The 72089-nt window shown below is 34.9% G+C and overlaps 1 protein-coding gene and 1 long non-coding RNA gene across 3 annotated transcripts; both read left to right on the top strand.

Moving 5' to 3' along the window:
* The first annotated feature begins 10102 nt into the window (after positions 1-10102).
* On the top strand, positions 10103-12355 carry LOC120073785. Of its 2 annotated transcripts, XR_005480797.1 has the most exons (7): positions 10103-10396; positions 10568-10689; positions 10833-10939; positions 11096-11164; positions 11246-11373; positions 11632-11736; positions 12028-12355. It is a non-coding gene; the product is annotated as an uncharacterized LOC120073785 (long non-coding RNA). The 2 variants fall into 2 exon arrangements; XR_005480798.1 differs by lacking the exon at positions 11632-11736.
* Positions 12356-24717: 12362 nt separating this feature from the next.
* On the top strand, positions 24718-27808 carry LOC120073595 (PRA1 family protein B2-like). Its single transcript, XM_039026413.1, has 2 exons — positions 24718-24721; positions 26906-27808. The coding sequence occupies exons 1-2, from the start codon at positions 24718-24720 to the stop codon at positions 27448-27450; spliced, it is 549 nt and encodes a 182-aa protein (XP_038882341.1). The 3' UTR covers positions 27451-27808.
* Positions 27809-72089: the final 44281 nt, after the last annotated feature.

Genomic DNA, 72089 nt, shown 5'->3' with positions numbered 1-72089 from the left:
ATAGTCAAAATGATCTATAGTATATGAATAAGGTTGGGTGCTTTATTCTGGTAACATTATTGGATGCGGCCTATTCTGTAGTTGTTACAAAGAGTTGTAAAGTGCTACATACGAAGTGATTCTAATTTGTACATATTATGACATGAGGAGTGGGGGTGTCCTATGCAAAACGGTTTGTACAAGATCAAACCACAAAATAAGTCACTCTTACTTTATAATGTTGTTTACTGTTTAAGACTGACTATTTCAAAGCGATGACCTAGGTAACTTGACCTTAATCCTGAGCTAACTATAAACTCCTGTTTATTCGGGATTATCCTTAGATTTCATAGGTGAGGGTTGGCTCAATAGCTTCGGCTCAATAAACTTCCATTTCAGGGGTAAGACCGGGTAGATAGCTGGAGACATAGGGTGCAAGAAGGAATTCACTCCTACCCGCTTTTAAAGATATTAGAGAGGTTGTTCCCTTAAGTGCTGATTTCGGGTCTTGAATAAGGGGCCCCACCCTCTTATTGGCCCGAGAGGGACTCGATTTGTTGATTGGATCACAAATCAATTGTTTATTAAAGGATCAATGGGACTTAAGAAATAAGAGGTAATCTCGGGGGTAAAACAAACATTTGACCCAGCCGTTATTACAAACAACTTATGAAGGGTTAATTTACTAATTATAGTTATATCGAGTGGACATAATATATCTACAGTGAGAGGAGTTCAGCTATGGGCTTTAGTGGAGTGACCCACTAGTTAACGAATGGGGGTTAATTCCGTGTAATGAGTTTATTCAATTAATCTCGGATCGTTGGAGCCCATGATCTGTAGGTTCGCAAGGTCTCCCTACTAGCTCGTAAATGGATTAGCTTTAAAATAGCATGATAAGTTAAGCTGAAACGTTCAAATTAGAATTAAAGAAATTAGTAATTATATGAGATATAAGTACACGTTTAATTTTAAGAATTAAACGGATTTGGAGAATTAATATTTAAATATGATTTAAATATATGAAGGTGGATTTGTGTAAAATTAATTTAATATTTGATATTAAATTAATTAGAATTATTTAAATTGTTTAAATAATTATTAGCTTTATTAGAAAAATTAATTTATGAAATTAATTTTGTAAATTTAATAATACTTTCAATTTTATAAATCAAATTGACTTTTGAAATCAATTTTGTAAAAAAAAAAAAAAGTTAGAAAATCACAAAATGGAATTTCGGTTTTTTCCATTATCATCTTCAAAGTAGCTCACACAAAACCCATTCTTTGGCTTCAATAACTCCAAGCATGAGCTGCATCTCGTGCAACTATCTTCTTTGCATGATAGTATGCAATATATTGAGAAGATTTGAGTGGAACTGAGGCATGCAATTTGTAATTTTTTTGCTGAAAAATTCATGTTGAAGAAGGTGTTCTTCAAGTGGGTTGCTGTTGTGAGTTATTCTCCAAGTTTCCTTCATTCAAGCTTATTTTTAGTCCCACAACTCAATTTAGAGCTCCAAGAGAATAGTGGGGAAGATTTTGAGGTGGTCTAAAACAAGATTTGGAGAAGTTTACAGCTGAAACGCGAGCGTTGAAGAAGTTCTACAAAGGTATGACTAGAAACCCACTTGTTACTATGTAAGCATGCTTTAGTTTCTACCAAAATTAATGAATTAGAGTGCTTATTGATCCTTGTTACTTCCACTGCTTGCTGATACACTCCAACACTATGTGAATCATATTTTAAACTATTTAAAAAATGATTTTAACCTAAGTTTGTATGCATTTTTTATTACTGATTTTAACTTCTAGTTTCATTTAATTATAGCAAAGATAAAATAAATGAAATAAATTAAAGTCAAACATTGTATATAATGATGTACTTAGTAAAATTATAACATTTATAAAATTACCTAAATTAGTGTCATGCTTCATGCAATCTTGATTTTAATTTTCATTACTTAATCATACATAACGTTTATGTACTTAAAGTAATGAAAGTATTGATAACATACATACATCCATACATTCAAATTATATATTATAACCCTTAGAATATAAATGATGTGTAGCTATGTTATTAATGCATGCAAACCTATATTGTAACATTTATAAGATATGATGCATGAGCATACTCTAAAGTAAATCATGCAATTATATTATAACAATTATAATATTTATGATGCGTGAAAAAATGCATAACTTATGGTGAGATTTTACTATATGACATAAATTATGACATATAAAAAAATAAACCATATATCAAATGCATAATTTAGAGTGCAATAAATGGACCAGGATTAGACTCTGAACAATTAATTAAATTAATATAACTTTTATATTAATTTAATTAATTAGAAAACTAACTATTACATAAATAAGCATCTAAATCGGATTAGAACAAGTGAACCAAGCCATAAACCACTCGAACCCACGAACTGCACGCAAACCAACCAAACCGCAACTGAAGCGCATGCAATTTTTGTCTCGGAGCATTGCAACGCTGTGACCTAGCGTTGCAATGCTACGAAAAATTTATTTTGTTCGTCTCTTCACAGTGTTACAATGCTAGGGCACAACGTTGCAATGTTGTTGTACAATCGTCTACTGTGTAGTGGAGATCTCCTTCAATTTTGCTCCGATTTGGGCATCTTTTTCTCCAGAACTTCGTGAAACAAATCACGATCGACCTGGACTATGAATATACAGACCCGATTGCATAATTATGCCCAAAACGATGGGCCCTTACAAACCAATTTGTAAAGTAAACACAATAAAATTTAAAGACCAATCTCGAAACATCCACAATTGCAAAATCAACATTCATCAACATGAAATGCATAAAAAGATGCAGTACCCACCATAAACTGAAAAATAGTCCTGGAAATTTAAAATTGGAAACCAGAAAACGGCGGTCTGATACCAATTGAAGTGTGAAGTCCGATGTAGAAGCAAGAATTGTACGATTTCACAATGAATTAAAATTCAAAAACAAAAATTATACATTCTAACAAAATTTTACAGCATGCTTAAAACAAAACAGAGAAGAGAAAATAGGATTTAGATTTACCCACAAAGCCTTCACGAAATCCTCTCCAATGATCAGGAACTCTTCTCTTTAAACTCGATCTCAACCATTGAGAATCACGGGAGTTTGTGGGCTCTGTGTATTAATTTGGTAGTGAGGGAGAGGACGGACTTTTCTTAGAAAAAATTATTCTAGAGAGCGCTCTTGGGAGAACCAAAACCTTATTGACACTCTATGTCTTTTTGGAAGGAAGAAGACGATCATCATCATAACCTTCCAATCTCCCATGTCACTTATGAGAGAGAAACAAGGGGAGGGAGTTATAACTCCCTCCTTAATTAAATTAAAAAATTATTTAATATATATATGATAACCACGTTATCATATAGTATTTATTAAACTATATGTTATATCAAATATAATACATAACCTATAGTTTTTATATTGTATTAAATACAATATAATCTATAGTTTGAATTCTCTTAATCATTTACGATATTTAATATAAATCAAATTTATATTAAATTTAATTATATGATTCTAATCCATATAATTAATATTTGAAGCATATTCCAATATTTATTTCCTCTTAAAATAAACTTTATTTTATAATGTATCAAATACATTATACTAACTATATCATATATAATTAATTTCTTCAATTAATTTGAACAATTCAAATTAATCTAAAATTAAATTGATTCTTAATTATCCCCGTTGAGCTACAGAGAAGATCTTATGGATCTATAATTTGAAGCTTTTGTGGTACTTGATTAATTAATTAAACCTCTTTAATTAAATTAATCAACTTCTGTTAACTATCGGACACTTCACTAAAGACTGACAGCTACACTCTTCGTACTATAGATATATTTCTATGTCCATTGGATATAACCAGTCAACAGTATGACGACTCTTCACTAATTGCTCATAAGTACATTTGGGCCAAAATTACTATTTTGCCCCTGTAGTTACATCTAACTCCTTAAGTACAACTAATCCCTCTAATGAAAAATAAGTCATCGTCCAACTATGATCAAACCCCTCTCGGGCCAAGAGAAAGTGTAGCGCCACATTGTTCAAGCCTTGAAATCAACTCTTAAGAGAAGCACTTTATCTACTTACCTAGTAGTAGAGAAGGAGAGAATTCCATCTTGTGTAGCTGTGTTCCCAACTCTCCAATTAGACGAATCCCCAAAATGGTAGGCATATTGAGTCGGCGAACTGGCCATTCTCCCCCATGCAAATCAAAGGACTGCCTTCATAGGCAGGAGTTCACAACTCACTTATGATTTAGGTCATGTCACCTATGGTCATCTTGGTGAAATGTAAGTCTCTACTATTAACGATGTTATATAATGAGACTATTGATTTTGTGGTCCGATCTTATACAAAACCTTTTGTATAGAACAATCCCGCTGATATGTCACTACATGAATGATCAGAATTAGATCATTTGTAGAACTTTACAACTATTGTAACATCTACAAAGCGGGTTGTGTTTGTAGGACTAGGATAAGGTATCTAGCTTTATCCATCTACTAGATCATTTAAGTTATCGCTTAAACACGATCCACCTGTATGTCTCTATATTCATGTTTTAGCTACAGAAGATAACCTTGGATATTTGTTTAATGGTTTTGTGGGTTATCGAATAAAATATCTTAGATTTTATTAAATAAATAAACTGTTTGTACACTACAATTACAAACTACAGGACCCATGAGATTTAGGGCATCAACTCCAATAATTTTATTCGACCATGAGAAGACATTAAATTAATTCATAATACTGTTTAAAACCTTTCTCTTAATATTGTTGTTGTAGGAGCATATTCAATATATGAATGTAGAAAATGTCTTCTCTAATAATCATCGTCAGTAATTTTCTCTCCACATAATAACAATTTGAACTGATTTTAAATAATGCGGAATTGTAATCACTTACTGATTTAAAATATTGTATCCTTAAATGCATCCTCTCATAACGAGCTTTAGAAAGAATAACTGTTTTTTTTTTTATGATCATACACCTCTTTCAAATTTTTTCATAAGATACAAGGATCTTTTATTATAAGATACTCTATTTTCAATCCCCCATAGATATGATGACGAAGTAAAATCATAGCTTTTTCTTTGTCCTGATTGGATGTCGTATTCCTTTTTTAATTGTTTCCCCATGGTTTATAACATCCGGGTGGATTTCGGCATTGAGCACCCATGACAAATAATTATTACCATTAATGTCAAGGACTGTAGATTCTAATTTCGTAAGTTTTTTCACGACGATACTACCACAAAACATTGTATTTATATTAAAAATTTAATATGTACTAAATATGCAAAATAACATTTAATTTATGATTATAACAATGAGAGGAAAACGAAATATCTTTAGGACCTACCTTCAGCGGAGACAATGAAAGAAGCTCGTGCTGGTAATATGTTGTAAAATTGAGGGACAGAACGACACACAACGAGAACACAGATATGAAGAAAATATAATATAATAATAATAACATATAAAATAAACAAATAACAAAAGTAAATAAAATAACAAAAGATGAATTTCTCCTTCTTCAATCTTTCTGAATTGATCACCAATATATGTGTATTCTATCAAGCTCCACCAAATATCTTTATTTATATGCAAAATGGCAAGTGGAAGGTGGCTCATTATGGACACCAATAATGTATAGGTATGAGGCACATGGGTAGAGTGACACATGGCTTGGACATCCAATTACATGTATATATATATATAACGACAGTTAGAAATCATCAACAAATATGGATTCGATGTCACGTTTTTAGTATCAAGAATGATCTAATCATGACAATTTTTTTACACCACATACTTCCCTTGTACGACTATATCTTATTGTCAATGAAATTTCATAAAATGACACCTATTTATCGTAAAAAGAGTATGGATGATAGTATAACATTTTTAAATAAATAGATTATCTTTTTAATGTTGTTATGGGTGATTTTGGACCAAAGGGCATGGACAATATTTGGCTAAAACATGAGCAACAAAGTTGAAGATATCATGATTCAGGTCAAGAGCTACAACTTAGGACCCAAATGGGTCTAAAAGAAGAGGCTGACTTGGGTCTTGGCCTAAGCCAGTATGCTCAGCCTTGGCCACCTCACCAAATGCTTAATGGGACATGCATGTAAGTGATCCTTGTAGGTCTAAATTATAACTAAAATGAGGTGCTCTATTGAGATTGACCCTAGCAAATTGCCAAACAGGGCATGCCCCTCATAGGTCCAAGCCCAAGAAGTTAAGAAGGGAAACCTAAAACAACTCGGAAACCTTAAGGGGAAGGTTTCTAGATCAATTACACCTATAAATATATCAAGATAGCTCAAACGAAGTAAGTCCATTTTAATACTCTAGTCTCTACTTGCTACATATATACACTTTTTAACTTAGGCATCGGTGTGTAGATCTTTTCATCTTGTAGGTCACGTTTTTTTTCAAATTATAAATTTACCGTTGCCACATGAAGGTCAGGTGCGTTTTGTCCTGTATAAAATTTGACATCAACAGATGTAAAGAAATGTTTATAATAATGGAAAATTATTTTTTTATACTTGTCATCACACATTTGTTTCCAAAATAAGTTATTTCAATTTTGATACAAAATAGATATAAACATAAATAATGACAAAGTTGATGAAGTTCTTACAAAAGAAAAAAGACAAAAAAAATTAATAACCGGGTTTGGTAAAGTTTTTACAAAGAATCTAAGTACAAGTTTGTATATTGCAACAAAGTTTATCACTAGCCCAACCCAAAAAGAAAAATTAATATATCAAAAGATATTCAAAATTTTCTATTTTTTAAATGTATTGTATTATATAAAGGTTTTAGATATTTTTTAAGAGTTTTCATTCAGCATGATTCTTGCCTTTTGAAATGTGTCAAGTTTTTGTCTAGTGAAAAACATCCGAAAATCATATTGACTCTATGTTGCTGAAAAACTATCATAACTTTTTGAAAATACGAAAATCTTGTATTTTTTCCCACCAAAGTAAGTCTCCTACATTATATGATGCTTTTCTCTCTTTTCCCTTAATTTAGCTTCATTATATTGTCATGGAAAGTCATATTTTCTTGCACTGATATCATCGTTTAAAATTTTAAATTCATCGCATAAAAAATGTTTTTAGAATTTCATATTTTTTTTTAGAAAAAATATAAATTGATCAGAAGTCTATTGGATAAAAGGGGATGGCGATGGCTTCTCCGTTCCCAACTTTCATTTTATTCCCTATCACCTTGAAAATTCTCATAGAAATCTATGTATAATTTTTTTTTTCATACAATATCATTATCTATACCTAAGAGTTTTTAAGTTAGTTTTGGGTGGGAATACAGATCACATATCTCCTAGTGACTAACACATTCTTATGCCAACATATCAATTGAGTTATATTCGTTTTGGCTTTAAGTTATTCAAACATATGCATATGTTTGTATGTATCTTAAGAAGTACAGACACAGACACAGATACAGAATATAGATACGATACGACGATACGCCAGTTTCTAAAAAATTAAGATACGGATATGTTGAAGATACGTTCTTATTTATGTGCGTGTATATATGATAATCTCCAATTAATTGTTATAATACTTATTTTAAGTTGGATTAAAAAGATTTAAGAAGAGAGTGAAAACTTGAAAAAAATTCCAATAAAGTTGATTGGTGGTTGAGCGGCTAGAGCAAACGGTAGAAAAGAAGTAGATGATGAAGATTGCATAATGAAGTTAATGATGAAGGGAGGGGAGAGAGAGAGGTGAATTATAATTTAGATAGTGAGAGAGAAAATAAGAATGAAGATTTAATTACGTTTCAGATTTTTTTCTTTTAACTTTTTATATTTTTATCATTTTTAATTTATTTTGTCATGGATTGATTGATTTAAGTGGATTTTTATGTTTGTGAGTGATTTTAAAATAGTCAAAATTACTTTTGTCATTTTCAAGATCATTGTGAAGCATGTTTAATCCTTCAAAACTAACTTTGGTGATTTGAAAATTGCATTTAAAAGTGTAAAATTTGAAACTAAATTAATTTTGAGTAATTAAAAACGTGTTTTCGAGTGATTTTAAAAATATAAAAAATGATTTTGATGATTTTAAAATCATTTCAAAACACGCACTTAAATAAAATGGAATAAGAGTTGGCTTAAATTTGAAATATATATATATATATAAGTATATATGCGTATTTGAAAATTAAAAAAAAATCAGATACTTCAAATCACGTATAATCTATCATGTATTGGACGTATTTGTATCTGATACTGATTCTCTGCGCAATTAGAAGTAATATTTCTTAATATATATCTTTGTGTGTATATATACTTTTTTTTAAAAAAAAATAAACAAAACTATATTTTGTCCGTTCTCATCCAGCTTGCATAAACTTTTTTTTCCTCACTCCCTCCAACGTTCTTCATCCCACTAAGGTGAATCTCCACGAAGTCCCCCTAAAAAAAATGGATATCTCTAAATATAATTTTAAGATACGAGTTAGATAGATTTTTTAATTTTGATTTTATATCTAATGTGTCTAAACTTTAAAATTTGTAGTAAGTTGCTAAACTTTAAATTTTATGTCTAATAAACTTTCAAATTTTTTTTTATTTTTATGTTAATAGGTCAATAATCTATTCAACATTTTCTTGAAATTCTCAAATTTATGAGATAAAAATTGAAAGCTTAGGTCCTGTTTGGTAACCATTTGATTTTTTATTTTTGTTTTTTGAAAAATTAAGTCGTCCACATTTCTTACAATGGTTTGCATCTTTTTAAGTATAATAATTAAATTCTTAACCACGTTCCAAAAACAAAAACAACATTTTGAGAGTTACTTCTTTAGTTCTCAAATTTTGATTTGGTTTTTTTAACTATTGAAAAGTAGATAACAAAGGAGGAAATTTGAAGTTAGAAGTAGTGTCCATCGACTTGATTTTCAAAAACAAAAACGAAAAACAAAATGGTTAATAAACGAAGTCTTGATGTATTATTGGGCACAAAATCAATTTATATGATACATTCACTAATTTATAAAAATGTAGAATAGATAAGAGACTTGGGATACTGTGTATACTTTAACAAAAACAAATTAATTAAATAAAATTAGTGAAAATTGCACCAACTACCTTTGAATTATGAGGTTTATTACAGGGGAATTCTTATAAATAGAAAAAATATGAATCTATTTACACGTAACAAAAAAACAAGATTAACCTATTTGGTAAATTTGTTAATTTTGTTATATGTGTAAATGGTTTAGTCCATTTTTTATATTTGAAAAGGTTGCACTCTATTAATTTACAATTTGATCGATCACTTTTTGAACTATGTGGTTTATTATAATTACATCCCTAAATTTCTAATTCAATCTATTAGTACCTTATAGTTTGAATTAAAAATTATAGTTTGTTAATTATTGCAATCAAGTCCCCTAGGTCAGTATTGATATCGATATTATTTGTAAATTTAAATTTCTTCAGATTTCAATTTTAAAAAACAAGTTAGATATAAATGTATATTTATAACTATGCACTACTACAAAATGGACCTTACTTGATACTTGTAGATTTTTTCCTTGGAAAAAAACATAGTAATGTGATTTTGGACAAGAAAATGTCAAGTAAAAGGGTTAAAAAAGCGGAGATTAACCGAATATTTCGGATATTTTCACGCGAACCTTTACTTGACACGGTTTTTAGTAATATAAGGTCTTGTTTGACACGTTTTTCCGTCAAGTATAAGAAGTTCTCACTTGACATATTTTTCGTGTCAAGTAAAATAGAAAAATAATATTTTTTTAATATTTATTTTTTGTTTCCCTCCTTCCCCATTTTCATTTTCTTCTCAAATTTGGTTTCTCTCCTACAAAAATTATCAAATAAATTATTATTTTAAACAAGTAAAAGAGTTAAATGTCTTAATAAAAAAATCCCAAAATTATAATATTTTATTTTATTTTCCTTTAATTTTTTTTCTTTCCTTTTTCTTTCTTTTTTTCTCTTTTTCTCTCTCTTCCCCTTCTTCTTCCAGNCTGTTCGCCGACTCTTAGCCGCAAGGTGTCGCAACGTTCGCCGGATCTGAAGCCGTTCGCTGCAACTCTGTTCGTTGTCGCGTCGTCGCTCGAATCCCAACCGTTCGCCTAGCTGTCCACCGCCGTTCGACCCGCCGCCGTTCTGTCTGTCTCACGTAGGGACTGTTGCAGTCAACGACTTCCTTCGGGTTGCGTTCAACCAACCATCCGACGACCGCTTCTCATATCTGGCCGACGCCCATCAGTCTTTTCGTTGTCGGACTCTGCCGCTTGGCTTTTCTCTGGATCTGGAGTTTTGGTGTAAGTTTTTGGGTTTTTCTTGAAAATTTACCCATTTAATTTTTTTCCCAATAATTATTTAATCCATAAATTTTGGTTGATGGATTCCAGAATTTGAGGATATTAAATCGCAATCCAATAGTGTTTGAGGTTCGATTTTGGTGTTTTGGGTTAAATTTGATTTGTCCTTAGGTTTTGGTGACTTGAATTCTTGGAAAGAGTTGTGTAGCAAAAGTTTGATGTCCAGATTCAGTGATCGATTTTGGAGGTTGGAGTTGAGATCTTGAGGTGGTTTTGGATCAAACCACAATTGGGTAAGGCACGTCGTTAATTTTGTGAGCAAGGGGTCAGAGATAGTCTCATGTTCTATCTCATTTAATTTATGCATTAAAGTTACAACTATTAGGTATGATAATTTTTAACTTGTTTAATTTGTACTGTTATATTTATATCATAGGAAAAGGAAGTTGTTAGTGCATCAACCACACATGAGGAAGCGAAGAAGGTGAAGGAGATGGAAGCTATTAGTATACAACCGATCTTGAAGGTGAATTGTATTATGAGGTAAATTTATTATTAGTTACTTATAAAATTATAACTTGGTGGTTTTAGGAGAAAGTTTCAGAGAATGCGGGAAAGGATGAGGAAGTGATTGCTATTAGTATACCACCGATCTTGAAGGTGAATTGTATGAGTCTTATGTTTTTCTATCTTATTTAGGAATGAATATGTGATCGAGTTTTGTAGCATGCAAAAAGTGAAGACTTTATCAATGGTGGCTTATATTGCGTAAGTAAATGTTATTTGTTTATGATATATTATCACTTTATTAATTAGTAATAAGTTAATGTGTTCGATCTATTATTGTAGGTACCTACACTCGTTCATTGTTGATTCAAATAAAGGGTCGAAGTATATTTTTATAGAGTTTGGAACTTTTGTAGTAGATTAATGACTTCTGAACACCGTCAATTAGTTATTGCTCCTTATAATCCCGGGTAAGTATAATTAGTTATATTCATATTCAGAACATTATACTCATATTCTACCTTTTCCTGTTTTGTTCTAATGTAGAATTGTGTTGGGATCATTGTACTTGAAAGCTTCTTGTACTCCTATTCTATCTTTTCCTTTTTTTTTCCAATGTAGAATTGTGTTTAGATTATTGTACTTGAAAGCTCCTTATACTCATGTTCTACCTTAATGTAATGAGCTACCTTCATGTTCCATACTAATTAGTTGTGTATTTTATTTAGTGATAATTGGTCGTTAATTATTATCAATGTGTATGATGACGTGGTATACTATCTTGACTCATCGAGAACAAGTTCACGAGAAGATGTCAAATACATAACAAATATGTAAGTTAGAGTTTTTTTTTTTTTTTTTTTTTTTTTTTTTTTTGTGTAAAGTTTATTTCATTATGAATATTATAGAGCAATGATCATTATTGGCTTTGTATTGTGGGATCCTTTACAAGTGGGAACTATCGAATATGGGTATTATGTTATAAGATATGTGAGAAATCGTGACTAAAGAGAAGAATATTATCACAGATGCGGTGTCTTTAAACTACTTATATATGTATTGTAACATTATAAATGGTGTAAATAGTAAATAAATATATATATTTTACTTTCTATGTTTTATAGATTGATACGAGGAGCTCGTACTCGCAACTTGAAATGGATGAAGTACGCATGGAATGGGCTGAATATTTAGGTCGCTATATCTGATGGACTTCCTATAAATTTTGTGTATATGGCTTCATGGGAATGCCCAGAACATGTGTGGTGGAGGATACAATTTTAGTATTCTAATTTTTGGAATACATAACACATATAGATTGGTCTTACAATTTTAGAATGATCATATATTGAGGTGGATTGATAGAGTATATACTGTTCGATTGTTCTTGTAAATTTTGGAATCGTTCATATAGACATGAGTAATAGAAGAATGGAATTGTTTATTTTAGTATTTTGAATTGTTACGTTGGATATATTGGACTGATATGTAGACTTGAAATATGTGCAACTGTTTATTTTAGTTGATAAAATTGTCTTATTGGAACAAATGTAATGCAGGAAATGAGAAATGGAAATTAAACTCGAATGTTTAATTTGAAAAAAAAAAAAAACATAGATGACATTGGAAATGTGTCAAGAATTAGATTACTTGACCATTATTTCGTGTCAAGATAAAAATATATTTGACAAATAAAAAATGTCAAGAGTAATTATAATAATAAGTGTCAAGAATTAATGCACTTGACATGTCCTTAGTGTCAAGCGTATTATATTTCTTGACATGGAAATTGTGTCAAGAATTATTTCTCTTGACGTTTTTACAGTATCAAGTTATGACATTATATTTGACAGTCGAATAGATGACGCTTTTATTAACTTCAAGTATACCCTCTACTTGATATTGGAAAAATGTCAAGTAATTCCATTTTTGTAGTAGTGATGAACCAAGGTAAATATAAAAATTTAACTACAAGATTTGATTACAACAATGAACAAACTACATAATTTAATTGATCAAATTAAAAGTTGATGAATGTGATTATAACAAACTGCATAACTTAGGAGTAGTTTGTGCCATTTTACCATAAATTTAAAATTGTTTATGGGAAATTGATTAAAATAAATGTCCATTTCGGGTCATCTTTTTTAAAAATGGGTTAGTTTTTTAAGAACTTATTTTTTGGGACTCAAGATGGTGTTAGCGCGGTGAAAGCACCTTTATATCTCATGTTCTTCAATTTTCAACAACATTTCTTCAATGTGTCACCAATCTTTTCAACCAAAAATTAAATAGGATAAATATTTAGGTACATCTTGGATAACACTTATCTTTATACATGCTACCAAATTGTCTAATCATAACTTATTAGTGGAAAATTTTACTTTTTACTTTATTTGAAATATTTTATTTTATTATTTTTTTTTATGTGAATGGTGAGAAGGATTATACATAACAAAGAAAGTACCTAAAATATCCCCTAAATTCTTATAAAAATTTTCTTTCTAATTCATATCAATTTTTTTTAAAAAAAAAATCTTATCAAACAATTGTATAAATTGAAAACATGAAGAAAAAACGGTATTAGATTTTCTTATTCAATCTTCATAGATGTAGATTTTCTTAAAGAAAAGGTTAGTGGAAATATTGAGTTATTTACGGGTGTTTGGGCCACCAATTTCAAGTGGACGGGGTGAGGTATTATAGCCCACTTCATGTCTGAGGCTCAAATTATAATGATTGATGTTTTTAACTATTATAACATATAATTAACTACAATATTAATTATTATTTCAAATCTCTTTTTGTTATAGTGTTGACTATTAGTTACAGTGTTGACTATCTCCTATTATTCTTCTCTTTTCTTCTTTGTTTTAGTATTTACTATTTCTTATTTAGATAAATAATTCATACCCTAAACACATCGAAGAAGGGTCGAATCCCGTAGTGAAGCGTTACAAATGTCCTGCAACCCGCAAATCAATTTTACATTAAACAAAATCATTGTACAAAATAGAATATGTAAACATGTAAATTAGCATACTGTTGAGGAAAGAATTACAACGGTTCTTACCTTTGTAGATTCCCCAAGTGTCATGAACAATTCTCTCCAAGGTTCCGATGAATGGATCTCCAAACGGTCTTGATCATGAACAATTCCTTGAGCGATCTCGATCACTACCACAAAAGTTACCTCGTTATTCTCTGGGATTCCAATAGAGAGATAGGCGGTATCCAACTATTGGGAAAGGGAGAGGAGAATAAGGTTTTGGAGAGTAGAGGGACTCAAAGAAAATTCTGCACAATAACAGGAGTTGTATATTGTCAGAGTTTCTCTACAATAAGAATTGTGTATTCGGTGCATTCCTAAAGGGCCATGAGGAGGTCGTTATATAGTGAAGGGTCGAGCCCCTTTTCCAATATATTTTTATTTTCTATAATTAATTAAATAATATTGATTTAATTAAGTAACGCTTATTTAATCAATTAGCCCGATTAAATAACACTTGTTTAATCTTCACAATTAAATAACACTTATTTAATTTTAATTTGCACAATAATTAAATAACTACTTATACATTAAATCCAATTTAATGTATACATTTAATTATCATATACATCCCATGTATATGTGCAAAACATTTTTATTTATCAATTTTTTCTTAATCTAATTCACTTGAATTAATTAATTTGAATCTTATTCAAATATTGCTCTCCAATTTAATTATAGATCACATTCATAATTAATTATATATTAATCTCATTAATATATAGTTTCCTTAACTTAATTTGAACAATTCAAATTATCTCTTTTAAGTATCCTCTAATGAGCTAACAAAGGGATCTAGTGGACATATAGATCAGAAGTTCCAAATATATGAGATTAATTGGTTAATCTCATTAACCAAGTTAATCAATATTCGTTAACCGCAGGTACACTCCACTAAAGACCCATAGTTGCACTCTTCTCACTACAGATATATTTCTGTGTCCACGGAGTCAAATTACCAAGTTAATCAATGTTCGTAACTCCAGCAGAGTCAAATTACCGTTTTACCTTTGGGTTACCTATGGTTCTTAAGTGACAGTGCTCCTCTAATGAATTACCTGTTTATGGTCCAACCAATAAACAGAAACCCTTCTCAGGCCAATGATAGGGTAGGATATTTTGTTCAAGTCTCGGAGATACCACTTAAGGGAACACTCATCTACTTACCATTAAGGAAGGAAGAAGTGAATTCCATCTTGTATTATTATGTCCCCAGCTCCCACTTGGTCTCATCCTCAAAATGGTAGGCATATTGGGTTGGCGAACCTGCCACCCTCACCCATGCAAATTAAAGGACAATTCCTCGTGAACAGGAGTTTATAATATACTCAGGATTAAGACTAAGTCGCCTAGGCCATCCTATTGAAATAGAAATCTAACTAGTCAACAGTGTTGCATCTAGTGGTTACTATTTTGCGGTCCAATCTTATGCAAACTCATTGCATAAGATATTCTCCCACTCGCGTGTCACCTACACGAACGCGTTGGATCATTACATTTGTATCAAATACAAAGTGGGTCGTATCCATAGTGTTACCAGGATAAAGTACCCAGCCTTATCTCTATACCATAGATCCTTTAGGTTGTATCTTGAACATTGATCCTTGTCTGTCTCTACACACAGTTCAAGGCTCATAAGGTAGCCTTGAATGTTAGTTTATTAGCTTTAGAATTATTAAGACAAAATAGACAACAATACAAACAATAACATTTATTGAATTAATGCATATAACTCTTTATTGATGACGATCAATTAATAACATTTACTATCTACGAGTTTTAGGGCATAAAACTCAACTCCCACTTGAACTAAAACTCTAGTAAATGGGTTGTACAGAATCCAAAAGGCGGGTTTATTGTAAATAAATACAATAAACTAGATTATTCATATACCCATTACACATCTCTCACTTATCCTAGATTATACAATGTACATTTCTCGTAGACCTAGACTGTCTAGATGACACTCATACACTTTAGTCAAGAGAGAGCCTTCGTAAATAAATCAACAATGACTATTGCCCCATTGTTGTCATAGTATAAGATGATGGGCAAGTCCTTATTTGAAATCATTTCCAAATCAATTAGGAGCTTCTTGAGCCAAACTTCTTCCTCTTTACAAGCAGCCACATACTCATATTCCAAAATGAAATTTGCAATACATTCTTGCTTGGTGCTACACCACACTACAGCTACTCGTTAAGGGTAAACACTGATTTTGACGTGGATTTTTCAGAATCTTTGTCAGTTAGGAAATCAGAGTTAGTGTATCCTGTAAGAATCAAATCCTGAGCTCCATATACTAGCTTGTAATCCCTCGTTATCCTAAGATACTTGAGGATGTTGTTAACCATTGTTCAATGGTCTATACCTGGATTCAACTGGTACCTACTGATAATTCCCACTGCATAATAAATGTCTAGCCTAATGCAGAGCATAGCATACATTAATCTGCCCACAACTGAGGTATAGGGAATACGTCTCATATCCTCAACTTCTTAAGGTGTCTTAAGACACTGTTCCTTAGACAAGTGAACCCCATGCCTGAAAAGTAATAAATATTTCTTAGAATTCTGCATTGAACATCGAGGTAACATTTTGTCAATATAAGTTTCTTGAGACAGAATTAACATTCTATTCTTGCGATCCCTGATGATTTGGATCCCAAGTACATATTGCACCTCTCCAAATATTTCATTTGGAATTGGGTTTCCAACCATTCTTTAATGTCAGTAAGGTTTCCTACATCATTCCCAGTGAGTAAGATATCGTCTACATAATGTATTAGAAAAGCTACTTTATCCTTGATGATTTTCTTATAGATACAAGGTTCATCAACGTTTTGATCAAAACCAAAAGATTTGATTGTTGTATCAAATCTAATATTCCAATATCTAGATGCTTGTTTCATCCCATAAATGGATCGATTCATCTTGCAAACTTTTCACTCCTGACCTTGGATTATAAACCCCTCGGGTTGAGACATAAACATATGCTCTTGAAGATTGTCATTCAGAAAAGCAGACTTGACATCCATTTGTCGTATCTCATAATCATAATATGTGACTATGAACAAGAGAATTCTTATAGACTTAACTATAGCAATAGGGACAAAAGTTTCCTCATAGTCAACCCCTTCTCTTTGGGTATAACCCTTTACTATAAGTCTAGCTTTGAAGGTCTATACCTTTCTAGCTACATCTCTCTTTCTTTGTAGATCCATTTACACCCTATGAGTTTGACCTTATGAGATAAATCTACAAGCTCCAATATTGAATTGGAGTACATATACTCTATTTCAAGGTCCATGGCTTTGATCCATTAGTCCTTGTCTACGTTATTCATTGTCTGTTTATAGGATAATGAATCCTCAACACCATCAGCTAGTATGACAACCGGAGTTTTAGTTAGACCCAAGTAACGATCAGGTTGTATCACAACCCTCCTATTGCGTCGAGGCAGTTTCAACGATTGAGAAAGACGAGACTAACCTGAAGTGCTGGCTCTTTCATTAACTCTTGATGAAAGACCAACCTCATAAACAACCATTGTTGATTCTTAAGTAGCTTCATTTAATACTACTTTGCTACGTGGTTTATGTTCTCTCATGTGTCTTCCTTTAAAAAAATGTAGCGTTTTTCGATACAAATATTTATTTTCTTAAGGGTCATAGAACAGACCACCTCTCATCTCCTTAGGGTAACCAAAAAATTAGCACAATCTTGAACGAGGTTTCTACTTCTTAGGATTTGTCACTAATACATGTGCAGGACAACCTCAGATTTTGAAGTAACATAAACTCAATTTACACCCTCTCCATAACTCTAAAGGTGTTTCAGAAACACTTTTCGAGGGGACACTATTCAAGATGTGAACTGTAATCTCTATTACATACCCCCAAAACGAGTAAGGCAACTAAATATAGCTCATCATAGAATGAACCATATCTAATAAGATTTTATTTCTCCTTTTTGATACACTGTTCTGTTGAGTTGCACCAGTGCTGAGAGTTGGGATTGAATTTCATGTTTTATCAAATAGTCCTAGAATTCTAAATCCATATACTCTCCACCCCGATCAGATCAAAGTGTTTTAATTGTTTTACCTAATTGGTTTTCAACTCCAGCCTTATATTCTTTGAACTTTTCAGAAGCTTCATACTTATGTTCCATTAGGTACAAGTAATCATACCTCGAATAATCATTTATAAAAGAGATGAAGTATCAGTACCCTCCTATAGCCTTTACATTCATCGGTCCACATAGGTTCAAATGTATGAGCTCTAAGGGCTTTTTTGCTCTATAACCTTTTCTACTAAAAGTTCTTTTAGTCATTTTTCCTTCGAGACAAGATTCACATGAAGGTAATGAATCATCTTCTAACTTGTTTAGAAGTTCATTCTTTACCAATCTCCCGATCCTATCAAGATTTATGTGGCCTAATCACAAATGGCAACGGTAGGTATCATTGTTACTTGGAGAAACTCATTGCCTTTTAGTTTAAGTATTAGCAGTTTTAAACATCTCATGATTTAAAAGTGCTTTTAATTTAGGTAGTCTTAACACATATAAGTTGTCTTCTAGTTTAGCTGAACAAATAATCACACCATTTTTCATTATGAACACTTCATTTGAATTAAAAGAAACAGAGTATGATTGTTCAATTAAACAAGAAATAGAAACAAGGTTTTCATCTTTGGAACAAGGTATATTTTCTAAAAACATAAATCTATTTTTAAAAGATAACTTAGCAGCTCCCATTGCACCGAGCTAAAATGGCATCTCCCATTCCAACATTAAGCATCATTTCACCCTCTTTTAGCTGTTGAAAGGAACTAATTCCCTGTAAAGAAGAACAAACATGATTAGTGGCTATTGAATCAAGTATCCAGGCAGCATGGTCATTTGCCACTAAACAAGTTTTTAGGACTAGTAAATCATATTTACCTTCCTTCTCTTTCTTCTTCTCAGCAAAGTACTTGGGGCAATTACATTTTCAATGACCATCCACATTACAGTAGAAGCATTTTCCTTGTCAGCCTTAGTTTTTTCTTTGCCTTTGCCAGCAGTGGGAGCCCTCCCCTTCCTTCCTTTCTTTTTCAGGATCCTCTTAGTATTAGAAGTTGAAGGAACAGACTTAGTTCCAGAGGATAAACCCTTATAAAACTTTTTGGAATGTGCAACATTTGTCTCTCCTTCTACTGATCCCTTATCTTTCATAAGAGGTTGAAAAGTTTGTAACTCGTTTAGAATGGTAGTCAGATTGTACTGTCTTTTGTTCATTACTGCATTGTTGCAAAACTAACAAAAACTTTTCGAAAGAGATTCCAAAATAAAGGACATCTGACTCTGCTCATCTATGACAACACCATTCATTTCGGCAACATTGAAATAGACCATCAGGTTGAGAACATGTTCACTCGCTGATTGGCTCTCTTTCATGCGCACATTATAAATGTACTTGAGGGCCTCGTGTCGGATCTGAGCGGATGATTGTCCAAACATCTTCTGGAGGAACTTTCATGATCTGAAGTGCAGTCATCATGGCCTCATGCTTCTTGGTAAGAACGTCAGACAGACTTTCCAAGATATAAACTCGAGCCTTGACATTGGTCTCCATCCAACGGTCATAAGCATCCTTCAACACTTGAGATGCATTTCAAGCGGGGATTGTTAGACATTCCTCCGTTAAGACAACCGCAGATCATCAACAACCAGAATCGTATTCAAATTAGATTTTCACATCGCATAGTTTTCACCGGTCAATTTCTCATTTTTAAGCAAATATATGATTATGGAAGACATGTTGAAACATATAACAATCAATTAACCTTATTAGTTATCTTTGTCATAACCCATTACTTACTTATCCAATAAATTTAGCAAAAACACATTTAATCATAGAACCCTAATTAAACTATTGATTTTAGCCATTAAAGGATGATCAGTCACTTCTCTCCTGAATTAAGACAATCTTAGCCAATCACTAATACCAGAATAACTCTTATTCCTATAGTTTTTAGCTACTGTTGTTTCGGTCAAGGATTCATTAACTGACTTAAATCTTCCGGTAAGTGTGACCCTCCCATTTTCGGATCCCAGAGGTACACTTCAATAGGCTACCGAAGAGAAAGACAACTATTGAAGATTAACCTAAGAAACCCTATCCATTTCTGGAGTTTGCATTATTCTGACCCCTATGATAAGGCTCTCTGAAGGGTGATGGAGTAAACATGCAATACATAGAAGTAAACAGAATCATTAAGCACTCTAATTATACTTAGTTTGAGTCAAAAGCATGTTGAAAAATAGGTTTTTCATATACAAGGGTTTCAGTTTATTACCTTTGAAGAATTCCACCTTAATCCTTCTGTTCTCCATAATTTTGACCTTCAAAACTTCAGTAAACTACCAAGTGAATCTTCTATACTATTCTCAGCCTTGTATTGAGTGGTGAAACTTAGAATTGAGAAGGGATGTAGGTGGATATGGAGAGGGTTTGAGAGTTAGAAGAAATTCTGCTAAAATTTCTAAAATTTCAAAGTTCTCTCTCTTTCAACTTCAGAAATTGAAGCTTTTATTCAACAAATACATGCAAGCACTCATTGATTCAGCCTCTTGACACTTCAAGAAGCATTAACAAAAGTGGACTAGGTGTTGAATTAGGGATAAATCTACTCAATTTGCAATATTTGGGATTTCTCCACTAACCAAATTATTTTCCAATTTTTTAATTTAATTCTAAATTAAATCAAATGAAATTTAAATTTCTGAAAATTGAATTTAAAATTGGAAATTGATTTAATTTTAAATAAATAAATAAATAATAATTTAATATCAAATATTAAATTAATAAAACACCTAATTTAAAACATGAATCCTATTCATGTAATCAATATTTAAATAATTATCAAATTTACTAAACTCTCTAAATACGTTTAATTTAAATTTAAATGTTAATTATATCGAATATAATTATCCAAACCCTAAAAATGAATTTGAACACTTCAAAATCCAAACCCTAATATTTGAATTTGAACATTTCAAATTCACTCAATATTCTAATCCAAGGTTTAATCTTTTATGAGTTATTAAAGAGATCTTATGGACCTACAGATCATGAACTCCAACGACTTGAGATTAATTGGATAAACTCTTTAAATCAAATTAATTTGTATTCGTTAACTACCGAGACACACCACTATAGCTCAGTAGTTGCACTATTCTTACTGTAGATATATTTTTGTCTACTTGATTTAATCTAATTAGTAGGTCGACCCTTCACTAGTTGTTCGTAATAACGGCTGAGTCTAATGCTGTTTTACCCCCAAAATTACATTTTGCTCCTTAAGTCCCACTGATCCGCTAATAGACAATTGGTTTGTGATCTAATTACTAAATTGAGACCCTCTCAAACCAATGCGAAGGTGGGACCCGTTGTTCAAGACCCGGAATTAGTACTTAAGAGAATGACTATCCTACTATCCTTAGAATGGGTAGGCATGAATTCCGTTTGCACCCTATGTCCCCAGCTATCTACTCGGTCTTACCCCTAAAATGGGAGGCTTATTGAGTCGGCACTATTGATCCAACCCTCATCTATGTAAATCTAAGGATAATCCCAAATAAACAGGAATCCATAGTTAGTTTAGGATTAAGGTCGAGTTACCTAGGTTATCGATTTGAAACAATCAGTCTTAAACAGTAAATAGTGTTATAAAGTAAGAGTAACTTATTTCTTGGTCCTGGTCTTATACAAACTCTTTGCATAAGACAACTTCACTTGCATGTATCCACATGAACGATTCAGGATCACATCGTTTGTATTACATACAAAGTGTGTTGCATCTTATAGTGTTACCAGAATAAGGTACCCAACCTGATTCATATACTATAGACCATTTTGACTATTTACTCAAACTTGATCTATTTTTATGTCTCCAAATAAAGTCCAAGATCTATAATAGTCATAGATCTTAGTTTATTAGATTTAGTCTTTACAAGTGCAATTTACATACTTAACAACAATTTTATTGAATAAATGTTAATAACATCTTTATTGATAATAGAATATGTTTGTCATTACAAATTGCGAGTTTTAGGACATACAACCCAACAAAGGGATGGTCCCTTTAAGACAACAGGTAGCAGACCATAGGAATCTCACGATGCAACCTAATAGAGGAGACCGTGGGATACATTAACACGTGTCTCTCTCTTATTTACTATGAATACTTCCCCATTCACTTTATTATTGACTCATGCAAACACTTCCCGAAGAGAGACCGCACCCAGGGTGACACAAAGCTAAGCATGAATCTCACGGTGTGAACTCTTAGAGACATGAGAGCTTAATATTCGATATATCATATATACCAACTTTCTTCCAATAAACTTTTATAATATTTTATTAGGATTTTATTATACTTAGTTAAAACCCCGACTAATAAATTTTTCTAAGTCCTTTAAATTTGCTCAATATAACATTTATATTGAACAATTTAACAATACTTGATTTGATTTATTAAATTTTTTTTAATAAAATCAATCATTTATTGCATGCTTATAAAATATTTGTCCGATTCACTTTCTAGGTCGGTTCCCATGCGGAGGTGTTCGATTTCACCAACTTAAATACCCCTTATAGACAGAACCTTCCTTAAACAGAGGTCCCTTATTGGTAATTATTTTATAATTTAATATTTTATTGAAATTCATTTTAATCCTATTAAAACAAATTAAAAAGATTAACCTATTCCTAATCCCATTAGAAATAACATAAGTCAATTTTAAATAATTTAAAATAATTTGGTCATATGTTTGCATGCAATCTAGATTGTAGATTTTAGTTAATCTCATTAATACTATAACTCTTTATAAATTAATGAATTATTAAATCTATAAACACATCAAGCATTCACATACATCATTCCACTATTTATTAGAAAAATTTTAATATATAGTATGACGTACGGACATGCTTAGGTTAATCAAACATCACTAACATAACTCTTATATTATGATGCATGAACATGCTAATTCAATCATGTATCTATAAAATATAACTCTTTATAATTAATCATGATGCATGTACATGTTTATCCTAAGGTGGGTAATTTTTGAATCTATATGACATACAATATGTAATATGAATTAAATAAAAAAAATTAAAACATACATCCAATGCATAATTAAATTAAACAATAAAAATTGGACCGATTTTGGCACCCTAAAATAAAATTAATATAATTATTATATTAATTTAATTAATAAATAAATAATGAAAATTAGGTTAAAATGCAGCTTCAACCGAGCTTTAACCGAACCATGAATGCCCAACCGAGCTTCAACCAAATTCAGAGCGTTGCAACGCTATGACTACTGCTCAATGCCACTACCTTTCAATGTTGCAACACTATGATAGTAGCATCATGATGTTGATCGGCAGAATAGTCTCTTTCTGCACGAATTCAAGTCTGAACTTGCCCCAAACACCTCCGTTTGATCCTGATCTCTTCAGCAGCCGTTACTCTATTGGTCAACACTTGCTTATAGACTCGAAGCATGAATTAAATTTTCCAAGAAATACAACGAGCCTTTATAATTTAATCAAATTAAAAAGTAATCTAGGGCCAAAATCGAAAACATCCAATTTTGCAAGCCAACATTTAAACATTCCATAATTTAGAATATGAAAGCGACCTCTAAACGATTTTTTTTTTCGAAAAATACGAAGAACGAAGATGCAAGGAATTGTCTCTAATACCAATTCAAGGGGATCGAATCCCGCAGCAGAAGCGTTGTGTTAGAACGCCTTGCATCCCGCAAATTGATTTTACATTAAACAAAATCATTGTACAAAATAGAATATATAAACATGTAAATTAGCATGCTATTAGGGAAAGGATTAGAATGGTTCTTACCTTTCTAGATTCCTCAAGTGCCACAAACAATCCTCTCCAAGGTTCCAACGAATGGATCTCCAAACAGTCTTGATCATGAATAACTCTTTGAGTGATCTCGAACATTACCACGAGACGTACCTCGTTATTCTCTAGGATTCCAATAGAAGAATAGGTGGTATCCAACTATTGGGAGAATGAGAGGAGAATAAGGTTTTGGAGAGTAGAGAGACTCAGAGAAAATTATGCACAATAAAACTAGGGAGTTATGTATTGTCAGAGTTTCTTTACAATGAGAATTGTGTATTCAGTGCATTCTCAAAAGGCCATGGGAAGGTCTTTATAGATAGAAGAGTCAAGCCCCTTTCCCAATATATTTTCATTTTCTGTAATTAATTAAATAACATTTATTTAATTAATTAGCTCATTTAACAAAATAATGCTTATTTAAGCAATTAGTCCAATTAAATAACACTTATTTAATTTTAATTTGCACAATAATTAAATAACTACTTATACATTAAACCCAATTTAATGTATACATTTAATTATCATATACATCCCATGTATATGTGCAATCTTTATTAATCAATTCTTTGTGAATCTAATTCACTTGAATTAATTGATTTGAATCTTATTCAAATATTGTTCTCCAATTTAATTATAGACCAGATCCATTAATTATATATTGATCTTATTAGTATATATAGTTTCCTCAAATTAATTTGAACAATTCAAATTATCCCTTTTAAGTATCCTCTAGTGAGCTAACAGGGGACCTATTGGACCTGTAGATCAGAAGCTTCAACGATATGAGATTAATGGGTTAAATTCATTAACAAAGTTAATCAATATTAGTTAACTATGGGTACATTCCACTAAAGACCCACAACTGCACTCTTCTCACTACAAATATATTTCTGTATCCACAGATATAGACCAATGCCTGGAAATTAGTCCTTCACAAGTGTTCATAATTCCAACTGGGTCAAGTTACCGTTTCACCATTGGGTTACCTCTTACTCCGTAAGTACCATTGCTTCTCTAATGAACAACCTGTTTATAGTCCAACCAATAAACAGAAACCCTCTCGGGCCAATAAGAGGGTAGAACCCTTTGTTCAAGTCCCGAAGACACCACTTAAGAGAACACTCATCTACTTACCATCAAGGAGAAAAGAAGTGAATTCCATCTTGTGTTATTATGTTCCCAGCTCCCCACTCGTTCTCGTCCCCAAAATAGTAGGCATATTGGGTCGGTGAACTAGCCATTCTCACCTATGCGAGTCAAAGGACAATTCCTCGTGAACAGGAGTTCGTAATATAATCAAGATTAAGACTAAGTCACCTAGGTCCTTTTATTGAAATAGAAACTTAACTAGTCGACGATGTTACATCTAGTGGTTACTATTTCTCGATTCAGTCTTATGTAAACTCATTATATAGGATACCCTCATTCACGTGTCACCTACACAAACGCGTTAGATCATTACGTTTGTATCAAATACAAAGGGGTCATATCCATAATGTTACCTAAGGTACCCACCCTTATCCCTATACTATAGATCCTTTAGGTTGTATCTTGAACATTGACCTATGTATGTCTCCATACACAGTTAAAGACTCATAAGGCAGTCTTGGATGTTAGTTTATTAGATTTGGGGTTATTAGGACAAAATGGACAACATTACAAACAATAACATTTATTGAATTAATATCTATAACTCTTTATTGATGACGGTCAATTAATAACATTTACTATCTATGAGTTTTAGAGCATAAAACCCAACACACATATTACTATAACTAAGACTAAAATAATCTACATCCTAAATAATTATGGTCTAACCTTTTAGGGGACATTTAGGACAAGGACTATTCTAAGACTATAATAATCATCTCTTGTTACAATAAATACTATTTTGTACTCCCCAATTAGCTACAGTCAACACTATTTCAAAATCCTCATTTCTATATTATTTACTATTTACTACAATTTTTACTATTTTACATTCATCATCTTTTATTATTTGCCACATTGTTCACTATTTTATTCTCAAACTAAAATAGTTCACACCTCAAACACATACTATTATAACCCAAACTAAAATAATCTACACCCTAAACATAAACTATTATAACCTAGAACTATAATAACTAACTCCTTGCTCGAAATTCCCTCTTAGGTTGTGTTTGGGGCTAAGATTATTCTAATATTATAATAACCACATCTAGCTACAATAAATACTATTTTGTATTCCCCAATTAGCTACCGTCAACACGATTCAAAACTCTCATTTACTACAGTTTTTACTATTTTACATTCATCATTTTTTTATTATTTGCTATAGTGTTTACCATTTCCTTCTCAAACTAAAATAATTTACATTCCAAACAGATACTATTATAACCTAAACTAAAATAATCTACACCTCAAATTATACTATTATAACCCAACTATAATACCCTAGGAGTATAGTAACCAACTCCTTGTCCCAAACACCCTCTTAGTATTTAAAGATTAGACCACAATTGTGGGTGTTTGTTGCTTTTCCTACGTGAATGGTCCAAAAACCAATATTTTTAAAAATGGACTAATTTTCAAAATAAAAAATTTATACGGTTACATTTGTAAATTTCCCTGGTTTTAAAAAAAAGAGAGGTTTTGGTTTGGATTCCACTATTCCCACGAATTTAGCAAATAAGAAAAAGAAAGAAAGAAAAGCCGAAACCGATTTTCCCGTAACTTCCACCGGCGCCTCCTTCCCTCATTTTCCGGCCACCCCTCCCTTGGGCTCCATACTTTCCGGCCATTTATAAACCCCCAAATTCCTTCTTCCCTTCCCATTTTCCCCTGCCACCACAATGCAGTCCTCTTCTCCGGCCATCCTCCCCATTTCCAATCCCCAATCCCAATCCCAATCCCAACCCCAAATCCCCCTTTCCTCCTTCACTAGCCACCTCCTCCTCTCCCTCCGCCACGCCCTCTCCCGCCGCCGCCCTTGGCCTGAGCTCCTAGATCTGTCTCTTATACACATCTAGATGTGTATAAGAGACAGACCTCCTCCTCTCCCTCCGCCACGCCCTCTCCCGCCGCCGCCCTTGGCCTGAGCTCCTAGATCGCTCCGCCTTCTCCAAGCCTGAATCCCTCTCCGAAGCCACTCTCCGGATCCGCAAAAACTACTCCTATTTCCGCGTCAATTATTTCGCGATCATAGCCCTAATTCTTGCGATTTCACTTTTCTCCAATCCATCATCTCTCTTCCTCTTAATCGCCCTTCTTTCCTCTTGGATCTTCCTCTATCTCTTCCGCCCCTCCGATCAGCCGCTCGTTCTCTTCGGTCGCCTCTTCAGAGACAGCGAGATCTTGATTGGCCTCGTTATTTTCACTGCCTGTGTTGTATTTCTCACCAGCGTCGGATCTGTTCTTGTTTCTGCCCTCACCGGCGGCGTCGCCGTCGTCTGCGCTCACGGCGCTCTCCGATGTCCCGATGATCTGTTCCTTGACGAGCAGGAAGTTAACTCGACTGGCTTTCTTGGTTTCTTCGCCGGCGTCCCCTCCTCCTCTGCCTCTGCCGCCGGTCCTCCCAGAAAATAAATAATGTGGTCCATTATATAAATGCAATACATATGTGTGCTGATTGATTTGTTCATTTTTATTATTTGTTTGTTTGAATATTTTCTTGTTCAATTGAAATTTTGAAATGGTGGGAGGATATTGATTTTTTTTTTTTTTTTTTTTTTACCATTCAAATTTGAGTGTGGAATTTATTTTAATATTTAAGGCTGGAGAATTATGCTTATGTTAAAAAGTTTGTATCAATTTAGGTTTGATCCTTGAACCTAAAAGAAGTTAGGTTTGATCCTTGATTTTTATTTTTTGTAATTTTTTTTTTGTAAATATGTTCTTTTTTAATATTGTAAATTTGTGGTGCAAGTTGTACAACAAATATATTCCAGAAAAGTAAATGTATTATCTATCATTGATGTTGATAGTTTTAAATTTAAATCTTATTTTAGCATTGGTTTTTATAGTTTGAAGGACAAAAATCATTGACTTTTTTTTAAGTACAAATTGGAGTGGAGGAGTTAAACTACGAACATTAGTATATATTGATCATCGAGCTAAACTTTCTTTGGCCAAACCCTTATCTTTTTAAATGTATATATAAAGACTAAAATCCATATCAGTAAAAAGTGCACATGCCAAATTATAGTAAAAATTAAATAAACATTTTGAAAATAGCACTAATATTTTTATTTTTATTCTTTTAAGAAAACACAAAGCATGGGATAAAAGACTAGATGTTTGAATTGATTATATGAAATTAAAAAAAAATGGTTGGTGTAAGAATGAAATAGTATAATCAGATGCAACCATAGCATATATTATTTTTAAATCAAAAGATTAAATGTTTGAATCCAAATTCGAGGTTATGTTATGTTCATTTTGATTTGTCATAATTTATTTTAACTCAAAAGATATCAATAGTGTCATTTAACAAATAAATTACTATACCAATTTAGAATAAGGTCACGTTTGCTCAGTAAAAAGGTAATAAATCAATGGTAATGTGAAAAGTTGACCACATTTGGTTATCTTTAGTATTGTTTACTTATGTTTGCATTCGACACTGGGGTCCCACTTCTAAATCTGTAAAAAAGACACAAACTGATAATAGTAAATATGACAAAATTTATAACTCTAAGCGATCAAAATAATCCAATTACATTTGTGATTTAAATTCATTACAATTGATCCATTAATAGAATTTTATTACAATTACACTAATTTTCATTATGATTTGATAAAGAGGATCATTTCAATTTATATACAATCCCATGTCAATTTTCTTATCATTTTAATGAACAAATTACCATGGATATATAATTTTTTAATCGGGTCTTTAAAATTTCAATAATATTTTATACTTGTCACTCATTCTTGTTTCTAAAACAAAAATTGGATTCCACAGGATCAAATGAATGAACCTAAGTTTGACCCTTTTTTTTTTATTATTGAAATGTATTTTTAATCTAATTTCATTGTGCAAAAGTTGCTCTCAACTCATGTCATTGTGGCCTAATGGGAAGGTGGTTGAATTACAAAATTAAAAAAAAAAATGTGATTAGAAACTCCATAGCATTAGAATCATAAGTTACAATTAAGAAAATAAACAAAATTATAGCAATTAGATTCAATTAGACCAACTATATAACTTAATTTGATCCTAATAATGGCAAAAACAAACACAAATTAAATCAAATAATTCATCCTCAGCTAGTTTTCATCTATTATCTCTCTCACAATATTTTTATTAGAAGGATAGATAATTTTTTTTTTTTTTTAAATGTCTATATCCTTTCCAAAGCTAAGCATCCTAGCAATCGTCACACCTATTATGAGTATTATAATAAATAGATGCTCATTGCTTAGTGTCTCAAAAGTCATGTGTCTTTCTTTATGTTGTCCATGTGCCTTGTATTATTCATGTTTGGTGTTCAATGTTTATGTACGTCAACATTCTACTTGCCACTATACCTATAAATAGTGACATTTGTAGATCTTAAAATCACATATACATTAGTGAGAATTCCACTTCAAAATTTCACTAATTTTCATATTATCCAATTTTATAATTTCCGTATTTTATGTTTTTAGTTATTTTATTTTATATTTTATTTTATATATTTAATATTATTATATAAATATATTATTATATTATATTTTCTCTATATCCGTGTACCCGTTGTGCTCCTCAAATTCGCAACACGTTATCAGCATGAACTCCTGTCATTTTTCCCACTAAAGATAGGTCCTAAAGGTATGTCGGTTTTTTCCTCTTCGTTATAATTAATAAATTTAATGTTTTTTTTCATATTCGATATCTATTAAATTTCTAACATAAGTACAATATTTTATGATAGTGCTGCCATGACAAATCTCACGAAATTAGAATTTGCTGTAATTGATATTAACGACAATAATTATTTGTCATGGGTACTTGATGCTGAATCCACCTAGATGCTATGAATCTTGGGGAGACTATTAAAGAAGGAAATACGATATCTAGTCAGGATAAAGCAAAAGCTATGCTTTTCCTTCGTCATCATCTCTACGAGGGATTGAAAATTGAGTATCTTACAATAAAAGATCTCCGTATCTTGTGGAAATTTTGAAAGAGAGGTATGATCATCAAAAAACAATTATTCTTCTTAAAGCTTGTTATGAGTGGATGCACTTAAGGCTACAAGATTTCAAATCAGTAAGTGATTACAATTTCACATTATTTAAAATCAGTTCGAAATTGTTATTATGTGGAGAGAAAATTACTGATGTCGATATGTTAAAGAATGCATTTTCTACATTTCATGTCTCGAATATGCTCCTATAGCAGTAATATCGAGAGAAAGATTTTAAACAGTATTCTGAATTAATTTCATGTTTTCTCGTGGTCGAACAAAACAACGAATTATTGATGAAAAATCATGAATCTCGACCAACTGGAATGACACCATTTCCTGAAGTGAATGCTGTGAATATTAATAATAATCGTGGTCGAGGTCATGGTTGCGGTCAAGGTCGCGACCGTGGCAGAGGAAGAAATAATTATTATTTTCATGGTGGTCGTTTTAATCATTCAAATTTCAAAAGAACCATACAAAATGATGTTCACAAAGGAAAAGCTCCACAAGATAAGAGTTCAAAAAGTGTTGAAAATAAATGGTTCTGATACAGAATAACTGGGCATCGGTCACGTATCTGTCGTACATCAAAACACTTAGTTGACCTTTATCAAGCCTCCCTGAAGGAAAAAGAGAAAAATGTGGAAGCAAATTTTGCATACCAGGATAATAACATATTTGACCCATCCCATAGGAAAAATTTGGATGTGGTGGACTTTTTTGAATCTCTTAAAGAGAAGATTGGTGCAGTTGATGAAACATCAAGTGTTTCTTTTGATTTTGAGAATATCTAGACTTAATGTTATTGTTTTCTTTTATCTATCTTCATTTTTTTTAGTAACTCTTATATATTTTGAGTGTTGTTTTTCTTATTATAATTATTTTCTTTTAATGAAGAAATATAGATCATTTTCACATGTTGGGTGTTTAAGAAACGAGCAAAGAAGATCTATGTCTAGCAAAAAGTGCAACTACACATACAATACTTACAAATAAAAAATACTTTTCCAAATCGACAATGCTAAAAGCAAGAGTAAATACAATATTCAGGTTCTGCAAACTTGATCGAAGGTTTTGGAAAAGCAAATATTATTTTGCCTAGAGGAACAAATTTTACAATTTATAATGCATTGTTCTCTAGTCAATAAAAAAGAAATCTTCTAAGTTTTAAAGATATACGTTGCAATGGTTATCATATTGAGACTGATAGTAAGAATAATGTGGAATATCTATATAACATATCCACTGTCTCAAATGAAAAGCGTACATTGGAAGAGTTGTCTGCTTTATCTTCTGGATTGTATTATTGATAGCACTGAAAATGTGCTATCTTCTTCCGATTAACTTAGGGTTGTTTAGCTATTTAATTTGGTTAAATTGATTCTTTTGTAGGACTTGAATGTATAAGCAGTCGGATTAAGCGTTTGAGAAAAATAGGCTCTAAAATGACGAAGTTAGGAGCTAAATTGATCAATGACGAAGGAATGGAGGATGTTACCCTGTCGAGCGTTGCAATGCCCTCATTAAATCTAAGTCCAATGCTAGCTCAACGCTAAGAAAGAATGTTTAAATGCAGGGCAGCGTTGTAACGCTCTGGAGATGCCCCAACGCCACCATCGCACTGCTCATGAACGTTGCCCTCCAACGCTCTAGGAAAAAATAGGCAGCATTGCAACGCTCCCCCAGAGCGTTGCAACACTATATGGTTTGACAGATGCACAGCCTCAATGCGCGCGCAACGTAGCGTCAGGTCAGCGTTGCAACGCTTACTTAACGCTTGGCCATTATGTGTCGCAGCGTTGTGTGGCAGTTTTATAAAAAAATAATTTGGGTCAGCTGATGGGAGAATATACCGAGTACACCCGATTTTGAGTGTCGCCGCCCTGATCCAGTTCAGTTTTAGCCCCTTTTTCCATCAAAATTCTGTAAAATTTCTTCCCTTTTGTAAATTGTACTGATTGCGAACATGTTTCGAGGCTAAAGGGTAAGAACATAACTTGGGTTTGTTAGTTTAGTTGTGTTCCGATTCAATTCTTGAGACTCGTATTGTAATTCTGTGAGTTTTACTATGAATTTATGAGATCTATCTTGAGCATATTCTTCAATTTTCGTATTTAGGATAATCTAACAAATTAGCTATGCATATTTAATTGATTGCTTTGATTGGCCCTAATTTGTAAGCATTAGGTAGTCATCACCTAGAAGCATGAGTCAAGTTAGTTTGTTGTGTTAATTCAGGATTCCAATTAGCAAGCATTTACTTTCTAACTTAGATAAATCTCGCTCAATTAATTGGTTAGACGATGAAAATTAATTAATTGGCTTAGCTTTGCCTTGAATCTTAATGTTTGTGATTGATAGATTAGTTGAGGATTCTCGTTTTTCTGTTAATTAACTTGATTTTATGGACTACTGGGTAGGATTCTAACTGAGTAGGCTAAGTTTTAATTCAAATATTCTCACGCATTTTTCGATTAATCTGTGATAGAATTGAGGAATGAATTAAACTATAATTACCCATGCTAAGTATTTGTTCGATTGATAAATTTTTGCATCCATTTACGTTGTGTACTTTTTGTTCTCTTGCAAATTATTTCACAATTTTTTTTCACAACCCCCTCCCCTATTTTTGGTTACTTCCTAAAAGTTTCAATCTTTGAGGAATCCATATTCGGTTCTCTGTGGTTCAACCCCAGACTTGATACTTGTACTACTAATCATTATAAGGGTTATTTTGGTACATACAAATTTTATTTGCATAGGCGCGGGTTCACGGATGACAGTGAATCCGGCGACCGACCAAATTGACGTTGTTGCCGGTCACCTAAGCAGAATAGTAGCTGATGGAGGTTGCCTCAGTTATGATGGAGACTTCCCTGACCACACTTTGATGCAGGCATATGGTATTTTTATGACTCCCTGGTATGCTAATATTATGAATTACTTGACCACTGGTGAATTCCCTCATGGTATGAATAAACATAAACAGGATAGAATCAAGAGTGAGTCAAAGTATTATGTTTGGGAGGACCCTATTCTATGAAAATTTTGTTCAGATCAGGTAGTTAGGAGGTGTGTCCCTAATAATGAGTTCTTTTCTATCTTTGAATTTTGTCATAAGTATGCATGTGGAGGACACTTCAGTCCTAAGAGAACTGCCAATAAATTCTTAGATTCTGGTTTATATTGGGATATTATTTAGGGATGCATATTTTTTCTGTAAAACTTATGAGCGGTGTCAGAAATCTGGTTGATTGTCCCGTAGGAATGAGATGCCACAATTCCCTATCCTTTTTTTGCGAAATATTTGATGTTTCTTCTTCTTGTGGGTATAAATACATTTTATTGGCAGTGGACTATGTTTCCATGGGTGGAAGCAAAGGCCACAGTTACTGATGACTAACATTCTATGCAAGTTTGGCTTCCCTAAAGAAATCATCAGCGATCAAGGAACACACTTTTGTAATCGGGTCATTTCCCCTTGTTGAAGAAATACGGTGTTCAACATCTATCGTCACCCCATACCACCATCAAACTAACAGGCAGACGGAGGTGTCCAACAAGGAAGTAAAGACCATTTTGGAAAAGGTGGTCAACCCAGGATGGAAGGATTGGAGTCTCCGACTGGATGACGCTCTATGAGCTTACAGGATAGCTTTCAAGACTCCTATTAGGATGTCTCCCTACCAGATGGTTTATGGTAAGACTTGCCATCTTCCATTTGAAATCCAACACAAGGCTTATTGGGCAGTCAAGAGGTGCAACTGGGACTTAGAGGCAGTTGGGGAGGCCAGGCTTCTACAGCTTCAAGAGTTAGAAGAGTTGAGGTTGGAATGTTTTGATAATTCTTTGATTTATAAGAAAAGAGCGAATGACCTTCATAACCAAATGATTGCACCCAAGGAGTTTCAGGTAGGGGAAAAGGTACTTCTGTATAACTCTCGAATCAAATTTATGTCTAGTAAACTTTGGACCAAGTGATTTGGACCATTTGGTGTTTCTCACATTTATCCTTATGGTGCAGTAGACATTGTTAATCTTGAGACAGGGAAGGTTATTAAGGTTAATGGGCACAGGTTGAAGGTCTTCCATGATGACGAGTCGTTGGACTGCTTTGATATCGTCTACCGGTTGGACTCGCTAGTCTAAATCTGAAATTGAGCCATCACGATCGAGCAACCGACCATAAATATTTGCGCTACCTAGAGGCAGCCAGGATTTAAATTTACTTGCTTTCTAGGATTAGATTTCAATTCAATATTTTCTCTTTTTATTTTTCATTTATTTTGTTGAGCCTAATTCTTTCTATTATTCTTGTTTGCTAGGATTTTTGGAGAAAATGAGTTGAGTCAAGTATCCTACATCCTTCCTTCACTCCATTGTTCAAGGAAGTATTCTGATCCCTAGTACTTCATTTTAATCACATTTGGGACAATGTGTGTTTTAAAAGTTGGGGGTGTGGTGTTTGGGATTTTAGCCGAATTTTTGGGCTGATTTTTTTTGTTATTTTGATTATATTATTTAGGGTCCTTGAGCGTTATGCTCGGACAATGCTTGCTTGATTGAGTTTGTCTTGTTGTTTTGTTCCTTATGATGACTAGTCTATGATGAACTCATATGAATTGTTTTTGCATTATAATAGGTTGGATGAAAGGGTTCATAATTTTCATGATGTTTTTGAAAAATTCTGCTTGGATTTTTTATTACATCTCCAAGCCCTTTGCATATCTATCTTGACCTGTTTGCTTGTTTATAATTGAATTATAAGACCATAAGTTTGTTGTCACTCCGATAGGCCTTGGTGATAGATATTAGTCTTTTCGCGATTCACTTTAGTAATGCACGCTTGAGATGTAGTCAATTGATATCATTGTCACCTAGTAAAAAAAAAAGAGGAGAGAATTTTCATTTATGCATATTTAAGGGTCTACTCTTCTTCTTCAAGGGTATGATTAACCTGAGGCGGCCATGACACCCGTGGTTTCCCTCTGAGCTAAAGTATCCTAGAGGAATGAGTAAGCTTAGACTCTTTTGAAGGGAAATTGGCCGATAGTTGGATGACTCGCATGATACCTGTGTGGGCAAGCTAAAATGAAAGTTGGTTTCCTAGATTAAGTTTCTCTTTAGAACTTAAAAAAAAGAGAAATAATAATAATAAACGAGAAAGAAAAGCATGTAGTAAGGGCGATGGATGATTAGATTTTGGCCGATCCAATTTGATGTCATTACCACTTTGAATTTATGAAAACTAATTCAGGAACCTTTGAGCCAGTGTAGGGGAAAACAAATGGAAGATTCATAAGACCTTTCCAGGCTCACTCTTGTTCAAAATAAATAACTTTGAGTTTAGACATGCGTAACAAATTTTAAAACAAATTTTTAAACCGTTCTTAAAATGATGGAATGCTTTTTGATTACCTAATCGATTGTGAAACTAATTCTAGTTGACTGTTGAGGCTTGAGTAAGGAACACTCTAGTTTGACAAACTGAATATCTTTTGCATGATTTCTTGTTTTAACTTGTTTGAGGATGATCAAGAATTAAGTTGGGGGTATTTGATAGCATTGGAAATATGTTATCTTCTTCCAATTAACTCAGGGTTGTTTAGCTACTTAATTTGGTTAAGTTGGTTATTTTGTAGGACTCAAGTATACAAGCAATCAGATTAAGAGTTCGGGAAAAAAAGGCGCTAAATTGATGAAGTTAGGAGCTAAATTGAACAAATGGTGAAAGAATGAATGACGATTCCCTACCAAGTGTTGCAACGCTCTCATTAAACCTAAGTCCAACGCTAGCTCAATGTTAGAAGATAGAATGCTCGAATGCAAGGCAGCGTTGCAACGCTCCGGATATGCCCCAACGCCATCATCACGCCACTTGTCAACACTTCCCTCCAATGCTCTAGGATAGAATAGGCAGCGTTGCAATGCTCCCCCAGAGCGTTGCAATGCTACGTGGTTTGACGAACGCTCAGCCTCAGTGCACGGGCAATGCAATGTCAAGTCAGCACTGCAACGCTTGCCTAATGCTCGGCGATTATGTGCTGCAGTGTTGTAATGCTCTTCCTAGCATTGCAACGCTGCAACAATTTTATAAAAGAATAATTTGGGTCAGCCGATGGGAGAATATATCAAGCTCACTCTATTTTGAGCGTCGCCTCCTTGTTCCAGTTCGGTTTTAGCCCCCTTTTTTCCATTAAAATTCTATAAAATTTCTTCCCTTTTGTCAATTGTACTGATTGCGAACATGTTTTGAGGCTAAAGGGTAAGAACTTAGCTTGGGTTTATTAGTTTAATTTGGTTCTGATTCAATTCTTGAGACTCGTATTGTAATTCTATGAGTTTTATTATGAATTTATGAGAATTATCTTGAGCATATTCTTCAATTTTCATGTATGGGATAATCTGACAAATTAGTTATGCATGTTTAATTGATTGCTTTGGTTGGCCCTAATTTGTAATCATTAGGTAGTCGTCACCTAGAAGCATGAGTTAAGTTAGTTTGTTGTGTTAATTCGGGATTCCAATTAGCAAGCATTTACTTTATAACTTAGATAAATTTGGCTCAATTAATTGGTTAGACGATGGAAATCAATTAATTGGCTTAGCTTTTCTTTGAATCTTAATGTCTGTTGATTGATAGATTAGTTGAGGATTCTTGCTTTTCTGTTAATTAACTTGATTTTATGGACTACCGGGTAGGATTCTAACTGAGTAGGCTAAGTTTCAATTCAAATATTTTCACACATCTTTCGGTTAGTCAGCGATAGAATTGATGAGGAATGAAATAAACTATAATCACCCAAGCTAAGTATTTGTTCGAGTGATAAATTTTTGCATTTGCTTACATTGCGCACTTTTTGTTCTCTTGCAATTTATTTCACAATTTTTTTTCATAGTCCCCTGCCCCCCCACTTTTGGTTACTTCCTACAAGTTCCAATCTTTGAGGAATCCATATTTAGTTCTCTGTGGCGACTGATTATACTCATATATGAGTAATTGAAACATATACAACAATGAACCTGAAGCTCATGAATCTAGACATATTTACAATTTCGCATGACCGATTGGGTCATCCTGGATCTATAATGATGAGGAGAATTATTGAGAATTCATATGGACACCCATTGAAGAACCAGAAGATTCTTCAATCTAATGAATTATCATGTGATGCTTGCTCTCAAGAAAAATTGATAATTAGATCATCACGAGCTAAAGTGGGAACTGAATCACCTGCATTTTAAGAACGAATTCATGGTGATATATATGGACCCATTAACCCAACAAGTGGACCATTTAGATATTTTATAGTATAAATAGACGCATTCAGCAGATGGTCCCACGTGTGCTTATTAGCAAGTCGAAATCTTGCATTTGTAAGATTACTTACTCAAATAATTAAGTAAAGAGCACAATTTCCTGATTATACTATTAAGACCATTTATCTTAATAATACTGGTGAATTTACATCTCAAACTTTTGATAAATATTGTATGTCAATTGGGATAACTGTTGAACATCTTGTAGCTCATGTTCATACACCAAATGGTTTAGCAGAATCATTTATAAAATGTTTGCAATTAATTGCAAGACCATTACTTATGAGAGCTAAGCTTCCTTCATTTATATGAGGACATGCTAATTTGCATGCAGCGTCACTTGTACGCATTAGGCCAAAAATTTACCATAAGTACCTTTCATTACAATTAGCTTATGGTCATGAGCCAAATATTTCCCATTTAAGAATTTTTAGATGTGCAATATATGTTCCAATTGCTCCACCACAACGCACTAAAATGGGTCCTCAAAGAAGGTTAGGAATATATGTTGAATATGATTTCCCATCAGTTATTAAATATCTTAAGCCCCTGATGGGTGATGTATTTACTGCACGATTTGTTGATTGTCATTTTAGTGAAACAAATTTTCAAACATTAGGGGGAGGAATTAAGAAGTTGGAAAAATAAATTACATGGAATGCATCATTATTATCTCATTTAGATCCCAATATAGATCAATGTGAAATTGAAGTTCAAAAAATAATTCATTTGGAAAATATAGCAAATCAATTACCAGATGCATTTATAGATGCAAAGAAAGTAACTAAGTCACATATACCGGCTGCAAATGTTCCATAAAAAATTGATATCCTAACACAAAAAGTTGTCACTAATGAGTTTGGAACACATCAGAAGCGTGATAGAACAGTGGGTTCAAAAAAAATTCTTGAAACGAAAAATAATTAATAGTGAAAAAGATTTGGTTGAGGATGTAAATACCCATAAAATAATTATTGACATGACTAGTGAGGAAGGTGAAATACCCAAAGATAATAGTGAGATTTCAATAAACTATGTCATGACAGGAAAAAGATGGAATCGAACTAATGTAATTATTGACAACATTCTTGCGTATAATGTTGCTCTTGATGTTATATCTAAAAATGAGGAACCTGAACCAAAATATGTTGAAAAATGTCGACATAGAAAAGATTAGCTTCAATGGAAAGAAGCAATCGAAGCAGAATTAAAGTCACTTTCAAAACTTTATATTTTTTGACCAGTAGTCCGAACACTAGAAGGTGTTAAACCTGTGGGATACAAATAGGTATTTGTGAGGAAAAGAAATGAAAATAATGAGGTCATAAGATATAAAGCACGACTAATTGCACAAGGTTTTTCACAAAGACCTGGTATTGATTTTGAGGAGACGTATTCTTCGTTGATGAATGCAATTACATTAAGATATTTAATTGACTTGGCTGTGTGTAGAAGTCTGGATATGCATCTTATGGATGTAGTCACAGCATATTTATATGGATCTCTTGATAATGATATTTATATGAGAATCCCTGAAGGATTTAAGGTACGTGAAACATATACAAATTCCCTGGAATGGTATTCAATAAAGTTATAGAGATCACTATATGAATTGAAACAATCAGAACGCATGTGACAATCACCTAAGTGGATATTTATTGAAAGAAGGATATCAAAATAATCCAATATATTTGTGTGTTTTTATAAAGAAACTACGATCAGGATTTTCTATTATAACTATATATGTTGATGACTTGAATATAATTGAAACTTCTAAAGAGCTTTCAAAGGCAATAGAATATCTTAAGAAAGAATATGAGATGAAAGATCTCGAAAAAACAAAATTTTTCCTTGGTTTGCAAATTGAGCATTTAGCAAATGAAATATTTATTCATTAGTCAACTTATACAAAAAAAAATTGAAAATATTCTATATGGACAAGGCACATCCATTAAATATTCCAATGGAAGTCCGTTCCTTGGATGTAAAGAAAGATATATTTCGACCTCGAGAAGATAATAAAGAACTTCTTGGTCCTGAAATACTATATCTTAGTGCAACAGGTGCACTTATGTATCTTGCTAATATTACAAGACCAAATATTGCATTTTCAGTAAATTTATTAGCTAGATATAGTTCTTCTCCTACAAAAAGACATTGGAACGGAATTAAGCATATACTTCGTTATCTCTGGAGAATAATCGATATGGGTTTTTTTATTCAAATAAATCAAATTTTGATCTAGTTGGTTATGTAGATTTTGGATATTTATCTGATCCACACAAAGCTAGATCTCAAATAGGTTATCTATTTACATGTGGATGAACTGCTATATCATGGCAATCGATGAAACAGACTATAATGGCCACTTCCTCAAATCATGTTGAAATTCTTACAATTCACGAGGCTAGTCGAGAATGTGCATGACTAAGGTAATGACTCAGCACATTTGTGAAATGTGTGACTTGTCTTCTAATAAAAATCTTCCAACAATATTATACGAAGACAACACAACTTGCATAGCCCAAATCAAAAGAGGACATACTAAAGGAGCTAGAACAAAGCATATTTCACCAAAGCTTTTCTACACTCATGATCTTGAAGAAAATGACGACATCACTGTACAACAAATTTGTTTAAAGGATAACCTCACAGACTTATTTACAAAGGGATTACCAACTGCAACTTTTGAAAAATTGGTGCACAATATTGGAATGTGGTGACTCAGAGATCTTAAGTGATGTTTTCGTGAGTGGGAGTAAATACTGTCTCTTATACACATCTAGATGTGTATAAGAGACCGTACTAAAGGAGCTAGAACAAAGCATATTTCACCAAAGCTTTTCTACACTCATGATCTTGAAGAAAATGACGACATCACTGTACAACAAATTTGTTTAAAGGATAATCTGACAGACTTATTTACAAAGGGATTACCTACTGCAACTTTTGAAAAATTGGTGCACAATATTGGAACTGTCTCTTATACACATCTAGATGTGTATAAGAGACAGACATTGCTTAGTGTCCCAAAGGCATGTGTCACTCTTCATGTTGTCCATGTGGCTTATAATTATTCATGCTTAGTGTCCATGTAAGTCTACATCCTACTTGTCACTTTATCTATACATAGTGGCATTTTGTGGATCTTAAACTCACACATACATTGGCAAGAATTTTACTTCAAAATTTCACTAATTTTCATATTATCCAATTTTAAAATATTAGTATTTTATGTTTTTAGTTATTTTATTTTATATTATATTTTATATATTTAATATTATTATATAAATATATTATTATATTATATTTTCTCTATATCCGTGTTTCCGTTGTGCTTCTCAAATTCACAATACCCACATTTTATCCATCATTGTAAATTATTTTTTAGTTTTGAAATAGTTAGGATAATATTGTAACTTTTAAAAGAATAGACGTGTTTTTTAAACAAGAGACAACTTAGTTTAAAAAAAAATGTTATAATTTAACCTTTTAGAAAATCCATTTATAACTTTTTAATAAAATATAGGTTAAAATGCTAATAAACTATAGTAATGGCCAAATTTAATAATTATTAAAAGTATATGAACTAAAACCAAACATTTAAAAAAATATTCTAGAATTAATTGAACAAATCTCAAAGCATAAAGAGAAAAATGATACTTTTATTATAAATATGTTACATTAGTAGATGCCCATTATCAGTGTCCATTGGCCTTCTGTCACTTATCGATTATCCCATGTGTTGTTCTTGTGTCTTAAGATTACACACCATTATTGTCCATATAATTCACCTTCTACTTGCCAAATTACTTATCAATAGTGGCATTTGGTGGGTTTTGGAAGACACACATTAGGCAAAGTCCATAAAAATTGGATAAGGTGGAGAATTTAGAGAAATTTCTTATTTTATATTTTGCTAATTTATTTTATTTTGTTTATTTATATATTATGTTTAATTTATTTCAATATTAATTTATTTTATTATTATATTATATTATATTGGTATCATTGTTCGAGTTGTGCTCCTCAAGTTCATAACACGTTATCAGTACGAGCTCTTATCGTTTTTCACGCTAAAGGTAAGTCATAAAAGTATGTCAATTTTTTTTCTCTTTGTTATAATTAATAAATTTAATATTATTTTGCATATTTAATATCTATCAAATTTCTAATAGCTATACAATATTCTATGATAATGTTGCCATGATAAATCTCAAAAAATTAAAATTTTTTGCCCTCATATTAATAGTAATAATTATTTGTCATGGGTGTTGATGCCGAAATTCACCTACATGTTATGAATCTTGGAGAGACTATTAAAGAAGAAAATACGACATCTAGTCAGGACAAAGCAAAAGCTAAGATTTTCCTTTCATCTCCATGAGGGATTGAAAATGGAGTATCTTACAATGAAAGATCACCATATCTAGTGAAAAAAATTGAAAGAGATGTATGATTAAAAAAAAAAAAACAGTTATTCTTCCTAAAGCTCGTTATGAGTGGATGCACTTGAGGCTACAAGATTTCAAATCAATAAGTGATTACAACTCTCCATTATTTAAAATCAGTTCAAAATTGTTGTCATACGAAAAGACAATTACTGATGTTGAAATGTTAGAGAAGACATTTTCTACATTTCATGTCTCGAATATGCTTATACAGTAGAAATATCGAGAGAGGTTTTAAACAGTATTATGAAATAACTTCATGTCTTCTCGTGGTTGAACAAAATAACGAGTTATTAATGAAAAATCTTGAATCTCGACCAACCGGAACGACACCATTTGCTGAAGTGAATGCAGTAAATTTTAATAATAATCATAGTCAAGGATGTGGTCGTGGTCGTAGTCGAGGTTGAGATCGTGACCGTGGCAAAGGAAGAAATAATTATTATTTCCATGATGGTCGTTCTAATCATTCAAATTTCAAAAGAACCACACAAAATGATGATCACAGGGAAAGCTCCACAAGATAAGAGTTCATAAAGTGTTGAAAATAAATATTTCTGATGCAAAATGACTGGGCATTGGTCACATTGTTGGGATTGGTGTCCTAATTCTCCAAGAGTCTCGTTGTTTGTAATTTATACACATTGTTATGAATAAAATAAGAGTTATTTCATTCTAGTATTTACTCATATCCAATAAACAAAGCTCCATGGTTATCATATGTAAACTTAAGCATGTATATGAGATATACAAGTGTATCACGCCTTAAGTGATAACCTAAATAGGTATGTAGTATAAGGATTAAGGAGGGATTCCTGATCCTGGTGACACTACTGATACAACCTGCTTTGTAGAGGTTTGCAAGTGTTGTAAACTACTACAGATGGTAAATCCTAACCATTCATGTAGAGACATGCGAGTGCGAGTGTCTTATACAAAGAGTTTGTATAAGATTGGACCACGAGATGACTAGTCTCTATATATAATGTCGTTGATACTAGAGACTTATATCTCACCTAAACGACTATAGGTGACATGACCTCAATCGTGAGTGTTTTGGGAATTCCTACCTTTAAGTACAGTCCTTTGATTAGTATGGGTGAGAGTGGCCAGATTGCCAACTCAACATGCCTACCTTTTTGGGGACTTGTTTGATTTGAGAGTTGGGAACTTAGTTACACAAGATGGAATTCACTCCTTCCCTGAAGCAGGGGTAGGTAGATAGATTGCTCCCTTAAGGGGATTTCAGGGCTTGAACATAGTGGCCACAGTTTCTCTTTGGAAGAAAGGACTCAGTCATAGTAGGACTATGACTTATGTTCATTAAAGGGATCAATGGTACTTAAGAAGTTAGATGCAACTATAGGGGCCTAACGATTATTGGCCCAACTATACTTACAAGCGATCGATGAAGGGTTATCGCACTATTGATTGGTTGATATGTACATATAATATATCTGAAGCATGTATGTGAGACATACAAGTGGATCATGCCTTAAGTAATAACCTAAATGGTCTGTAGTATAAGGATAAAGGAGGGATACCTTATCCTGGTAACACTTCGGATATGGCCCTTTAAGCGGGGGTGTCCTATACAAAGAGTTTGTATAAGACCATATCACAAGATGATTAGGCTCTTTATATAACACCGTTGATAATTAAGACTTACATTTCACTAAAATGACCATAGGTGACATTCATGTAGAGACATACGAGTATTGTAACGTGCTACAAATGGTCTGATCTTGGCCATTCATGTAGAGACATACGAGCGGGGGTGTCCTATACAAAGAGTTTGTATAAGACCATACCATAAGATGACTCTGTCTCTTATACACATCTAGATGTGTATAAGAGACAGACCATAAGATGATTAGGCTCTTTATATAACACCGTTGATAATTGAGACTTACATTTCACTAAAATGACCATAGGTGACATGACCTTAATCCTGAGTGTTTTGGGAACTCCAGCTTATGAGGACGGTCCTTTGATTAGTATGGGTGAGAGTTGCCAAATTGCCAACTCAACAAGCTTACCTTTTTGGGGATTTGTCTGATTGGGGAGCTGGGAACTCAGTTACACAAGACGGAATTCACTCCTTCCCCGAAGCAGGGGTAAGTAAATAAATTGCTCCCTTAAGGGCTGATTCTAGGTCTTGAACATAGTGGCCACATTCTCTATTTGAAAGAGAGGACTCAGTCATAGTAGGACTATGACTTATTATTCATTAGAGAAATCAGTGGTACTTAAGAAGTTAGATGTAACTACAGGGGCAAAACAGTAAATTGGCCCATCTGTACTTACGAGCAATTTATGAAGAGTTATCACAGTGTTGATTGGTTAATATGGATACAGAAATATATCTGTAGTGAGAAGAGTGCAGCTATCGGTCTTTAGTGGAGTGCCTGGCAGTTAACATATGGTGGATCTCGTGACTAAAGAGTTTAGTTAATTCTTCACATACAGTTGGAGCTTCAAGCTACAGGTCCATAAAGTCCCCTTGATAGCTCAATAGATTCAAGTTGAGAATCAGATTTTGGGGTTGATTTGAAATGTTCAAATTAACAAGAGGAAATTCAATTATGTGATATAATTGGTGTGATGTATGAGATACATTATTTGGAAGAATTAATATAAATATGATTTATATTAAGTACCATAAGATAAAAAAAAGAACTATGGTTTATATGTTTCATATGATGAAATATTAAAACTATAGGTTATAAATATAATATGGTAATTTGGTTATCATATTTATTTATAATATATTAATTATATGATAATTAATCTTTTTCTCTAATAACCGATTGAGTGGGAGTTATTGGAAGTTTTTTGGTAACCGTGAGATAAAAGGAAAATGGTTTTCTAAAATTTGAAGTTGCTTCATTCGGAAAGTACTCACGGAAATAGGCTATCAAGTGAAAATTGTTTGTACTAAGCGATAGCCGTAGAGAGACTAAACCATCGTTTAAGAGTTGACAATATGATCGTTGACCTTTAATCATTGCTACATGATCGAGTAGTAAAGTCTATGCAATAGGTTGTCATTTACTAAACGATCGAGTACATCGTCTATGCGATAGACAGTGTTTCATCTCCCATTTACTTAATCGTATACCTCCTTTGTTCCTCAAGCCAAGATCATACAGAACCAACAACTTCTAGATTCTCACATCGAGAATACCATGGTAATACTTGTGGTAGTGTTCTAACTCAGTTCGTGAATCGAGTGGGACTCGATTAGGGTCGAGGAGCATCAAGTTGTTCGTGTTGTTGGTGGTCCCTTCGTTGCATTCGAGTGCTGTTGTTGGATGCATTGTAGACTGTTCGAAGGATACTTGAAGAATGGTTCTTTAAAGGTATGCATACTCTATCCCTTGAATCACTTGTAGCATGCTGTAATTTCTATATATATGCATAATCTGTTAGTTTTCGTTTAAGAATGTAATTGTTTGTGTTCATTTGAATGGAATTTGGAACGATCCCTTCCGCTGCTCATGGAGATCTCGGTTTCTGATTTCCTTTAGTGCCCTCTTTCATACACCAATTGTAAATGAATTTGAGGGATTCGTGGTGGAGCTGATAAGACGGTTTTCAAAACATCTCCTAGAAAGATTTCATAATCTCCCTCGCAGTTACCATGACCTCAGTCTTCTTGGATAGACATTCACTTAAGCTCGCCAAGTTGTAGTGTGAAACCCGGATTTCAAATTTTCCTACATAAGCAGGTGATTAAGGGAATTAACTAAGTGAAAGTTAAATCCAATGTTGAAGTGAAGGAAATTTCTAAGTGTTGAATAGATTTTCCTTGAGTAGTTTTGAGTTAAGCCTTAATTGGTGAAATTTTGCTAAGTGTAAGGTAAAAAAGGACCCATGCGTTAAGTGTTAGGAGACATTAGCGCATAAGTTGATAAGGCAACCATGCGTTTGTAAGGTTGGATGCATGATTGGCCGAAGTATTGGCAAGAGGCATTGCCAATAGTTGCTCATGCGTTGGGTATGTATGAGCGAGACCGGAGAAAGTGAGATGTTGAGCGCAAGATGCCGGGTAGACGATTGTGTAGCAAATGAGCAGTGCTACACGATGAGATAGACGATTGTAACGTTGAAGTTATGCTATACGATGCACGCACGGTTCAAGCCAATTGATATACAATAATGCCCTGACTTGACTCAATTCATGCAATACTACTTCTAGATATGAATTATTCATGGATGTTCTAGTAGTATTCTATGCCTTGTCATAAGTTTCCATACATTGGAACCAAGTATAATTCCATCGCAAGTTTCTCGGTGTGATCTGAGGTCGAACACAGGGAATGTTTGAGGTTATTGCGTTATGTTTATGATATATACGACCAAGTTTTTCAATCTTTAAAAGTATAGTTTGTGCAAGTATATAAAAATTGCGATAAAGTAAAGGAAAGCAGTAAAAATGCGATAATAAAATAAAGTGCAGTAAACCTAAGCTAAAATGGTACAAGATACAGGCTTCATGATACAAGATACTGAGGTCAAGGCTGGCTGTGATGATTCTACAAAGATCATGTAATGCGGCGGCAAGTCTTATATATGAAACAGAATAGAAAGATAACTAATATAACCATTGCAAGTTCTTAATTGCGTTGAAGTGATAAGTGCGGTTCCGTTTTTCCCTTAGCGTACACCTTTTAGTGATCGGTCGCGTTCCCACATGTTTGTGTTGAAGCAGAGACGAACGTAATGAACGCAAGGTTGCTTCCTTGACTGGAAGTACTACTCACTCTAGTTAACGCATTCTTCTGACCTTCTATCGATAGATCAGAAAGACATCTTCACTTCTGCTCTCACAGGTGCATATGTCGTCTAGCATGTCTTAGCTAAACGCAATTTATCTCTTTAACACAGATTAAGTACTCGTTTAATTCATATTAACTACCAGGGGATTAAGAACACATCATGAAGAAAGCGATAAACGGAGGAACGAAAATAGACAGAAAAGTGGTGATGAAAGCGATCAAGACATTCAATATATCTATTTAGCGTCTGATACATGGTGTGTGAATGCAAAGATAAAGAAGATGAACTACAATGATGAAAAGAGATAGAACAGATATAAATAGTGCCAACGTCTCGACACCGGTTTGGATGGAGATCTGCTTGCCGGATTGGATGGATGAACTTCCCTCTCAGGCTTGCTCAATCGGTAGCAGGGATCTAAGTAAAAGAGCTTCGCGGTAGGGATATGAAAGATGAACACTGAGACTTACCTCTCGGCCTTGCCTCTTCTTCTTCCCGGATTTCTTCAGCTTAGCACGCAGCTCGGCTTTTCTCTCAATATACTAGCAACAATTAGCCCTGTATCGAGCGACCTCCTTTTTCTGTGAAGTCCATGGGGTATTTATAGGTGAAGATCTTTGACTCCGACCTTGTGGCCCCCCCTTGTTGTTATGGAAATTTCGAAGATGGAGGGATATTATTCCTTCTGTTATACAATCAAACCGTCAAATCTGCACAACCGTTAGTTGTACACGTGTCACAATCCTCTACTTTTGCATTGCTCAGCTGCATCTTTCGATCGAGTGTTTGCATGCGGTGTTGTTTTTATTACCGCATGTGGTTGAAAGTCATCTCTGGATCGACTATCGCATTGCGCCTTCATTGCGTTAATCGTTTTTTTAGTGTTGACTGACGGGCGCAATGTGACAGAGATGCATTGGTCAGTTCTTCTTAAGCCTTGATCGCAAGCGGTGACTTGGTTTCTTACAAAATAGAGAAGAAATCTCCTTTTCTTTCATCTTAACGATGTTAGTGGATGTAATTACGATAATTCATAATTATTGTATTTTAAGCTAATTTCCATACAATTGGCACATATTTAATCTCTTTTGGCCGTGATATCTAGATAAGGCAATACAAATAACTTGTATTTCTACAAGTTATCACACCCCTAAATTTAGATATTGTCCTCAAGCATATCTTCTACTAAGGCATTAAAGCTTACTTCCTATCCTATATTTCTGCGTCAATTGGTTGCCCCGAATGTTACACTTAGGCACATTACTTAACATCGCAATTTCTTCCTATCTTTGCTAATTCTTAACAAGCTCTATTTTATTATTCTATATAACAAAATTCTACTCAAAGATGCTTTTCTAATTTCTTTTCAAAATAGAATGTTTATCTCTTCTTGTCAAAACACTTGATATATCTACATACAGTGGTCAAAACTTTTGCGTCATTTACTAGAGACAGTTGGTCATGGTTACACTCTTCGTTTTGGCCTGCCCCCACGGGTGTCATGCAAACATCCAACTACGGTTGTGGTCAATCTCAACTTTAACTCATGATATTCAAAGAAGTTGTCTCTTGCATTTATATGTTTTTTTTTTTTACACTGCATTGATCTTGGAAACCCACCTTCATTTTGTCTTGCTCCTACGGATGTCATACAAACATCCAACTATGAGCAGGCTCCTTTCACAACTAGACTCTTATCAGGTTGGGAACATTTTATTTTTCCCTTGCACTGACATTGGAGTTTTGCATAAAAAGTTTTTTTTTCTTTAATTCAAAACAGAAAATGAACGCATTTTCTTAAATATAGCATATTCTTGATTTTATCTGCTCAGACCTTCCCACCCCCAAATTTAAAGATGAGTAAGGTCCTCATTGCGTTGTTTGGATAGACTAGAGAAACATTTAGAAGAAAATTTTCAAAAAGAAGGTTTGAGCAGAACTTTGAAAGATAAAAAGGTAAAGTATTGCTAAACTAAGAATTAACTAAGTGTTAGTCATAATTTACAAAGTATGGGACATGTTTCTAAGTATAAACATATACTACATCATAGCAATGCAATGAAGAACACAAAAGTAAAAGATTCAGAACATTGCAAATATTGACAAAGGATGATAAGAAGAAAGGCATAGACAAAAAGTGGAGTGAATATGTACTCATTGTATTGAATATTAACAAAGTATACAAATAATTATAAATTAATGCAATACAAAATTGTGTGCCTGTACAAGAATCAAAGAATTGATTAACTAATAAAAGAATAAATGAATTGAAAAGAATACATAATGGGCGCATAGATGAAAGAAAAAAATTATGGGAGGATTATTGCTGAGGGGCTGACAGGTCTGGAGGAGGATTTTGAGGTGGTGCTGGAGGAGGTTCTTCAAAATTTAAGTGTTGCCGAAGATGTGGAGGTACCAGTGGACCATGAAGATACGCGGTGAGAAAGTTAAAGTACTCTTGATTACGCTCCGCAATCAGTCTCTGGTGCATATGGACCTTATAAATGTTGCGCTGCATGTTGATCAGCGCCTCTCTTGATGTGACAGCACTGCGTTGAATATCATCAATCTGCTTCATTACCACTTCAAATCTTTGGTTGAAGAAGTGTTATTGTTGAGAGAAAAGTTGTTGTTGTTGAGAGAATAGGGATCTCATTTCTGCTAAAGCCATGGAGGTGATGGAGAGTTGTGCATACGATGTCTCGCCACCATCGTTTTGAGGTTGGGCAGAGGTGCCTTCACCCAAATCGTGTGGGTCATCAACTTGCGGCGGTGGAATGGGGGGTTGCGGTGATGATGTTGTTAGTGAAGGTGGGGCTGCTGGGTAAATAGGAGAGGAGGTTAGGACAAGGAGAAGATTGGTAAAATGTTCGTGTAGTGGAGAAAAAGGTTATGTGGGTGGGCTAGGAGGACTCGGAGGGCGAATGACTAAGGGAAAAGGGTCCGCAGGTTCTGGATCTTGCGCTGGTGAATCTTGAACCCTTCTTTTCCCTTATCTTCTCTACATCGTCTTTTTAGCCTAGATCCTTGCGGCGCATTCAAATTGATCACGGGCCTCTTTGCTGGCAGCTCGGGGCAGTATGGGGAGTCTTTGAGGAGCAGCCTCAAGATCTTGATGTTGATGAGGTCGTGGACTCATGGCATGGGCTCCTCATCAATGCCTACGCCCATAGACAAGCACAGACTTGAAACGATCCACGGGAAGAAGTATTGCCCTCGAATATGCCCCACCAATGATCTGATCTGCCTTGCAATCAACTGCCCTATGTTGATAGGAATGTCGCATGCGATGCAGTATGTGGCCATGACCCGATCCCTTAATATAGTTATGTCATGCATTGTTGGGATCAGCTGCTTTTTGACCATGTAAACCCAGAGCCTTCCCTCCGGAAGCAAGGACTTAGACTCTAGGGTGCAGATGCCTTTAAGCGAAACCGACCACTTCGTGCCCGATTGCGCTAATACTCTCAGCGCATCTTCCATCTGTTGCTCCGTGGGATCATCAATAATATTGTTCCCTGGTACATCAGGGTTGTCCTTCTTCTGATATATTTCGTTGATGTCCCTTGTGCTGAAGGATACTGTTTCTCTTTTAAAGGTCACCGCATCCCTGTTTCCATGTAGACGCCTGCGATAGAAGTCCCGCACTACCTGAGGCACAATGATGGATGGGCACTGGTAGAATGTGTCCCACCCATATTCCACATTCACGCTCGTAATGAGGTCAGGTAGTGGTGTCGGTACAGGATAGAAGCCCATCTCAATCAACATGTCATCATTCTCCTTTCTTTTTTATGAACTCTTCCTGGCTGATGTGGGCTCGCTGCTCTCCACGATTGCCTTGCCTTTTTCCTTAGTCAACGCAAGGTGGGCTGCTTGTCTTTGTTTCTTCTCCCGCTCTTTGCGTTGTTCCTCTTTCTCATGCTCTGCGAGTTCTTTGCCCATTTTCTTCACTGTGCTTCGCATATTAGCTTCGCGCTTTTTCTTCTTCTCTTCCAACAATGTCCTCTCCTCTTCTTCCTTTTTCCTTCTCTCTTCTGCTTCTTCTTCTTGTTCTTCCCTCGCAAATTCTTCTTCAAATTTCTCAGAGGCTAGCAACAAACGTTGTTCCTCCTCACGCCTCCGTATCTCTTCAAGTCTTGCAAGCTCATTGTTGCTTCGCATTTCTTCGAACTCCAATCTTCTTCTTCTATTTCCTTTTGCGATAATGAGCTTTCCCCTTTCCATCTTTTCTTGCTTCTCCTCCTCTTCTTTTCTTTTTCTTTCTTTTTCTTCCATTGTGATAATTAATCTTTGCGTGTCAATAGTGGACCCTTGTAGCGCATTCTCCCTGCGACGCCGCATCAGGGGGCTTCTTCTACTTTTTCTCCTTCATCGGCTGCAACCATTTGCGTTGTTTTGGGTTGCACCGATTCCATTAACTGTGTCGTTTCCCCCTTATCCTCCCTCACGAAGGTTGATTCTCCATCCTTCTACGGGCTCGCAACCCTCTGCTTTTCTTCTTTTGCTCTTTTTAGGCGCCTCTCTTCACGCCGGCGCATTTTTTTTCTTCAACCTCCTTCTTCTTTCTTTCCTTCTTGGCCTCCTCATCTTCATTCTCTTTGTTCTTTCTCGCCTTGCGATGATGGGAAGACTCAGCCTCTCCCACCTTTCTTCCGTTGTTTTTCTTCTTCTTCTTTTTCTTCTCAGCCACTTCTGGGGTTGGCTCCCCTGCAACTTCCTCCATCGCAACGTCAGGGGTCTCCAACATAACTTCAGCCTCCTTGGCCTCCTCCACCGCAATCTCTTCCTCCACAATTCTGGGAGGTCCGTCATAGGCTTCTGCGCTGACAGTCACCTCAGGAATCTTTGGGGCCAGAATGCCTCTTCCTGTTTCTTCTTCAGTCACCACTACCTCCTCCACCACCACTCCTTCCATCACTGCCACTGTCTCCTCCTTCATAGACAGTGGTTAATTTACAACCCCTGCCTCGGGTAGTCCACCGCCTAGCTCCGGGTTACTCAGAATGTTGCCAAACACCTCCATATCATCGCGTCTCTTCCTTTCACTCTCAATGGAGACGGTAGGTGTTGGAATAGGTATGCTTTCAGTGCTTCCTCCCCTTTTGAACAAAGGAGGTCTAACGGTCAAGGGGTTTCTCTGGGCTCTCCCGGCGAGTCTGGGGACAGTATGAGCTTAGGCGGCGAGTCTGGGGATAGTATGGGCTTCGGCGGCGAGTCTGCGACTAGCAGCCAGAAATGCTGCCTCTCGCATGGTGACTTGGTCAGGGGTAGGGGTGGATGGTGAAGCAGAATGGTTTGAAGTTTGGTCAGCGATGGAAGTTAGCTCGGAAGAACTAGTAAAATGCTGGGATGCTGGGGAAGAAGGAAGTTTGTATGCTACGGCGCTAGGGTTTCTGATTGCAAAGATGAGGTAACATTTCCAAAATGAGGTAAAGGTCCTATCTATAGGTTGGGCCATAGTGGGCCTAACACGATTTTTACGGCGACAGGCCTCGAGACACTCAAAAGGTGCATCGTTCGACTTCTTTTAATTATGGGATTTCAGACAAAAAAAATGTCCTTTCGTCTGCCAAATCATCATTACTTTGAAATACCAAATGATGAGACTTCCCCACATTACAAAAAGAATTTTCTTTAATATTTTATTCGAATGGACGCAATATAAAGATTAACGCAATGTGCTCACCAATGCAAATGCACCTTCGCAGCGGACAGGCAACAATGCATACATCCCCGCAACACACCCCTTAACCAAACACGTTTATGAAGGATACCTCAACATAGTGCATTTAGCAAAGGCCGGGCAAAGGTCATATACAAGCGCAACACACCCCTCAGCTCAATACAATTAGGCTGGGTGAACGCAAAGCGTATCTTATTGGTTCAAGATACGTCCATTGTTGCCTTGCATACTTGTTGTTGATTATATGATTTTATATTTTTTTTTCTTCTTCAACGCAAATGCTTTGACTTACGACAATAAATTTTTCTTTATTACTCAATCATTCACCATTTAAAGCTCAACGCATTAATTATATAAAAGCTTAAAGAATTAAAGACTATATAGAAATAAATGCCAAGGAAATAAATGAAGAATTAAATTCATAAAGCCAAGAATGAATTAAATAAGCAAGTGAAGACAAAATTCAAGAATTCAAAGAGATAGGAATTTAAGAAAGCATTAAACATAGTGGTGAGATATGGACCGACAAATGCGTTTCTTGAATGAGAACAATTCACATCTCCGCAGGCGTTTCTACTTGCGTACCCAATGTCCTAGGGACATTACTCATTTCCTGTAGATCCTGGGGCTTCTGAATTGCTGGGCAACGTTCCTGGTGCTCTGCTTCTCAGCTCGGAAGCTAGCTGGCCCGCCTGGATTTCCAAATTTCTAATTGAAGACGCCTGTGCTTGCATCACTGAGTCATTTTTATCCATATATTGCTTAGCAGGGTCTCCAAAGAGCTTCCAGAAGTGTTAGAAGATGAGGGTTGCTGGTGATGCGACTGTCTCGGCAGCCCTTTATTTAAGTTTTGGTGAAAAGGAGGATTCCCTCGACTGCCACCTTGATGGTTGATTGGCCCCCTAGGTTGGGATTACCTCCCCAACCGAAGTTAGGATTACCTCCCCAACCGAAGTTAGGATGGCTTCTCCAGCCAGGATTATAGGTGCTACTGAACGGGTTGTTCTGGATGGTGCATACTTGCTGGATGTTCGATGGGCACATTTCAGCTGCATAAGCCCCTCCACAATTGACACAACTTATTGCGGCCACTTGAGCCAGCACAAGAAGTTACGCTGATTGTTGAGGGATGGCTCCTTGATTAATTGCCATTGATTGGAGGATGGAAGTCACCACAGCCATTTGTGCAGCCAGTGTGGTCATTGTCTCCGCAGGGACAATGGTAGTTTCATTCTTTCGTCTATCGGTGCCTCGGCCTCCATATCCATCATCGATCTAATCATCCATGTTACGCGATATGCGGTCCAGGATGACCTTAGCCTCTGTGTATGTTTTATCCATAAAACCACCTGTCGCGGAGGCGTCAGCAATAGCCTGCGTTGATCTATTCAGGCCGTTATAAAAAGTTTCCATTAGGACGAAATCGGGGATCCCGATATGCAGGCAATTTTTCACCAGTCTTCTAAATCATACCCAGGCGATGTTCAGGGTCTCATTCTTCTTTTGCTCGAAGTTCAACACGTCCTTCTATCGCTTTGCGTTGACGGCTGGTGGGAAGAACTTCTTCATAAACCACTCCACCAGTTGGTCCCACGATGTTATCTCATTTGGCTCCAATGAGTGAGCCCACTTCTTGGCCTCGTCCCTCAAGGTTTAAGGGAACAAATAAAGTCTTATACTCTCCGGGGTTACGCCAGGTAGAGAGAAGTTGCCGCACATTTCGACAAAGCTGGTCAGGTGGGCGTGTGGGTCTTCACCTTGTAGACCCCCAAATTGCCCGACATTTTAGATCATCTGAATTATGACCGGCTTAATTTCGAACCTTGCGTTCTTCTCGACAGTAGGCCTCAAAATCCTAGGCGAAAAGTCATACAGGTTGGGTGTTGCATAATTCGTCATGGGAATGTTGCAGTCAGCTGCTAGGAAGACAAGATCCTGCGCTGTCGAACAGCTCCTTGATTCACTATCGGTACCGTATTATCGTTATTGTCCGCCATACTTACTGCCTTCTTTCGCCTAATTCGATTCTAACGTGCCCCGTGCGTGAAAGGTACGCTCAATCTTAGGGTCAGTTTCGAATTCTGGTTCAGCACCAGTACTCATAAACCATCAAGCTGCTTTCCACGTTGAACAGCCAATACAATAAGATATGTCCTGCAAAATACCACAAACACACTCAAACAATAAACTGTTAACCAATTTCTCGACAATGGCCCATAAACTTGTAACGTTGAAGTTATGCTATACGAAGCACGCAGGGTTCAAGCCAATTGATATACAATAATGCCCTGACTTGACTCAATTCATGCAATACTACTTCTAGATATACGTTATTCATGGATGTCTTAGTAGTATTCTGTACATTGTCACAAGTTTCCTTTACATTGGAACCAAGTATAATTCCATCGCAAGTTTCTCGTGTGATCTGAGGTCGAACACAAGGAATGTTTGAGGTTATTGCATTATGTTTATTGATATATGCGACCAGGTTTTTCAATCTTTAAAAGTATAGTTTGTGCAAGTATATAAAAATTGCGATAAAGTAAAGGAAAGCAGTAAAAATGCGATAATAAATAAAGTGCAGTAAACCTAAGCTAAAATGGTACAAGATACAGGCTTCATGATACAAGATACTGAGGTCAAGGCTGGCTGTGAAGATTCTACAAAGATCATGTAATGCGGCGGCAAGTCTTATATATGAAACAGAATAGAAGATAACTAATATAACCATTGCAAGTTCTTAATTGCGTTGAAGTGATAAGTGCGGTTCCGTTTTTCCCTTAGCGTACACCTTTTAGTGATCGGTCGCGTTCCCACATGTTTGTGTTGAAGCAGAGACGAACGTAATGAACGCAAGGTTGCTTCCTTGACTGGAAGTACTACTCACTCTAGTTAACGCATTCTTCTGACCTTCTATCGATAGATCAGAATGACATCTTCACTTCTGCTCTCACAGGTGCATATGTCGTCTAGCATGTCTTAGCTAAACGCAATTTATCTCTTTAACACAGATTAAGTACTCGTTTATCATTATTAACTACCAGGGGATTAAGAACACATCATGAAGAAAGCGATAAATGGAGGAACGAAAATAGATAGAAAAGTGGTGATGAAAGCAATCAAGACATTCAATATATCTATTTAGCATCTGATACATGGTGTGTGAATATAGAGATAAAGAAGATGAACTACAATGATGAAAATAGATAGAACAGATACAAATAGGCCAACGTCTCGACACCGATTTGGATGGAAATCTGCTTGCCGAATTAGATGGATTAGACGGATGGATGAGCTTCCCTCTCAGGCTTGCTCTACCGGTAGCAAGGATCTGAGTAAAAGAGCTTCTTGATGGGGATCTGGCAGATGAACACTGAGACTCACCTTTCGGCCTTGCCTCTTCTTCTTCCTGGATTTCTTTAGTTTAGCACTCAGCTCAGCCTTTCTATCAATATACTAGCAGCAATTAGCCCCGTATTGAGTGACCTCCTTTTTTTGTGAAGTCCATGGGGTATTTATAGGTGAAGATCTTTGACTCTGGCCTTGTGGTCCCCACTTGTTGTTATGGAAATTCCGAAGATGGGGGATATTATTCCTTCTGTTATGCAATCAGACCGTCGAATCTACACAACCGTTAGTTGTACACGTGTCACAATCCTCCATTTTTACATTGCTCAACTACATCTTTCGATCGAGTGTTTACATGCGATGTTGTTTTTATTACTACATGCGGTTGAAAGTCAGCTCTAGATCGAGCTGTCGCATTGCTCCATCATTGCGTTAATCGTCTTTTCAGTGTTGATTGACGGGCGCAATGTGACAGAGATGCGTTGGTCAGTTCTTCTTGAGCTTGATCGCAAGCGGTGACTTGGTTTTCTACAAAATAGAGTAGAAATCTCTTTTTCTTCCATCTTAACGATGTTAGTGGGTGTAATTGCGATAATTCATAATTATTGTATTTTAAGCTAATTTCCATACAATTAGCGCATATTTAATCTTTTTTGGCTGCAATATCTAGATAAGGCAGTACAAATAACTTGTATTTCTACAAGTTATCAACGATTGTCTAGTAAGTGAGCGGCGCTACACGATGAGGTAGGCAATCATGTAGGCGGACGTTGGACGATTGTATAGCAATGATGGGAGCTAAACGATGAGGTAGGCGATCGTATAACAAATGCGCGGAGTGAAGCGATGCGCTAAACGATCATGTAGATGGGCGCGACATTAAGCGATGAGAAATGAACGCGCTAGACGATCGGGTTATAACGATAGGCCAAGTTCTACACGATCAGTGTAAGCGCTAGACAATAAGCGTGGAAGGTAAGTGACAGCACTAAACGATTAGCACTATACAATAGCGTTAAATGTTAAACGATGCGTGAACGCTAAGCAATAGACTACACGATGGTGCTACACGATGGGCGTTGGGCGATAGACGCAGACGCTGGATGATGATGCTAAGTGATGAGAGGATGTGTTGGGCGATAAGGCGTTAGCACTAAACGATGGAGGTAAACGATGCGCACAGTAGCTAAGCGATAGGCTATACACGAGATCGTTGAGAGCGAGATCGTTTGCTAAACGATTGAGCTACACGATGGGTTGTTGGATCTAAACGATTGATGCAGGAACTAAACGATGGAGCGGTGCTGAGGACAGAGTTATGAAAGATTAATGAGCTTATCGGGACAAATGGAATTACCAACAGAAGTCTGAAACAGAGACAGTAGAAGTTGGATGAATAAATATTCATGCAAGGTGAGTTCTGTGCATGAAGAAGACACATCAAATAGGAGGTGGATAAAGCTGGACGTGGGCAAAATGAGGGGAAAATGCCTGGATGTGATCGGAGGAGGTGTCAAGTAAAGGAGAAGGGTGAGATGCCTATAAAAGGAGCAGAACGCTTCACTTTAGCCCATAAACCATTTAAGTTCATAAAGATCACTAAGAAAGGAGTAAGTAACAGACATTCATGTGTTGAACGAAGAAAAAGAAGTGTTGATCGGACGAAAGTTAGCACAGAGGCACTGAAGGAAGCTAAATGTAAGGAAGAGTGTTAGAAGATGGATTTGAAAGAGACCATGCGTTGGGAGTGAAATCATGCGTCGATCATGAAGTTCCAAGAGGAGGAGATGCTGTCGGACAGTGAAGTCTGGAAGTAGCATCAATTTGGGACAAGGATATCTCTCAAAATACTTGTCGTTTGAAGTGATTCTAAAGCCACTGAAAGCTAAAAGAGTTTAGTTTTTAAGATAAAGCTGCCGGAGAAGAAGCTCCAAGGAATCGGGCTGGAGATTGAGGAAACGACATAAGGGTTTGTCGGGTAAGTTGGGCCAGTCTTGAATGTGAAGGATTAGTCAATGCTTTGTCAAGCTCAAGTGTAGAGGATTGGTCGATGCTTTTCAAGCTCAGAAACCGATGATTCATTAATGCTTTGTCAAACTCAAATGCGGAGATTTTTTCGATAACTCAAGTGTGAAGGTCTCATTGATGCTTCTCCATCTTCAAGTTCAGAGGCTTTGTCAATGCTCCTCCATCTTCAAGTTCTAGATTGGCGTACAAAGCCTTCTTCATCTCTCTAAGTCTGGCATGGCTGGCTTCATCTCTTTAAGTCTGGCGTAACGAATCTTTTGAATTTGTAGATGGGCATCGAAGAAGCCTCTGACCTTGAAGATGAAGCAAAATCGACGAAACTTCTAAACTTGAAGATGGAGGAACATTGACGAAGCCTCTGAATTTGAAGATGGAGGGGCATGGAATCCAACCCTTAAACTTGGAGACGGAGAAGCAACAATGCAAACATCGAATTTGGGGATGGAGAGGCATCAATTCAACCATCGAAGTTAGAATTGTAGAAGCAATAGTGCAACCCTCAAACTTGGAGACGGAGAAGCAGCAATGCAACTATTAAATTCAGAGATGAAGAAACAGCGATGCAACCATTAAAGCAGCAATTTAATTCTCAAACTTGGAGATGAAGAAACAATAGTACCAACATCTTTGTAGAAGAGGCAGAACTGTAACAACTTTTAGAGAAGAAGCGAAGCTGCAGGGAATAATATTTTTTAGGGGAAGTAGAGAAGTCACACTAAACTTGAACTTCAAGGAGGGATAAATGAAACATCCAAATTTGACTTCAAAGAAGAAATCGTGAAGCCTCCGAACTTGACTTCGAAGAGGAAGCGAAGCACCATTCCAAGTGTGTACTTTTAATTCATCGTGTTAGCTCCTTAAAGGGATGAACATATTCAATTTGTTGTGTTGCCCTCAATAGGGATGAACATCTTCAATCTGTCATGTAGCGTCATTTGTAAGATGATTGTGGTACTCTTTTTTTTTATAGACTGAACTTAAATTTCTTTAAGTTGCCTACATACCTTTAAAGAAAGGGATCCAGTCATAACGTAGTTCAAATGTTTTTAGCTTGTAGACTGAACTTGAAGTTTCTTTCAAGCTGTCTACGTAACCTTTACAATGACAGGATCAAGTCATAATGTAGTTCAATACAGAGATTTTTTTTGGGTCGTTCACCTTTTAAGCTCATACGGGTCAAGAACACCATGCAGTTTAGGCTCTTGCAATAAAGAGCTTCTTCACTTAAACTTTAGAAGCTCTTATTTCATCATGACTTTGATCATCCTCTTCATTTGTAGTGTTCGTCAATATGATGAGTTTTGACTTCACTATCAAGGAATGTTCTGTATTTATATCAACAGACAATTTCCTCTTCATGCGTGAAGGGACATGACTGTGAATCTTCTCATCGTTGTCTTCTTCACAAAATGGTCTTTCCTTCAAGGTTTTCATCTTCTTTTTATGTTGATCGTTTGTCATCTTGAGACGATCAAAAGAAGATGTTGAAGGTTGACCTTTCTTTGATGTAAAGAAACTTAGCCTCTTGAAATCTAAAGTTCGAATTGTCGTAGACATTGGACATTGGTTTCCTTCTTCTATTATGGCCATACTCAATCTTTGGAAGATTGGAGATCGAGTAGTTGAAGGCTTGATACGATCCAAGACAAAAACCCTTTGTTCGACTTCTTTTAAATCATTGACTTCTTTAATAGTTATATGGTTGCTATCAACTTTCGCTATGCTGACAGCATGACATCCAATAACTTCTAATACTTCCTCTAAATGATTATTGAGAAATCTTTTCGGGAGAAATTCTGCTAAAGTTACCGATCGTCGAAGTTGAGGAAAGTCTTCGTCTTCTTCCTTGACAGGTTTAGGCTTCCATGCCTCATTTTTCTCTTTCTTTTTAGGAGTCTTGTTCCTTCTTCTATAGCTTCGATAAGAGCGTGACTCTTAGGTGGAATTTAATTGTCTTCTTTTTCAACAAATCGTAACTATCCACCCTTCATTGTCATCTTCAACAGGATCATCTTTTCTTTGAAAATTTGTTGTTAGAATCTCTTGTTGGAACCGAACGACTATAGGCTCAAAAGTCCCAAACTGGTTGAAGTTTTCTCTTTGATCATGAGATGCAAACGGTGTTGGGACACTTGACGTCATCGCTACTGTTGCATGATTTGTGGGAGCTATTTCATCAAGCTCTAACTTAATCTTCTTTTCACGAGCCAACTTAAGAATCAACTCCTTCAGCATGAAGCACTCTTCAACCGGGTGACAACGACTCGATGATACTTACAGTAATTAGGGTCATCTACTTTTCTTGCTTGTTCTGGTCGCTTGCGTTCCAACAGTTGAATAGGTTGTTTCTCTAATAATTGCTCCAACATGTTGGCAATATCATAGTCAGGGAATGGATAAACCTTCTCCTATCTTTCTTTGAGAGTTGGGCGACGCTTCTAGCTGCCATTATGCTTTCTTTCAAACTTTGTTTCTTTTTCTTTGGAGGAAATTTTCAGCGGGGTCATCTGAACGACCATAGATTCTTTTGTGGCACTACTCATGATCTCTTCAGTGCCCTTAATTTCTTCCTTATCCTTTCTTTCTTTAGGGACTAGGAAATCTTTAGTTCCCCTGTTGGCGACGTTCAGCTCCATATCATGAGCTCGTGTTGCCAACTTCTCAAATGTACGAGGCTTTGTCCCTTGCAAAATGTAGAGAAGTTCCCAATGCATGCCTTGGGTGCATATCTCCACTACAGATAATTCAGTGAGTCTATCTTTGCAATCCAGGCTCAAAGCTCTCCACCGGTTGATGTAATTTATGACTGTCTCTCCCTTCCACTGTTTGGTGTTCGTCAGCTCCATCATGCTAACAGTGTGTCTTGTACAATAGAAGCGATTTAGGAACTCCCTTTCTAGTTGTTCCCAACTATCAATCACTTCTGGCTCCAAATCAGTATACCAATCGAAAGCATTTCATTTCAAGGTACGGACGAACTGTTTGACTAGCTGGTCTCCTCTGGTTCCTGCATTTTCGCAGGTTTCAATAAAGTGTGCAACATGTTGTTTTGGATTGCCCTTTCCATCAAACTACTGGAACTTTGGAGGTTGATACCCAGCTAGCATTCTCAGGTTGTCGATTCTCTTGGTGTACGACTTGGAGTACATAAAGGAGGACAATGATGGTCCTCCATACTAAGCCCTTATAAAGTTTGTAATCATATCCTGCAGGTGTTGAATTGACAGGGTGGTGATAGATGTAGATTGTTGCGGCTGGTCTTCCTGCAAGACAGTCTTTCCTTTGCCATTGGCTTTTGTAGCTGGAGACTAACTCGGCTCAACAGTTTCTCGAGCCTGTATTTCATCTCTTAAAGCAGCGATTTCATGATCTTGCTCTTCTATAGCTTTCACTAGGAGATTTATCTTTATCTTCATCTCTGCCATGGTCAACTCAATCGTTACATCAGTCATCATGACAGACGCTACATCAAAATGTGATTCTTTCTCTGATAGATCAATAGCAGAAGCATAGTTGTCGAACAAGAGATTTTCTCTGATGATGATCCTGCCTTTAGGAGATTCCATCAGCTGGACCCAAATTTCCTCTATGATGATAGAGCTTATGTAAATTTTGCTTGTGATGGTAGATTTGTTGACTCGGATGACAAGAGAAAGACAAGAGATAGAGATGTCACACCGACGTGCTAATTTATTCACACGAGATTTCTAAAGAAATTTATTTTCGTGGAACTTGAACTTTGTATTGGAATTAATTTTGTGGAAAGTGAGTACAATCTCTAATACATAATATTTTGATGCTTTCAAAATAAACTATAGTCTTTAAGCTGGTTGATCTTCTTGAATGATCGGTCTTTGGGCTTGTTGATCTTCTTGGATGATCGGCTTTTGGGCTTGATGATCTACTAGGACGATCGGCCTTTGGGCTTGATGATCTTCTTGGATTATCAGCTTTTGAGCTTGTTAATCTTCTTAGATGATCGACCTTTGGATTGTTGATCTTATTGGATGATCGGCCTTCGGGCTTGTTGATCTTCTTGGAGGATTAGTGTTCACACGAGGCTTACGGAGAAACTTGTTTCATGGAGTTGAACTTAAGTTGGTATTGTTGTTGATGTTAATTTGATGTGATGTTGTCCAATCTCTAGTGCTTGATCCTCTGATTCTCTTTTGGTTGAATGCGTACACTTGATATATAGAAGCGGGGCATGTGGAGGTTCTTGAGCTTTGAGTCTTCAAAGAACGTTTGTACTTCAAAGGACTTCAGTCTTCAAGCGTGTTCAGAATGTTTGTATCTTCAAATGACTTCAGTCTTCAAACGTGTTCAAAATGCTTGTATCTTTAAAGGACTTCAGCCTTCAGAATGCTTGTATCTTGTTTTGAACTTTAGTCTTCAAGCGTGGTCAGAATGCTTGTATCTTCAAAGGACTTTAGTCTTCAGAATGCTTGTATCTTCAAGAGGTTCTTGAGCTTTGAGTCTTCAAAGAACGTTTGTATCTTCAAGAGGTTCTTGAGCTTTGAGTCTTCAAAGAACGTTTGTATCTTCAAAGGACTTCAATCTCCAAGCGTGTTCAGAATGTTTGTATCTTCAAATGACTTCAGTCTTCAAACGTGTTCAAAATGCTTGTATCTTCAAAGGATTTCAGCCTTCAGAATGCTTGTATCTTGTTTTGAACTTTAGTCTTCAAGCGTGGTCAGAATGCTTGTATCTTCAAAGGACTTCAGTCTTCAGAATGCTTGTATCTTCAAAGGACTTCAGTCTTCAAGCATGGTCAGCTACAGGAGTCAAAGAGTCTTCTGATTGTAAAGAATTCCCTCTAAGCTCTTTGAAATGTAGAATTGTTGACCCTCTACAAATCAAGGGAGCTTCTCTTTTTATAAAGTTCTCAGGTAAGCTTCATGGGCTTGAGCTTGATTGAACTATGGGCCTGACTCTTGGGCCCAATTAGTTAGATTTAGGTTTGATTTGACATCTGGGTCAAATTCAACATGTTTTTAGGTTTAGAGACTTTAACCAAAATAATAATAATATGAAATTGTTTGACCAAGTTAATTTTATCCAATTCAACGGTCATGATGAAACCACGTGGCATCATAAAAAATTGTCTTCAACTTCAATTTGGGACACATGTCACCTCCTAGTTGGTCCCAAATTTGATGATTTGGAATTTCGTCATTGATCTAATGAATGACGTGGCAGTTTGTGATTGGTTCAAAAATTCTCGTTCAACAACCACCAAAATGGTTTCACTAGTATTCTCTTTGAGCTAGTGAGGTAGAAGAAGGTGAGATCAATTTTCCATAAAGAAAAAATCTCAGAAACCAGAAGCTAGAGAGAAAAAAATGTGTGTATCACTTTTTCTTCTGTGATGCAGAGAAAACTAACTAGAGATGAGAAAGTTGGGAGAAGATGTCTCTCCTCATGTTGGAAGTTTGTTATAACGAAAAATTTAAAATTCATTATTTATTTAACCAATAAATTAAATATAATTTAATTTATTTAATTAAATAACAGTAAATTCATTTAATTTAAAAAATAAAATAAATAAAATAATTATTAATTAAACAAATTAACTAATAATAATTAAAAATCCCATATTTAATTAAATGTGCATTAGAATCATATTCTAATAAATCTATTTCTCATAACCTATAGTTTTAATTCAATGAATTAAATTAAATTAATTAATTAATTCTCCAATTAAATATCACATATTTAATTTACCTTATAATTGAATCATATTCAATTATGTTTTCTCTCATATTACCTATAGTTTTAATGTGCATCTAATGTCCATTATTTTTAACCTATAGCTTTAATATGAATTCTATTCATATCAAATTTAATATTTTTTAACTCCTTCAAATATTTAATTCTCCCATAAATTAATTTTTGAATCAAATTCAAAATAAAATTATATTATAAAGTTTAATTAAAATATAAATTTTATATGATAATGTATCACCATACATTATATTCTTTCCCTTAGTAAATTTGAACATTTCAAATTACTTTAATTACCTCAATACCCTTTATAAGCTACCACTGGAACCGAATAGACCTACAGATCAAAAGCTCCAACGATATGGGATTAATTGGCTAAACTCATTAACCAAGTTAATCGATATTTATTAACTGTGGGTACACTCCATATAGTCCCACAGTTGCACTCTTCTCACTGCAGATATATTTATGTGTCCATGGATATTGACCAATGACAGCAAGTTAGTCCTTCACGAATGTTTGTAACACCAGTTCGGTTAAATTACCGTTTTAACCCTGAGTTACCTTTATATCTTTTACTACCAGTGCTCCTCTAATGAACAATCTGTTTATAGTTCAACCATTAAATAGAAACCCCTCTTGGGCTACTGAGAGTGTATGACCTTTTGTTCAAGTTCCGGAAACACTACTTAAGGGAGCACTCATAACTTACCCTAAAATCGGGAAGGAGTGAACTCCATCTCGTGAAATTATGTTCCCAGCTCTCCACTCGGTCTTGTCCCCAAAATGATTGCCTTATTGAGTCGGCGAACTGACCACTCTCACCCATACAAATTAAAAGGCAATCCCTCATGAGGACAAAGTTACATCTAGAAACCTAAGTTGATACGTACACTTCGTGAAGATGGATTAAGACTAAGTTGTTTATGTCATCCTAGTGAAATAGAAATCTAACTAGCCAACGGAGTTACATCTAGAGGTTACTATTTCGTAGTTTGGTCTTATGAAAACTCATTGCATAGGATACCCTCACTCTCATGTCCTCTACACGAATGCGTTGGATCATTGCATTTGTATCAAATACAAAGTGGGTTATATCCATAGTCACCAAGATAAGGTACTCAACCTTATCCATATACTATAGACCCTTTAGACTGTATCTTGAACATTGATCCCCACATGTCTCCACATACAGTTCAAGACTCATACAACAGTCTGGGATGTTAGTTTATTAGATTGGGGTTATTTAGGCAAGATAAATACGAGATAAGCAATAACTATTTATTGTAATAAACATTTATAACACTTTATTAATGATTGGTCAAATGGTATATTTACTATCTACGAGTTTTAGGGCATAAAACCCAACAAGTATACGCTTTAATTTCTCCCCTACAACATACAAAGATGGGTTCTTAAGGGAGATTAGGAATATATATTGGATATGATTCTCCATCAATTATCAAATATCTTGAACCCCTGAGGAGTGATGTATTTATTGCACGATTTGTTGATTGTTTTAATGAGACGACTTTTCCAACATTAGGAGGAAAGAATTAAGAAGTTGGAAAAAGAAAGTACATGAAATGCATCGTTATTGTCTCATTTAGATCCCCACATAGATCAATGTGAACTTGAAGTTCAAAAGATAATTCATTTGCAAAATATAGCAAATCAGTTATCAGATGCATTTATAGATGCAAAAAAAAGTAATTAAGTCACAGCTGCAAATGTTCCATCGAAAATTGATATCCCAATACAGCAAGTTGTAACTAATGAGTCTGGAACACGCAAGAAGCATGGTAGAACAGTGGGTTACAAAGATAAAAAACCTCGACAAAGATAAATAATCAATGGTCAAGAATACTTGGTGAAGGATGTAAATACCCATGAAGAAATCCTTAACATGACTAGTGAGGAAGGTGAAATACCTAAAGATAATAATGAGATTTCAATAAACTATATCCTGACAGGAAAAAGATGGAATTGGGCTCATGTAGTTATTGACAACATTTTTGCGTATAATGCCACTCTTGATATTATATCTGAAAATGAAGATTTCGAACCAAAATCTGTTGAAGAATGTCGACATAGAAAAGATTGGCATCAATGGCAAGAAGAAATTGAGGTAGAACTAAACTCACTGTCAAAACGTCAGGTTTTTGGACCAATAGTCCAAACACCACAAAGTGTCTAGCCTGTGGGATACAAATGAGTATTTGTGAGGAAAAGAAATGAAAATAATGAGGTCACAAGATATAAAGCAAGACTAGTTGCATAACATTTTTCAAAAATACCTGGTATTGATTATGAGGGGACATATTCTCCAGTGATGAATGCAATTCCACTAAGATATTTAACTGGTCTGACTGTGTATGAAAGTTTGGATATGCATCTTATGGATATAGTCACAACATATTTATATGGATCTCTTGATAATGATATTTATATGAGAATCTCAAAAGGATTTAAGGTACTTGATGTTGGGGTTTGTGCCCTAAAGTCTCGTGTCCTGTAGTTTGTAAACAACTTTGTAAGAATGAATGTGATGTATAATATATATGATATTTACTTCACTTCTTGACTTTGCACATTTAGATGTTTTTTATTTTACCACAAATCAATAAACTTAATATCCCTGATTGTCTTTATGTAACTTAAGCATGTATGTAGTGACATACAAGTAGATAATATCTTAAGTGACAACCAAAATGGTTTGTAGTATATGGATATAGAAGGGAAACCTTATCCTGGTAACACTACAGACGCAGCCTGCTTTATGGAATTGTTACAAGTGTTATGACTTGTCACAGATGGTCTGATCCTAATCATTCATGTAGAGGACATGCGAGCGGGGACATCCTATACAAAGAGTTTGTATAAGATCTGATCTCGAAGTGTTAACATCTTGTCATATAACTCCGTTCATGACTGAGACTTCACTTCACTAGGATGACTATAGGTAACATGACTTCAATCCTGAGTGAGTTGGGAAATCCTGCCATTGAGGGCAGTCCTTTGATTTGCATGGGTGCAAATGGCCAGAGCGCCGACTCCTACAACTTTGGAGATTCGTCTGATTCGGGAGCTGGCAACTCAACTTCACAAGATGGAGTTCACTCTTTCCTCGAAGCAGAGGTAAGTAGATAGATTGCTCTCTTAAGGGCTGATCCTGAGGCTTGAATGATGTGGCGTCACACACCTTCTCATGGCCCAAAAAGTGTTCACACATAGTAGGACTATGTTGTATTATTCATTAGAGGGATCAGTGATACTTAAGGAGTAAGATGTAACTACAGGGGAAAAACGGTAAATTGGCCTATTGTAATTACGAGCATCTGTGAAGGGTCATGGTACTGATGATTGGTTATATCCAATGGACATAGAAATATATCTATGGCAAGAAGAGTTCAACTGTCAGTCTTTAATAGAATGTCTGGCAGTTAATAGGTGGTAAAAATCGTGACTAAAGAGTTTAGTCAGCTATTCACATACCGTTGGAGCTTCGAGCCATAGGTCCATAAGGTCCCCTTGGTAGCTTGGATACAAGTTGAGAGTCATTTTGAAATGTTAAAATTGACAAGATGGAGTTCGATTATATATGATATAATTGAACTAGTTAATTATATATGATACACTACAAGAATTTTGGCCTTTAATGTCGGTTGAAAAAAGTGAAACCGGATGTATAATGTCGGTTTTTTTTTAAAGCGGATCTTTAATGTCGGTTTTAAACCGACATTGTAGGTATACCTTTAATGTCAGTTTAAAACCGACATTAAAGATCCACTTTTTTTATTTAAAAAAAAAAAAAACAAACAAACAAACATTAAACATCTGACTTCCCCCCATTTTTTTCATTTCCCTCTTTTCTCTTGAAAAACCCTCCTTTTCGTCGACTTCCCATTCAATCTGTCGTCACCGATCATCCATAGTAGATCTGGATCCACCATTTTTTTCATTAAACATTTTTTTTCATTTTTTTCATTAATAAGATGTTGCACAGGCGTTGACCGGATCTGGAATTTCGGAGCTGGAAGGCTTGACTGGACTGGCGGGTGATTCTGCGCAGGTGAAGGTCTTGATCGGATCTGGAACAAAGAAGCGTCAAAGCTCACCAGAGGAACTCGGGTTGGGTATAAAGAACCCGATCTTGAAGCTCACCAGAGGAACTCACATGGAGAATAAAAAGTTGTGTCGAAGCTCATCAAATCTGGCGTAGCCATAGCAGATTTACAGATTTACAGATTTACTTCATGCGTAGCCATAGAAAATCTGGCGTTCTTCACGCATAGCCATAGTAGATCTAGTCGTCGTCTTCTAGGAGATCTACCATCCATTCTGTCGAAGCCCAACCGTTCGTTCCGTTGTTGAAGTACCAAACCCAGCCGTCCATTCAGTTGAAGTCGAGCCATGAAAGGTACAAGTCGGTTGTTGTAGCTCAGATCCTTTTTCTTCCAACTCAAATCTATTTCAATCTTCGATCTCCAAGTTAGATCCGTTCAAAGGTGAAATTTTCTTTATTCCCACTCCATATTTCAATCTGAGTAGTAGCTTTCCAAATGTTTAACGCATATTATTATCTGTTTTTTTGTTGCTTAAATTTATATGTTTAAAGCTTGAAGGGCACTGATTAATGGTTTTTATTTGTATGTTGTGCAGATAGGAGTGAAGCTTGAGGTTTTTTTTTTCTGCTGGGTTTCTACTATTGCGGAAACAAATATTTGACAGAGAAGTTGGGGAATTTTAATTTGGGGGTTAAGAAAAAAGTTCTAGCTAAGTAATTTCTATGATTTTGATATTATTTGAGATTTATGTTAAGGTACAAGTAGGGTAATGATGAATTGGAATCCAGGACATATTGTGCAATGACTGTGATCGGAAAGGCACATCTCGATTCTATTGGCTATATCATAAATGTGGGTTTTGTGGATCATACAAAAATTTTTCAAGTTCAATTTTTCGTGCCTATATGAAAATCTTACCATCTATACCTCACTGATGTACATTTTCACTTCCCACATTTTTGCATTGTTCATTTTAAGGTAATAGAATCACATGTTCTCAACATCGTATTATTTGATTGACAGATCCTTGAGGTCTTTTACTATGCCCAAAAAGTTGTACTTCATCCAACAGGTCCACTTCTTGATCAAGAAACTTAGGCTCTAAAGCCTAGGTGTGTTCAGATATTCATTCTTTGTGATCATGATAAAGACGATGCTTTGAGTGACGCGGAGTTGAATGATTTTCAGGTCTTCCTTTCCGTCCATAAGTTTTTTAGGAAACACCTTATAAAATGTTTATTGATACCTGAAAAACAAAAACCCAATATTTAGTTTTAATACTTGAGTTTGCCAGCAACCAATTACAATATTAATTATTAAGCTTCTGGAATTGTTCTCCTAGGGTGCACTTGTGTGTGCTTTAAAAGGTGCTATAGCATCAGCTTCTCTTCTTGGAGTTCCTCTAGGACATTATTCATCATTATTCATTGTAGTATAATAGTTCTCGCACCTCGCTCATTCGTGCACTTTTGACAAATAAAAGGCCTGAAGAAATCCCAATGGTGATGACTGAATATGTTCTTGCTTTTTGAGTAACTTTGTTTGAGTAGTTTTCTTCATAGAATGTCTTGATATGCTTGGTGGTAGCCTTACATCAAGATAAATGAATATTGTTAATGAATTAGAGGCTTTATTCCACAGATTGTAAAGAGTTATTTGAACATGATTCCTTACCTTGAGAGTATTTCTTAGCTTATCTGCTCCCCACCCACACACACAAATACTAGGCTATCATCAATGGCAATTGTTCCTGCTGTTATAAGAGCATGTGTAGTTGATTATTCTATTTTGTATAAAATGGACGGTCCACAACTTTTTCTAAACTATGTTCCTCTATCTTCTTGTAGTTTGTGGAATCATTGCTAAGAAAGCTTATGGATGAAGTTGAGAATCTCTTTTCCAGCCTTGAACTAGTATGTAGATTCAACAATCTTGTTTCATTTGTTGCTTCACATTTTATATGCAGCTACAACTGGAGAAAATGACGCTTGCAGTCAATTTTTTAGATCATCCATAATGTTCTAACTTATCAAGTTTCAATGAAAAAATCTCTATTACATCTCTTATCAGTTGCTTGAATTATCTAACTATGATTCTTATGCCTTAAAAAAATGCAATTGCAAAGGTGCATGACTTATTTAACTATGGTTCTTATGTCTTAAAAAATTATATGTAGCATGCTAATAGAAGGAGATGAATCATTACCCCCTTTATATTTTATGTTATCATAGATTTTTTATCTCTTTGGAATACAATGCTGAAAATATCATATTAATTGTTGTTTTTGTTGAAGGTTGAGTTTAACTTGCCACTCTCTTTTAGTACAACTTAAAACATCATTAATTACTAAGGAAAATGGTACTAAGTTTTAGTTATAAGCATGAAGTAGTTCTACAGGAACAATGGGAAGGGGAAATAGGTGTTTTTAGAACCATTCTTAGTTAGCTCTTTGGATATATGTAAATACAGAAGGGGAAATAGGTGTTTATGCAAATGTCTTGTTGTGTAGACTCTGATCTTATGTCTTTTCCTGTCCATTTGCTTGTTCTGTTTTCTGTTTTAACCTTTTTTGGTGGTATTTGAAGAAGCAATATCATTTTCTTTATTGGTGGTATAGTTTTTTTTTCTCATGGTTACATTTCGGTTTATGGAAGGGGGACCAATTTTAATAAAAGATTCTAATGGATAACATGCAATAACAATTCAAGCCTTCATGTTGATTGAAGTTTCCTCACATTTATATTCTCTCAATCTCTTCCTCTACCATATACTTTTAATGGTGTTGTTTGTGTGTTTTTTAGGTGTTTGGAAGGGGTGGGGAGAAGATGGATTTCTTGCAACAACAAGGAATTCACGCAAAAATTGTTCCTAGTAAGTGCATTTTTGAATGCTTGCAGTTTTAAGCACAGTTTCTAAGTGTTTTCAAGTGACTCTAATGATATGGAAATTCCTGTTTGAGAACTTATAGTGTGCTTATTTCTCTTTGGACCATATTGGATTAGAATGTAACACCCATTTATGACTCATGGGTACTATTTATTTGTAGTTTAGATTTGATTCAAGGTGCTTGATTTTGTGGATTGCATTATGGTAGTTTGTGAGTTATTCATGCACTATGGTAGTTTTTGTTACAACTTTTGAGATTTGAAGTACATTGTGAGTTAAATTTACTTATTGATGTATGTGTTCTCGAATATTCATTTTTTGGGAATTCTGATAGTTCTGTTGAGAACAAGTGGTTGTGAAATATTTTTGGGAGTGTGTTTCTTTGAACAGGTTCAAGGCAAATTTTTGGTTTTTTTGTGGTAGCATCGTTATGCTGTCGAAAATTTTGAAAAAGAAGATTCTTGAAAAAGGAGTAAAGATTTTGAAAAAGAATATTCTCTCATTTATTCAACTATTGAGTTTTCTTGTTTTGCAGGTGCAACAAAGGAGTAAAGATTGGTATTGCAACCTCTTTATGCTTTTTCTTGTCTGATCATATTTTCACTTTCAATCCTTTGTCTTAAACCTTTTTTGTTTGTGATCCTTTGAACAACAGTAGTTAGACAAAGATGCCTATAACTAGACACTACTGAAGCTAAAGGGATCTGTTTAAGAAGAATTATTAAGGGATCCATACTTACCAAGTGGAGAGGGACAGTAAACTCATAGTGTTTGTAAAATCATACTGTTTGTATTACTTGTAATTTGTGTTTTCAAGGCCTGAATTATTGTACGGCCTTTTAAATTATAATTTTATAGCAGAATTTATGGACTAAATGTAATAGATTTACAATCCATACATGAATAATATGTCATAGCCATAGCGTTCGATGATGATGTGTCATGTTATACTTTTTGACCAAAAAAATGGATTCAACAATGAAATTTTAAAAAAAATGACTGATTTGGGCTTCAATGTCGGTTAAAAATTTAAAAAAAAAACATAGCCTTTAATGTCGGTTGAAAATTTCACTAAAGGTCTTTAATGTCGATTGGAAATTTCACTGAAGGTCTTTAATGTCGGTTGCAACTGACATTGAAGGCTGTGCTATTGAAGCCCTTTAATGTCAGTTTAAAACCGACATTAAAGGCAACCAACATTAAAGGACTTTAATAATACTATCTTTAATGTCGGTTTTAAACCGACATTAAAGCCCGAATTTCTTCTAGTGATATAATTAACTTATATATGAGATACATTAATTTGGAGGAAATTGGATATAAATATGATTTATATCTAGTGGAGGAAAAATACTATGATTAATATATGATATTAATTCATAAGTTATGAATATGGTGTGATCATATTCATTTTCTATTAATTGGACGGTTAAAAGGTTAATGGGACGACGTCTCTTTTGTTTTAATAACGGATGAGTAAGTTGAAAGATCACTTTGAGATGCATAAATAGCTCACAGTGTGTTAAGTATGGGATGCGCAGACATTGTGTTGAAGTGTGTCATCGCTTAGAAAATCTGTGCCTATACTGTAGTGCCTGAACGATCGCTTACCTATACGATAGTGCTAAGCGATTGCTTAATGATTAAACCTAGGTGCGCTATTTACTAAACGATCGCTTACCTATACGATATTTCATTTTCAGTAAATTTATTAGCAAGATATAGTTATTCTCCAACAAAAAGACATTAGAACGGAATT

The sequence above is a fragment of the Benincasa hispida genome, chromosome 3, assembly GCF_009727055.1.
Source record: "Benincasa hispida cultivar B227 chromosome 3, ASM972705v1, whole genome shotgun sequence".
NCBI classification, from domain to species: domain Eukaryota; kingdom Viridiplantae; phylum Streptophyta; class Magnoliopsida; order Cucurbitales; family Cucurbitaceae; genus Benincasa; species Benincasa hispida.
This window is presented reverse-complemented; position numbering and strand designations above follow the sequence as displayed.